Source organism: Homarus americanus, unplaced genomic scaffold (genome assembly GCF_018991925.1).
Source record: "Homarus americanus isolate GMGI-L3 unplaced genomic scaffold, GMGI_Hamer_2.0 scaffold21314, whole genome shotgun sequence".
Classification (NCBI taxonomy): domain Eukaryota; kingdom Metazoa; phylum Arthropoda; class Malacostraca; order Decapoda; family Nephropidae; genus Homarus; species Homarus americanus.
The window spans coordinates 2,611,611-2,683,699 of NW_024720811.1; the positions used below are offsets into that span (position 1 = coordinate 2,611,611).

At 40.0% G+C, this 72,089-nt stretch overlaps 4 protein-coding genes across 4 annotated transcripts in view; 1 reads left to right on the plus strand and 3 right to left on the minus strand.

Moving 5' to 3' along the window:
* Window positions 1–8,672: 8,672 nt before the first annotated feature.
* Window positions 8,673–21,346, minus strand: LOC121861230 (transcription factor HIVEP3-like). Its single transcript, XM_042358879.1, has 5 exons — window positions 21,256–21,346; window positions 14,758–14,858; window positions 13,806–14,096; window positions 11,260–11,361; window positions 8,673–10,044 (listed from the first exon to the last, which is right to left on the minus strand). The coding sequence occupies exons 2-5, from the start codon at window positions 14,845–14,847 to the stop codon at window positions 8,956–8,958; spliced, it is 1,572 nt and encodes a 523-aa protein (XP_042214813.1). The 5' UTR covers window positions 14,848–14,858; window positions 21,256–21,346; the 3' UTR covers window positions 8,673–8,955.
* Window positions 21,347–26,744: 5,398 nt separating this feature from the next.
* LOC121861249 lies at window positions 26,745–31,702 on the plus strand. Its single transcript, XM_042358896.1, has 7 exons — window positions 26,745–27,448; window positions 27,838–27,979; window positions 28,366–28,462; window positions 29,028–29,162; window positions 29,511–29,769; window positions 29,967–30,105; window positions 30,284–31,702. The coding sequence occupies exons 1-7, from the start codon at window positions 27,252–27,254 to the stop codon at window positions 31,253–31,255; spliced, it is 1,941 nt and encodes a 646-aa protein (XP_042214830.1). The 5' UTR covers window positions 26,745–27,251; the 3' UTR covers window positions 31,256–31,702.
* A 51-nt stretch (window positions 31,703–31,753) lies between these two features.
* On the minus strand, window positions 31,754–43,357 carry LOC121861231 (trypsin alpha-3-like). The gene is made up of 6 exons (XM_042358880.1): window positions 43,286–43,357; window positions 40,885–41,009; window positions 39,238–39,338; window positions 33,503–33,644; window positions 33,108–33,254; window positions 31,754–32,894 (listed from the first exon to the last, which is right to left on the minus strand). Exons 1-6 carry the CDS (start codon window positions 43,323–43,325, stop codon window positions 32,637–32,639), a joined length of 813 nt encoding a protein of 270 aa, XP_042214814.1. The 5' UTR covers window positions 43,326–43,357; the 3' UTR covers window positions 31,754–32,636.
* A 21,829-nt stretch (window positions 43,358–65,186) lies between these two features.
* Window positions 65,187–72,089, minus strand: part of LOC121861232 (BTB/POZ domain-containing protein kctd15-like) — a gene marked incomplete in the record, with an annotated part of 88,998 nt that continues 82,095 nt past the window's right edge. Inside the window, 4 exon segments of the mRNA XM_042358882.1 lie at window positions 65,187–65,444; window positions 66,829–66,983; window positions 69,527–69,690; window positions 69,923–70,128. Coding sequence (XP_042214816.1) covers window positions 65,291–65,444; window positions 66,829–66,983; window positions 69,527–69,690; window positions 69,923–70,128 — 679 coding nt within the window.

A 72,089-nucleotide genomic window follows, 5' to 3' on the forward strand; every position in this document is an offset into this window, starting at 1 on the left:
AACAGGTGGATTTAACGTAATTCTGATGATAATTAATGTCAATATGTAGCTGTTCATCACAGACTAAGTGGCATCTTTATTTGGGCAAAAAATCATATAAAAATGTATTAAGTAATAAACTAGTCAAAGCCTAGTACCTTTGTCTTTGATGGCATTAACATGAAGCTTCCATATGTGACTCTGAAACTGATGCCTCCCTCCTCCTCCTGTTGGTGAACTCAAACATCTTTCAATAGCAGTTACATGAATTAGATAGTGGAGGTAATAATAATAACCAGTCAAATTAAAGGTAAACAGCTTTACTCTGAGCAAGCTTTTATAGTTACATTATACACTGTGGCTGTGGTCCTATATCACATGGTGTGGCATGACCTACAGAATATGATCTTCAATGTGAATGCATAGTGTTACATAAAAAAACACAAGAAATTTGGAAAACAAAGTCAAATAACATATAGCAAAAACTCACAGATAACTGGATGGATAGAAAAACTTAATTATCGACCAAGTAAATACTCAGTACAGTACTGTACTAAAAATAATGAAAATATTATGCTGCTATATTTGACAAAAGCATGTTCTAGATGGGGCTTCAATTTTATAATGAGAAATTAATGCATAACATTATCACTGGAAGCCCCTTTTATTGCACAGAACAACTGCAACAATGTGGTTTCTTAAGACTATTTACCTCATTCATATCACAACCTGAACTTTTCCTTAAAAAAGGCTTAACTATTTGAAAACTAAAAACTAAGAAACTCACAAAGGCTTAAAAGGAAGAAAGAAATGTACAGTATTCTGTGGTGCCATATAGTAAGATGTACCAATAAGGATACACAGAAAACATTGTATGAACCGCCCCTACTGCACTTGGGTGACCACACACTGGATTTGAACAGATATAGGGTGCCGATAGTAATGGTAGAAGTGCAGAGAATTTATGGTTAAATTTTATGCATTTGATGTCCAGCTTAAATACATAAAATGGCTAACTAATATGATGAGTACAGGGTATACAGTACTGTACTTTCAAATTCATATACAGTACTGTAACACATAATTGTGCACTAAAATCATTCAGAAGTTTTAAGATGCTACTACCCATACTGCACAATAGCAAATTTTGTATGCAGAAAGTACCTCTCAATTATACTTAAGTTATGCCTTTTAAGCATCACACACCTTTCCCTGCTTATTCTCAACACTTATCTACACAAACTCACACTTCCTTCTCTGTTTCCAATCATATTTTATGTGTGTTGTACCTTTAATCTAAATGAGCAAGGTTATTCTTAAACATTTACGTTTTCTGTTCCATGCCCGTTTATGCTGCATTATTTCACTAACTCTTCTTACCTATTATCTTCATTAATGAGTTAAGCCCAGTGGTGATATGCATTCTTATATCTTTCACCAAAAAAGTTACAAATTAGTTCTCTAGTCCCTGTAATTCCTCAAGTGGAATCATTCAGTACTCCAAACCCAAGACTTAGCTCAATGCCATAAAAAGCTGGTTACTCATAATGACAATCCACTAGAACCTCACTAATTCGGCCTCCACTAATTTAGAGTATCTGTATACCGTACCGGCTAATTCATAAATTTTTTGTGGGCAAAATATCCTAAACTTAGAAAAAATTTCAGGCAATTATACTTGTTTCCATGTTAATATTCAATAAAACTGCAATCTTTGCTAAAAAAATTATAGATAGTGGATAGACCGTAATCATATATCACTGGAAATTAAATAGAGTGAACATTAACAAAAAGAAAAACTAACATTTGCATTGGTAGCAGGTAGGTATATACATATATGAAAAGTACATATGATCAAAATACAATACAGTACTGTATATGAATTGGTACCCTAGTAGGCCAACACAAAGGGAAAATGCCTGTTCCAAACTGTTCACCACTTGGACCACATGGGTAGATTTCATACAAACTTCTAATAATTCATACAATTGGCCAAAAACTATTCAAAATTTTCGGATATTTTACCCAAACGAAAACTGTATGAATTAGCCAGTACTTTAAATTAGTGTGGCTCTAGTGTAAATAAATGATAAGCAAATATTCACATAAGATAATTTCCAAATAAAAAATATTATTTCTGCATTTCTTATAAAACTTGAGGAAAGAAAGCTGAAAGATCTGAAAGGAATTGGCTATAAACATACTGTAACACAAGCCTCAAGCTCTCACTAACAACTGAGTGTGCTGTAATGTACTACCAAATGAACTAGAATCTCATGAGAAATCAAAGAGATCACATCAACATTTTGTAACTTACTAAAGTAGTGTGGAAGATTACTTTCAAAGTCCACTAGAGTACCAGTCAGTAAATAATATACAGTAAAGGATCTGTCTCAATGACTTTTGTGTGGTGGTGTGAAAGCTTATTTGTAGACTTAATATCGATTTTACGGACGCCTCTTGGTCCCAAATTTTTCAGTTGGCAGACACTTTACAGTTGTTGTTTTTTAATCAATGTAAGTAAAAATCAATGGAACTAATTGATAGATATGAACATAAAGTACATGTGGTAGTTCACAATACAAGTGATGTCATGTGTTATTCAAAAAGAACATATATGCAATGTAAAGCAAACAAAATCTGAATTATTCAAAATAATCAGATTTAAAAAACAAAAGAACGATTATAACACAGGTAAACAGGAAAAGTTTAGGAATAATTCTCAGTACAGTAACATCAAAGAACATTACATTTAATCAAATACCTGTAAATAGAATTCTAGATTTCAAATAATATTCACAACTATACATAGAAAATGAACTTAATTCTGAATTTCCTTTTTTGGGAGGATAAATCCAGTCAGACAGCTAGATATTTTGGGGGATCTAAGACAATAGGCCACCCCATTTAGCAGCTAGGGACTGGTCTTGCAATCACCCATCCTTCCCTGTTATAACCACCTGCCTTAAAAAGGGTGAATTAGAAGCAAAAGATACCATCTAATGGCAGGAGGTCTAATTAAGACTATGTCTTCCTAGCTAAGGCACTCTTCATTCCATAACAATGGGTCCCATCTTGACTTCATGGTCAATTCACGAATTTGGTTTAGTTTCCAGCTGACTACTCACAAATCCATGGAAGGAAGAAGGGTATCTGTGCCATATTACTGCAGCTTTAACCTGAAAAAGGATTTCAGAGTCACTACTTCATTTCTAACTAAACATCCTTCACCAGGCAGCTCTCATTAACAACAACCAGCTAGAAAATTGGGAAGAGGTGATAATATCATAAACCCCAAGAACTAGGCTAATGTGCATCCCAACAAAGGAGTTAAGTGAAAGAATACTAACTTGTAAACTCCCCTTTATGGTGCAGTTCTTCAGTATTCTCCTGGAACTTTAAAGAGACATATTGAGCCATCAATATCCAGAGGCCCTGAGAAAATGGATGTTATGTGTCTTTTTGCTAATTAATCAAGAGAAACCACCTGTAAGAATACCTAAGGCCATACCACGCAAGTCAGTTCAGAATGAGAAAAAAAAAAGAATTATCCCTCATTAGACCCAGGTTAACTATCACCCAATCAGATCTAACCTACACCATATAGAAATCTTGGTACAGCCCAAAATATTTAACAATATACCTCAAAAATTTAATCTGGCAGAAACCGGGTAGGAACCCTAGGGACATCCCTATTGAAAGTCTAATCACTGAAAGAACTAAACTTATTATTAGAGCCCTGAATTGTCTATTTATGATTTATCCAGGAAAATTAAAAGTTCTGTAAATGCCTAAAATTACCCAGGAAGCAACAGAACAGGGAATGCTAGTAGTAGTTCTGAATTAAACCCACAAGGATTGTATATTATGTTGAAAACCATTTGCTGGCTCACATCAGAATCAACCTACATGGGATCACATCCAGCCTTAGTAAATCCGAACCACCTAAAAATGTGGAATGAGGTACAGTTGCGGAAATGTGTTCCTATCCCCCCTGTGGTAACCCGGGTCTGAAAATGGCCAACCTGTGTGACCTATAGCAAACCTATCCATCAATCATGTCCGTTCGTTACACTACCAATACCCATTCTTTCATAAATAGTGATACTTGTATTACTACCACTGCGACGTTAGTGTTTGGAGACATGGGTTACCCCAGGGGGTGTAGGAACACATTTCCGCAACTGTACCAGTCCACTGCCATCCTATAGACACTCATGAACAGTGGAGCTGCAGTTTCCCCCCCCTCCAGACACTCACTGCCAGGTGTATGATTCCTTCAGACACATAGCAAAATAATACACAACTAACAAATATATTGTAATAAAAGGTCAAAATTGTGTACCTTACTGTTGTGTGAAGCTTGTAGTCCATCCATTTTATTTTACCACGAGACGCCACTGCTCATGAATACAGGCATTAATGCACATCTCCCCAAACTCATGTTAACAACTCTTACAAAATAATATGGCTACAGATATTGTAAATCTCATTCTTACCCCATGATAACTTGCAGAGCTACAGTTAACCCCCCACTACCTTCTGTACTTCTGACATTGTCACAATATTGGGACAAGATATTTAGTTCTTCATGAGTAAGGTAAAGATGGAGAGAGACATCTGCTCTCTGTGGGTGACTTATGGAGATGAACTAAGAATAAAAATAGCAGAGATCAAGACGGTGCGAAGGTAGTACAGTGCTGAGTAGGAAGATAAAGCCCTAATTTTACCTATTGCCTCTAGAATAACAATCAACCTTGAATACATGACACTCCCTCCCCCCTGGATCCCCAAAGAGCCTAAGAACAAATTTCTAAATCCAAATATACAAACAGGGGTTTAATTGACTAAGCACCATATACATTTGTAGCTACTCTGGAAGTGCGTAAAATAAACTGGAAAACCACACATTATAGTAACGGTGTCCCTCAGTCAAGCAGAAATGCAGCTCTGATAAGAGTTCAAACACTGCCACTGTTTTTGCATCTTATTTTTCATTTTAAGTTATCTTTGTACAGAATCACATCTTCTTTAAATTGAAAAAAATATATATATTATCCTCGTGGGGGACCCCTAAAATAGATTGACATCTCTGGCAAAACCACACAAAATTAATATTGAGATTAAAAAAAAAAATTTCCCTGCCCTACATCACTGTGCCAATTTTTTAATTTCGAGTTTATTTCAGTGTGAATATATATTCTAAGTCAGAAATATATTAAATCCTTAGCAGCCCCCTTGAAAGACAAAAACAACACGCCCTTAGGTTAAGAACCACTTCTCTAGAAGGTAACCTTTGCTTCCAATCCACTCAATTTAATGGGGATAGTTGCAATGGGGATTGATGGGGGGCATTCTATTGCCCTTGAAACTCAAAAATGGCTATGGAATTAACAAGAAGTGCTTGGTTGATGGCACTCAGCAAAAAATTAACACCATTACTTGGTTAAATTATTTTGATGTAACTAGCAGTTACAATTTTCTTTTAAAACATAAATCATTGCTCCTTCACATGTAAATAACATAAAAATGTAAACTTAGCCACATTAAAACACAATGTAAGCAAATAATAAAATCTATTTTCTCAAAAAAATTCATGATTTGAGATGGATAATGACTAACCATTACTCTAGTTCAAATTTCAAGAATTATGCTGCATATATAATAAATTATACAGTAATCAGTATATCTTCACAAAACTTTTTTTAAGTCTTTCTGCATGTTTGTAATATATGCCACTGACGTATTATGTCAAGAGAAGCAATGCCTGTTATCTCACCTCCAAGACTGTTAAGCTTTCTGTAACATAATAATATACCAATTACTTTAAAAATAACAATCCTTAACATTGACTATAGAGCTCTAAACTATCAAGTGTTATGTAAAATATGTAACAAAAGTTCAAAACTATGTGTGGGGACTCCTTGCAGTTAGCTAAATACTGTATGTCTAATGCAGGTATTGTCCCTTCTCTTACTGTTAAGGAACAAAAATTGCAATCAATTGAGTCCAACTTGACACAAGAGCGTAAACAACATATACGAAATGTATCCATAGGCACTGTAAAGCAAATATAAAGTTCATACAGTATATATACAGTATACTTCTTGATCAAGATAAATATATAAACAGTAATTTCCACTTAATTAAATTTAACATAAGAAACAGTTCAATACATCTCTAACCCACTAGCCATAAATAAAAAAGACTTAATTAGGGCTTGAAATGTTGAACTGTAAAATGAAATACAATAATCTTCTCACAGTAGTCTTTAGTGAGAAGAAACATTGTACATACAGAGTACTGTACTGTACTTTGAATCATCACACCTCATAAAACTAATAATAACATAGAATATATCTTCTCCATCAAGAGGCCACTCTGGTTAGTATCAATTAGTCATAGAAATGGATAAAGATCTGGACATAATGCTCCAACAATAACTGAAATATATACCTGTATACCAGTAAATAAAAAAATATTAAATCAAACATTACATTAAACTGATTATCCTTTACAAATCATTGCACTGAGAAATATAATCAAGAGACAATTTAGACTGTGTTGCTTGATTACATATAAATAACAACAAACACTGTTATATTCTACAAGGATCAACATACTGTAAATCCAAAATAATTAAGTAATAATTGACAAGACAGTAAAATTATGGGTAATGTAGCATTTCTTTATAAAGTAAACCCTTTTTCCTTTTCATATGTGTGTATCCAGAACTATTTTTCCCCTCTACATAATACTGTATGTACAGTCTGTACTGTGTTACAATGTCAAAACAAAATTTTAATATTTTAATATTTTTTAGTTTAACATAGCTTAACTACCAGGTAGTTAAGTTAAGTTAAGATATCGACCTAAAAAAATTAATAAATAAAATGTTTGTTCCAACACTAGGCAAGTATAAATGTAGAAGTAATTAATAAGTTTTATTCCTCACAAAAATGCTCAAAGACCCGAAGTTTAGTCGTGAAAACTCTGTACACTGTCACCTATCATTCTTATTCACCATCAATCTCCTCACTACTGTACCTCTCACAATTAGGAAATCTTATGACTAGACTCCACCGAGGTTAACTAGACAAATATGCTTTGCAAAGTTTTATACCTGAAATTAGTTCAAATAATAGACGAGAAGGTTACACACAGGGAGAACAACTTCTCTGAATCAAACACTCGGAAGAATGACCTTTACGTACATATCTATACTATTTTTTTAAGTTTTGAGCACCAATAGTTAGGACCGGAACTACAATCTTCCAAGAGTAGGAAATGACAACAAAAACACTGAAATTAAAATCATAGCACCAGCATCTGTATGCAAACAAAACTGATTACTGTATTGCAATTAGAAATTTATTCGCATGGTACATTGAGTATGTCATTGATATCCTCAAAACACCCCCAAGAATTAATAGGTATTTCCCTGGTGGCTTGTTGCCTAACATAAATTGTTAGCTGAATGAAAAAAATAAAATAAACTAAGAAATTGTGATTATAATAGTTTATCTGATATGAAAACAAAGAGTGCACAAACTTGCAGCCTTTCACAAGCAGTGTGCTAAGACCAGACAAACCACAAAAAGAAATGTAAATAAATGGAATAGACATAAGAACTACAGAGGATACAGTAAATTAATCCATAACAGAAAATAATCAGTTGGTATGGTATTAACACTTGGCCTCCCAGAGCAGGAGAGAAATAATAAATGAAAAAGATATAAGTAGAAAGGCATAAGAAACCTAAAGTATGACTTGACAAAGGATTTGAAGCCAGGTTCCCCACTGTCTGAGTTGAAACAGGAAAGAAGCTATTTAATTAAATATAAGTTAATATTGTGATAATTATTGTGACTAATTTACTTTATCAAGCACTTTCAGATCACCATAATTAATTTCCTTTATACACCAGGTAAATGTGCTCAAATCTAAGTGGACCAGACAGATTTATCTCAAACTCAGACATACACAAAGTAATATTTTCATCAACTTAAGCTTTTGGTGCATTACAAATACAATGACATACCCAAAACAAATGAGAGAGAGAGAGCGAGATTCCCTAGGAAATGTGCAATTTAATTTACTGTTACCAGGTAGTCTTTAAATAGGCTATAATTACCATACATACAATATATGCAAATTCAGACCATCTCCTGGCAAAATTACATACCTGCTATGTTATCTGAAACTTTATCTAAAATATTTTAGTAGAAAAGCACAGTGAAGACGGAAGATGACACAGGTACTGTAACACAAAATGAACCATCAATAAGAAACATCAGCTGGCAGTACCCAAAAGTTTCATGTCCATAAAACTCAAGCTCTTGTCTCCAAAATATAAGATCTCTATCCTACTCCTGCCAGCCCTACAAATATCCTTGAAAATCAAAGTTTCTGTATTTCAAGTTAGAACCAGTTTATGGTGCAAGGCCTGACAACTGGAAGGTGATGCTCCAAAGCTCTACTTAATAATATATACTTCTTACTGTAAATTGTAACAATACCTATAAAAAGTTTAAATCATGTAAACTAAGTACTGGACAGGTACAGTATATACTGTATACTGCACAGTGCCTATTTACACCTTTTATCATCTTTACTTAAAATTACTTCACTTGAGAACTAGAAGCCTGGATGAGAAATATAACCCCAAAAAAAAAAAAAAAAATCAAGATTATTTTTTATACTGTACTGTACAGGTATATGCAAACTGTAAATGTTGATAAAAATTATTATATACAGGACAGTACTGTACTGTATATCCTATTCTCACCAAACTTAATTATGACTAGTTGATATTGAATTTGAGCTCTTGGAAACTGAACATTAAATTCTCTTATGTGATGAACTAGGTATTGTTTGTATGAGATAAAAAAAAGATCATAAAAAAGAACATTAATTAATAAACTTACGAAAATATGCTCTTTCAATCACCACTTTCTCTATAGTGTACAGTACTTATCACTTCTCTCGAGATTTACGTCTCAAGGATCCAGTCAGAGTATTAGTTCTTGAGCTTCTTAAAACCTTGGGTGGTGGTGGTGAGGGTGAAGGACTGTACTCAGGAGTTTTAGATGCATAGGAAGAACATGAGCTAGAACTCCTTGAGAACTCTAATGGTGGGGAAGGTGATATGCTCAACCTTTTCACTCGCCTGATTTTTGATGGTGGTGAGGAAGACGAGCTAGATCGATAATCCTTTGGCAGGTTCAGTTGAGGTGATGGGGATGTGACCACCCTACTGCTTCTTCGAACTTTTCTTGGTGATGGTGATGATGATGAGCCCCTGGAACTAGATTTTTTGGGATTCTTTGGTGGAGGTGGAGGTGTTGGTGACATGTTCCCCCTTCTGACTATACGAACTTTTAATGGAGGTGATGAAGAATTGGATCTTGTATGTCTTGGCCAGTCTGGTGGTGGTGGTGACGGTGACATGATGGTGAATTCAGGAACTTTTGATGGAGGTGATGAGGAAGCACTGGATTTTGGACTGTTAAGAACCTTTGCTGTTGGTGATGGTGAAGGGCTTATATGGCTGCTTCTCTTGGTCTCTGATGCAGGTAATGGTGACATGTCAGTTTCTGAAGGTTTGCTATTGTTCACTGGTGGTGATGGTGGTGGTGATGATGTGATACTTTCATAACTGAGTCGATTTTTCATTTTATGAGCATCCCGTGATCTTCTTATTGGGGGAACATCAATAATAACCTTCTTTTTGGGATGAGCTTTCCTCTGGTGTGTGACATGTTGTTTTTCATACAAATGGCGAGCTGAGCAGTAAGGACAAGCATATGGCCTTGCTTTACAATGTTGTACGATATGAATATTCAATTTGGCTTGACTAAGACTCCTGTATGGGCACTCAGGACAGGATAAGAGTTTTGCTTCAATATGGCTCAACTTATGCATTTCTAGAAGGTCTGGTCTCTTAAACACCTTATTACACTCTGTACATACATAAATGTTAGTAGTTCTTCCACTCCCTATTTCTATCAAATTAGTTTTATCCAAAACTTTACCATTCTCATCAGTCCTCTTCTCTTGATAGCCCTGTGGAGAAAACAAACAAATTAATAACTTAAGACCATATGTTATGAACATAAAAAACGTAAGCAAAATCTGAAGGTTTAGGTCACTAGGTGACAATTGTAGATCAAGCCTCTTGAAATAGATCCTCCAGATTTGGTACACATAATCCATAAGGATGAAAATGCAGGTTATGTACCATTACTTCCTGTAGTGTTCTTTCTTGAAAGTTCCAGACACACCCCAATACATCATGATGCCCTAAGTCAACACTCTTATGCCACCTCCATTCCAGTAGAATGCTGGATGTAGTTGAGACAAATTGTGTGTTCCCTTCTCAGGACGTGGGTCCTTTGTGTGTGTGTGTGTGTGTCACAGTGACTTATTATGAATATAGTTTTATTCATTATTGACATATTTACTCTAGTGCTTTGTGACAGGATGACGGGATGCCTGTGTAGTAGATTATCTCAACAAGCTATATAGCAGTTGTGGATCTTATAAACAAATTGGACTGTCATAATTTTTTTTTAAATATTTGTCACTAGTACAGTTATTTATGGTAATTCTAAGTATGCAACTAATTTTTTGTGGGAATAAATATTTTACATTTTATTGGCATTTCTTTGCGGTAACAGTGTCTGTTTTTTACCCAACCTAACAAACAAGCCGGTACCCATCGCCAAATGTTGGATGGGTACCTGTGTGAGTTTATGTGGCGCCAGCATCACAAAGGGCAAAATTTGTACGAGCTTATGTTAAGCATGATTGGCCAGCACTTCTGATTCATAGACCTGTAAGTCACAAATAAAACATTTCCGCAAAACAGTGAGTTTCACATTTAAAATCAGCACGAAAAACTGTATCTTTAATGCAAGTTTAAAAAAATTTGAACACAGTCCAAATTTTTAATAAGACCCACAGTTGTTACACAGGGACAAGATCAGCTCTCTCATATAGTTCTCAGTAGCATACCCAAATGTGTGGTGTTAACTAGTGGGAATTACCAGCATATTCATCACATCTTCACACAAGGAGTTAGATCACGGTACACAAGGAGCTAGATCATGGTATGCAAGGGTGATATCATGGTACACAAGGAGCTAGATCATGGTACACAAGGGTTAGATCATGGTACGGTACACAAGGGGTTACATCATGGTACACAAGGAGCTAGATCATGGTACACAAGGGGTTACATCATGGTATAAAAATTATGTGACCAATAAATAAACCGACCTGTGAGGGTGGAGGGTTTTCTGGAACATCCAATACTGTTGTCTCATCTATAGTTTCTTCCTTCACTGGATCATCAGTCACCTCCATTTCCTCTTTCTTCACCTGCGGATATAATTTCTATTTAATACTCAATTCTGAAAAGCCCTATTTCTTTTTTTCCAATTGCCAGGAAGAAAATCTGGCACACATCCTAATAGCAAACATGGATGGGGGAAATTTTGTATATACGGTACACAAATATATTACAAGTTAGCAAAGTGTTCACAATTGTCAAGCAATTTGAGCATAACTTAGATACTATGGGGATAAAAACTGAAATGTTCTGGGATTAATGTGTACAACTAAACAAAAAAGAAATTAAAACTTATAAATACTTTACAGGTGTATGACATTCATGGGGTCACCACTCACCTTACAAATATGAAGAGGACTCTTAGAAAATTTTGACACTTCATACATACAAGAAAAAGGTCCAGTGCATGTGTATTAGGGAATTCATTTCAACACAGTTACTGTCTAATTTTATGAATAAAACAAGATGTGAAATGAGAGTGCAGAGAGGTGAGTGTAGGAAATGGAAACTCCCACAACTGATGCACATAGATAAGGCTGTTCTCTAAATTCAGTATGAATCGTCACCATCTTCATTACAAAGAGAATACTGTACAGTATATTAAAATCATTACTGGAGCCAACTACCTGTACAGTATATAAATTTTATAATATATAGTACAGGTTGTACCTCTCTAGTCCGGCAACCTCGGGACCTGACCGGTGCCGGACCATGGAAATTCACCCTTTTCCTGGATAGATAGTGACTTGTGCTTATGCTTGGAAGCACTAGCACCACTTTCTCTGCGTCATGGTCTCTTTGAAGACATATTGAAGGGTTAAATGTCGTATAGTAGCTTCTCAAATTTCGCGAGTTTTTAATTCTTAACGTATTTTATTGGAACACACAAAAAAATAAATAAATAAAAATTTTGACGGCGGAAACTTGAATTTCGACGGGTTTGAACGGCCCGCCAACGTGCAGACGACGTGCATAATCTTGTAAACAGCGTCATTTCTCTTATGTACAAAAGATTCATTATTGTTTATTACTGAATGTCTTTTTTATTGAATTAATGTTTATGCGTGCAAAATGAGCAATACAATTCATTAATAATACGTAGAAAATTAAAACACATGAGGAAATGAGACAGCATTGTTTTCGTTGATTACAAAACCAGTGACTGACTGGTTCTACATATAATACTGAAGAAAATAAGACCTTGGTTGTAGCTGTAGTAAAATTAATATGGTTGTTTTAAGTAATGTTATTTAATGTTAATAAATGGAACAATAGAAGTAGCTAACGATAATGGTAAAGAAAAAGAGAGATCGCATATGTAAGTGCGCATGCGCACACGTGAAAACATATCGTCATTACTTTACATAAGAATATGAAAGCAACACTTATTTACTGTTCATATATATTTTAATTAATGTTTCTGAATTTGTTTTTATTGAATTAATGTACGTGTGTGCAAAATTAACAATACAATTTATTAATAATACGTGGAATATTAGAGGAGACGAGACGGCTGCCGGCATTGTTTATGTTAAAGCTTACGAAACCAGTGACTGATTGGTTCTACATATAAAACTGAAGAAAATAAGACCCTGAGTTTAGCTGTAGTAAAATTAATGTAAAAAATGAATATGGTTGCTTGAAGTACCTGTAATGTTATTTAATGTTAATAAATGGAACAATATAAGTAGCTAACCATTAATGGTAAAAAAAAAAGTGAGACTGCTCGTATGTAAGTGCGCACATGTGAAAATATATCGTCATTACTCTACATAAGAATATGAAAGCAACACTTATTTACTGCTCATATATATTGAAGGGTTAAATGTTGTACTCTGTATAGACAAGCAGAGAGAGAGAGAGAGCAGCCGAACTGCCGGATGTAAACAAACCTTAATTTCCCGCGGCTTTTTGTTGTTTTTTTTTACGGGGATTAGCCCACCCGGGCTTAGGTCACTGACCCACATTGGGGCCTGAGGGGCAAAAATTTAATACTCCTGTAATAATAATAATAATAATAATAATTCAGATAAAAAAAAAAAAAAAAAAGAGCTGCCTATCTACCTATTGGACAAACTAAAATCGTTCCGGACCACGGGAGTTTCCGGACCACAGAATGCCGGACTAGAGAGGTACAACCTGTATAAAGATATTATGAATTTGCACAAAATTCATAAAGTGGGAAGCCACACCCATAACTGAATCCAAGGCTTAACACAATAGTGAACCCACCATACCAACCAAGCCTGGCTACAGTAATACTGCATAACTGCATCTCTTAGTTTAGGAGTCAAGAGCATTATATCACAACACATACTGTACATTACTAAAGACACTTGTGCTACAGTTTAGAAACAGCCAGTTTTTAACTTGATTTTATTACAAAATATGAAAAATTCATATACTGTAGTTAAAACTATTAAGGATATAATAAACTATAAATATTTAAATAAAAAATCATTAAACTACATACTTGTCTTTCTAGATCATCCTTTGGGTTTATCAGTCCTCTAATTTTGAACTCATGGGCAAGATCAAGAAGTCGATCCAGATTATCAGAACTTAGATCTGCCTGGCCAAGGTACATAAAGTCAAGTAACACCTCTACCGTCTCAGGTGGGGTCTCTGTGAGGACCAACACTGGATTGTCACATGGTGTGCACTCAAGCAGCTTTTCAAAGTATGGACTACTAGTGCATAGGACAAACTTGTGAACAGCATAACGTTTCTCACCACAAATCAATGTAACATCAGCAAACAGTTCCTGCAATTAAATTGTGGTCATGTAAGGGTTTTTTAGATATAAAATTAAAATATACAATATATGGTATATACATTAATAAATCTAAATCAAATACAGTACAGCTGTTGTATAACTTTGAGTGCAATATATACTGTGCAGTAGATCATCAATATTTCCAGGGGTTAGATTCTTGAAAACCCCCACAAATGAAGAAACTGTAAATGTAGAAACTCTGGTTCAATGGGAAAAGGGGGATAAGTTCCTGGTATGACTGCATGACTACACATAAGTGGAGAAATTGCTGTATTACAATAAACACTGCAAAAAAATAATCTATAGAAAATAATGTAATATTTTGGTTAACTTTGATTATGATGATAATGATTTAAGATGCACTGTGTGACAATGGCAAGTGCATCAATTTTACTTTAAAGGGAGCAATTTGGAAGAAAAATCACTAAAATATGAACAAATAAATCAATCTGGGGAAGAAAATTTCCCCAAAAGTGGTCTTGCCTCGGGGTATCATGCAGTAATACAGTATTCTTATATGCATATTTATATAATTAAAAAAATATACAGTATATATACTGTATACCTGTACTGTATACAGTTTACAGTATACTGTATAGCAAATCATAAAAGCTCACTACAAAAAAGAGAGATAAAAATAATACTGCACCTTATGACGCAAAGTTGACATGACCCTTCTAAGAACTTGTGTGTGGTCTGTCCACTCTAGAAGTAGTCTTATATCATCATCGTCTTCCATAGTGCTCCTTACTGAAAGAAATTGCGAACTGAACAGAAATTCCAAACTCTATAGTCCATTAGCCTGATTGTCCAGCACGAAAAAGCTGTGATACAATTTTACTGTACAGTAGTAACAGTACCCTAAGAAATCATCATTATAAGATTGTTGACTTTTACTGAACAATAAATTACATAATTACAGTATTATATTTTATTATATTCTTTACCTTTGCTTACTGTATCATTTATTTGTCTTTACAATACTGTATGTACAAAACTATACTGTACTGTACAGTACTGCAGTATGTCACATAAAAAAAGTGAAAATAAAGTATCCTGAGGTTGTGACTAGAAGTAACATCCAATAATCAGGCATATCTGATGGTTCGGCACCCCCCTTTACCCCGGTGTGCTGGATTATTGAACTTGTACAATGTACAGTATGCCCCATGTTTGGTGGATTTGGCATCCTGCGTACTGCCGGCAAGGCCGTGGGCTAGTAACACACATCTTGCCAGAGGTGCCCACCATTTCTCTGTGGATGTCGGTCACACTAGAATAACCCATTATAGTACATCCTTCTTTCCTCACACAGCCAAACTGTGGAATGCTCTGCCTTCTTCTGTGTTTCCACACTCATACAATGTCTCACTTTAAAAACCTGGTTTTCCGGCATCTTCGCGGTGTATATTAATACATTACAACCTTTTCATTTTCTATTTTTCTTTTTTTTTAGTCTTATTTTTTCGCCCCCTAGGCCCCTATGCGGGTCGATGACCTGTGCCCGGGTGAGATATTCCCCGTAAAAAAAATAAAAATAAAAATAAAAATCTTATGATAGTTGTGTGACATAACACATAGCTATAATCTCTTTTTATGACTTAACCAGCAGCTTGCTGATTGGAGTAATGAACAGTCCACGATTATCAGAGGTGGACATGAGGTGAACATTAACAAAGTACAGTAAATTTATTTAATTAATGAGCACAAATGACCTTTTTTAAATACTGTATACTGGACTTAAAGTAACTTTTCTTTGCGGTACTCTTACTTGAGTAACAATTCAGATAATTACGGGTACTCTTTACTTTATTTCCATACTTCTTATTTTGCCTCTCATTACTGTACTGTACCTTGTTACTTTATAGCCTACTGGGTGTATCAGTAATGAATGTGATGTGTTCCCAGGCAAGCAGAACTCGGTGAGTGTGCACTGTGTTACCAGCCAGTGTGAAGAGATAGCTGTACAGTATTCATTTTGTCATCTGTATCGTCAGCAGCATGGCCCAAAACAATTCCCATTGGCCTTATCTGAACAAGATATCCACATACAAAGAAGTTGTGGGACATCAATTAAAAGGAAGTGCCTTTTGTGTCTAACCAAATCACTTGTACAGTACTAGATGTGGTGGGTTACATCAACTCTCCTGCAAAGTGTACAATAAATGGTAATCTGTACATGAATAAAAGATGGGTATATATTCCTCATTAATTACATAGTACAGGCACTCTCAAATTTACAAAGATCGAGTTATTGAAAAATAAAACATTGTTCCAGGTTCTGATTTTTTGTAAAAAAATTTGGTTACAAAAAACTTTTGCTTTTTCCATATTTTTTCACAGCTTCGGAAAATGTTGAGGGATTGACATAAGCATCTCAGGACTTCCCGCACTGGACCTGGCCAACTTATAAGACAAAATTAAACTAAAACCAACATACAGTACTACACTGCAATGTACAGTACTTAAAATTATATATTTTGGGATTATCAAATTTCAGCTACAGTAAATTATTCCAGAAATTAAAAATTTGAATCTTTTAAGAATTGGAAGTGGAGCCCCTCAGCTTTAAGCTTAGCTTTAGGTTACGATGTCTTAATCATATTAAGAAAAAACATGTGACCCAACTTTATAACTGAGAGATCACCAGTATCTAAAAGAAATTAAAATACAGTACAGTACTGTGCTAAACTTTCATGAAGGATTTTGACAACTCTCTAGACAGTCATCACTGTAATTTTTCCCCTGAAGTTTTGTTGAAAAACCCATAAAGAAGATAAGGCAAAAACAGGTCAATATTACCAAATTTAACAAAATACAAAAGTACAGCAAAACCTTGCTAAGCCAAACTAATTAGCGGGAAGGGGTTTCTGGGATAAAAGTTTGTCCACCTGAGTTAATTTTTCTGAAAAGATCACCATTAAAAAAAAAAAACGAGTATAACACCAATGTATCCAATTTTTATTTAAGAAATACATGTTTTTTAATAAAAATTAATTAAAAACGTAATGTACAGTGCACATATTACTGTGCACTTACTCTTACCAAACACTTTCTTAACGGTCATTGTTATTGGTTAATTTTCAATAATAATGCAAAAAAATATGAATGCTACTTCAGCCTACGGTGAATGTACTAAATGTATAAAAACGCTAAATAATGATTAGTTGGGACACCGATTCTCTAGCAACGCCCCCCCCACTACACTTTGCGACCGTCTTCCCATCCTTCACTGAGCCAGCTAACTCGTGTGCAAAGAAATGTCTATTCCCTTTACGTATGTCATTATTAAGTGTTATTATATCAGTAAACACTAATAACAACATTAAATCCAGTGAAATATGGCAGGGAGGGACGAGAGTTACAACTGGACACGGCGCTCTAACTAGCGGTCACTCATTCGCTCCCAGGCTCCCATTGCCAGGCGTACGATCAAAATACGTATGGGATAAATACATACAGTATCTTGTAGTCTAATTTGAAAACGGTGATGGGCACAGTGATAAACAAATTATATAAACCAAGCATTTACCTATGATAACATAATAAGAAACATTGTATCATTACTAGAGTGAATGAAATAATATTCCCACAAACAACAAATGATAACTCTCAGGGACCTGTTGATTCAAGGCGGACATGTCATCTGAGGACAAATTTTATCCTACCTTTTTTTTATTTTTGAATTATTTAAATTTTTTAATTATTTTGGGCAAATAATTTTGTCCGGCTTAAGCAATATCCGCCTTAGCGAGGCCTGCCTTAATGAGGTTTTTCTGTACAGTTTAGCAAATTTTTGTGTTCCAACACTAAGTTGCGTAGCTACATATTATGAAATAACAAATAAGAACTGCAGGATACCGTATAAAAAAAAGCTGGGTAGCTAATCTTTAACAGAATTAATAATATACACCCAATAGATGGCATCATCTACCTAAAAATTACAGAATATACGTGAGTCTATTGACCAACTTCTATCACACAATAGCCTAAATTGGTTACTTTCTTGACTCCATTTTTGGTGAAAATTGTCAGTTAACCCAAACAAGCTCATTAACCCTCTGGTACTTCTGGTGATGGTTAAAAATCTCACCCCCTCGCAGTCTTTCGACCCAAGTTTTTCCATTTTTATAAAAACTGGGTAGAGCGAATCAGACCCAAATTGCACCCTTAATAGACAATTCTGCCAACCCAGGAACTTAGGTGGTTCATAGTGCCGGTCCACTGTTCCTGCATTTCTGCTTGCGGGAGGAGTGCTCTCAGTGTGAGATATGGCTGAGTGGGTGGAGTCACAACCAGCACGGGAGCGCTTAAGATGGTGTCACAGTAGATTTCTTTTGTCAACTTTTCCATTAATCGTCGATTTTTTCACAAATCATCGACGTTGTCATTGACTTTTTGTCAAACGGAGCAGACCATTTGCACTGACGGCTCAAATGACAACTTACCGGACTCAATTCAAGATCTATAATTGATACTACAGAGTTATAAAAAATAAACTACTGTACTTTTGACTTAAAATATAAAGCTGAAATTATTTTGAAGTACAGCTCCTCCCCGACTTACGAAGGGGTTAGGGACCCAAATCCAGGTTGTAAGTCGAAATGGTCGTAAGTCGAAAATGCTTAAATAATACATAGAAAATCTAAAAAGGGTGTCTCTTTTTCTTCTCAGCACCACAAAACTCTCACTTTTAAGCTTGCCAGCCAATTTAAAGTGAATTACAAACGAAAATTTTGTCTGTGTACTGACGTTGGAACTCAAAAATACGTAATTTGACAAAATTTTGGTACGATCGAGGCAGGTCGTAAGTCGAGTAGGTCGTAAGTCGGGGAAGAGCTGTAATTATTACTCTTCTTCCCAACATTACTCATTATTATGTTTAATTTTGTGATTTTAAGAAGGTAAAAAAATGTCATTTGTTGTTTACATTTTGACCACGCGGGAATAACAACAGCATGATGGAGCCAACAAATAAAATAATTTCCCAAGTATGGACAAGCACACCTTTTACACTTTTTAGCTTGTAAATGTTGGAAAACAGCCATGACAAAGTATAGAATTGTTGTGCATTCTTCGTCAGTTGGATCCATCTTATTTGTTGACAGTTGTCGAATGAGGGAAACTGGTAAGTTGGTTCTAAATGCATGTGTGATGGTGCACAACAAAAAAATTAATGATTTTCTGAAAGTTGACAAAAAAATTTACGAAAGAATGCCAGTGTGACGCCACCTTTAGCACCGAAATTTGCTCTAAAGACCACGAGAGGGTTAACTACCATACCATGCTGCTGTTGTTATTACTGTGCTTTAACATAGGAGGTCTTTAAATGCGTAACAAGGTTAGTAATACACTAGTCCAATAACAATTAAAAAATTTTAGAGACAGAACTCTCTGTGCTTGAAGTAAATTTAATATAAAAAGAAGTAAAATGTCCTGTAATGAAGAATGGGCTGCAAAATCATCTGTGTTTCTTGGGTGACTTATGAAGCAGGTAGATGATCCAGCAGATGTAATACAAAATCTCTTATATGTTTTATTTTAACTTGTGATGCACTTGTATGTGGGAAGAAGCCCCCTGGATAGGAACATGGTGTTATATTAGATTAGGTTTTTATGGTGCAGTAGTACCCCACATGCCCTCTTTTACCCCACAATATCCCACTAATTCAAAGACACTTTTGTGAACTTCAAAGTTGTTAGACGGAGGAGGGGTATATCCCCATAACCGCTCATTTGCACAAGAAGTACCATAAAAGAAAATTGATTCAGATATAAATTTTATATAAGTACCTATTTTCATCCTGAAGTCCAGGCCATGTACTAAACCGAATTACTACGGTACCCAGTATAATTGTACCAAATGAGGGCATTATTTGACTTTAAGACATAGCACACCCAAAAGTTATAAACATTTAGATCTCCCTATTCTGAGCATTTTGAACCCCATATATACTGTACAGGGTATATACCAGGCGGAAATGGATAATAGCAACACAATTGAATTGAATTGACTTTAAATAGTTTTCAGTCTTCATCTGTGATGAGATGTTATCAGAGCATCACGCATGCGCAATATTGACTGACGTCATCCAGTCGTGACCAATGATGTATCGATATCATCACGCAAATTTTTTTCGACCAATCACATTTGATTATTTTCAAAGGACGCAGCCTGGGCATGATTTTAATTTCATTGACCAGTCTCACAATGGCCGTGGTGAAGGTTGGTTGTCATTTGTGCTCCTACGATTATCTTAAAGTTATTGCCGAGTTTTACGAAAAAGACGATCATTCTACCCAATTCTTACGTATCACTGGTCCTTCCACTTCTAACCAAGATATTATACTTTTGACATGGCGCGCCCCTAAACTACTGAAATATTAAGGTTAGTTTAAGATATGCCTAGCGGGGGTCCGGGGGCAGAGCCCCCAGCTACGGGTTAGGTTAGGATAGAGGACTCGTTTTCGTTTTCTCCCCCACCCAAAAACTTTGATTTCCCAGGCTCTCCCCCATTTCCGCCAAAAAATGAAGGTCAGATTCGTTTAAAACACCAAAATACACTGGAAAAACATTTTGGTCAACCCCACGGGACTCATGTCCTAAAGTAAAAATTTACCCAAATGATCAACTGACACACATGGATGTGATAGGGATTCAGTTAGCCTGATCATAAACACTAATGATTCAAGGCTGGGAACCACACTTACATTTTCATGAGATTTCATGAATGATAACAAAGAGAGGTTAACACAGATTCGGTAAGATAAGATTACAGTATTAGAGTAATTATGGTTATAATATGTCAGGAGTAAACAGTATCGCCTGAATAATCTACTGTCATTGGCATACAGGTTCGTTTCAACAGCCATTACTTAAGTCTATCCCTTTTCACAGCACAGTTCCAGGGGACCTTTAGTCATAATGTGTGAACAAAATAATGACACTCGGTAAATATGTTTTTGACCTCATAATGTCGTATAAACCAAGTCCTTGAGGCAGCAGGTTCTTGAGCATCACCTCAGTTAATCAGAGAATTCACCAATCATACTGGTCTTGTCAAGCTCATTTAAGCCTGAAATTCTAAAATACATTAACCGATTTCCTAGCTGACAATTATGCTCCAAGTAAATACGATAAACAAACCTCTGTAATGACGACAATATGAAAAAGTCTGTATTATTTCACTTTCAGATCACCTCTCACTCTCGACATGTAAACAAAACAGAGAGGCTGGGGCACCATCAAGACGCCTCACTCCTCACTAAGATGCCCATGGTTATTTTATTCAAATAATATTCTCAATAAAAATTATGCTAAATATTGAATTATTTGGAAGATATTTGTGGATTGGTTGACTGTAATAAGCTTCATTTACTGCCTCAAGCGTGTAGAGAAGAATATCCTGTTGAATGGTCTAGGTTACCATGATGAAACATAGATGGCACTATTAATAGTTGTGTGAGCCAGGTGGCACTCATGTCTCCAATCTCCATAACTTGAAGTGTATCATTTTCCTTCTGCATCACACTGTTGTCATTGTTTTTCAACTTTGTGTTATCAGCAATCGGAACGACGAAAACGTTATTATCCGTTATATAGAGTTTTTGAATTATATTTCAGTTTATTTTTAATTAACAGTACATCAACTGCCGTGATGGGGTCCGGATTTTCAAAGATTCTTCTTACATTACTTTTTTTTCTGTAACTAGGAACATAATAACAGCTAACTGGTTGACTGAGGGTGTAATATAAGCATGTATGACAGTTTAAGAATTGGGGACCTGGAGGGTTAAAGCTGGTTTGAAATTATCAATGTACAGTTTAATGAATACAGTTGAAGCAGCACACAGAGCATGCTCGTTAGTGAAGGCTCATATATTGATCCTTGTTACTCATTTATGTTATACCTTACGTTGCCCCTCGTTGTAGAAAAATTTGCACTCAATGGAAGTTACTCTAGTTTTGCAATACTGTACGGTACATGAATGCTGATGGAACAAAAATTCACATATAATACAACTATTCATCACGACCTGTCCTCAGAGGGAGTTGAATGGCTACTACATACTGTAGTTGTCTACAGAGTCCATTTTTCAAACACATGTTGTACATGTGTCCTACACAAAGGCTTAATCCTTGTATATATGAATTTCCATAGTATGTATCAGCGCATCACAGCAGGCGGGCTAGTGGCTATAGCGTTCAGTGGAGCATACGTGATATTTTGCTCTGCCCAACGCTTTTGTCCCGCACCTCCTAAAGGTTAACATTTGAACACCTGACCACCTGCTCTGGTGAGTTGTTTCGCCTGTTCCCAACACGACGTGAGAAGTAATTTTGCTTCAGAGTTAACTCTTTGATAAGGGAGGGACACCGACGTCCTCAAAGATGGAGGGGAAAAGCGTAACGTTCCTTTAAAACTGCTGTGGGATCCGAAGGACTCCATACTTAGCTGATGGATAAAACGATGATCAATGAATATGATAACGTGGACGTATCTGAGACATAGTGTGTTAATATCCCTCGAAGAGCTGCTTTAACTCACACTTACCTGGAAAAGGACAAGAAAAAAATCAGATTAGATTACCTGCCGTTTATCACACACAAACATCTACAGGTATATGATTAATCACACCTAACTTACAGGACAATTAAGGCAGAACCAATGATCTTAAGCATTAGTTTATACCAAATGGATGACTAAGAGAACTTGTTCAATATATCAAGAACACAACAGTAGTAGTTACCTTGTGCTGGTGGTCGCAGAAGCCCTGGCCAGGGTCACCTGCTGGCACCGTGTTGACACTTTTATGACACCTCACAGCACTTAATGACACCTTGCTGCACTTCGTGACACACTTTATACCTTGTGATTGTTCAAGATACTTTGCAACACTTTTCAACATTAATGACACTGCGAAACTTTAAAACATTAATGGCACTGTATTGACACTTTACGACATTAATAGCACTTTGCGACACTTTGAGAGACTCCACAGTACCTTGTGACACTTTTCGACACCGCATGACACTATCGCATGTTGCTTGTACACTTTATAACTATTAGAGACTTATTGACACATTATGCCACTTTATGATACTTTGAAACTATATGGCTTTTTACGGCACTTTAGAACACTTAAGGTCACTGACATTTTAGGACACCGTCGACACTTAAAGAGACTTCATGACACTTTAGGACACTTCATGACACCTCTGACACTTCATAGCACTTTTTCACTGTGCACAACATCTTATGACATTATATGACACTTATTAGGCTTAATGGTACTTTATCAGACCTATTGGAACTTAAAAGCACTTTATAAGACTTTCGGATATTACATGAATTATTGTGACATAACGTATCACTTTATGGCACTCTAAAACTTTGTCGCTTTACGACACTTCATACTATTTTTATGAACGTACGGGTATTCTTGGCGCCCACAATTACTTTGTGACACTTATAAGTCTTCATGACACAAACACGTCATATTACTTATAAAACTTCATAACACAAACACTTTAAGACACTTATAACTACTTTACGACACTTTTAAACACCTTGTAACACTTGTAAACACTCCATGACACTTACAAACACTTTACTACACTGACGAACACTTTACGATACTTTGCAGACCTCGTTAATTTCAGTCTCTTCACCGGCTATTTGCTTATCTAAAAGCCTCCGTGTGCGTCCTTACCGGAACAAAGCACAGACAGCACTGCTAGGTCGAGTCTTGTTCCAGGCCTCTGTTGGCATTCTCATGAATCCGAAACCACGAAACGAAGCATGGATGAGTCTTAGAAACAGAAGTAAAATATTTTTTATATATTTATTTATCCAAGCTGACGTGTTCTGGGGTAAGCGTTTACTTTACACTTTGGCTATCCACCGATTATTAATTGCATGATTTGTATGTTTCTGGAGGTGGGGAAGGGGGAGGGGGGTGGGGGTGGACCCAGCTAAGTCGTCCAATTGTTGTAAATGTTTGTTAGCACACTCTCTAAGTTACATTCACTATTCTCTCTCCCTCTCTCTCTCAACAATATCGGACCACAAGCTGCTCTCCTCTCTCTCCCCAACTCCCACACTGTGTATACCTGCATTCCCCTCGCATTCCTTCCGGTATCCAGCCAACCCTAATTCGTAAATGATCGTAAACTCCTTTCATGTTTTCACCTGATTTTTTTGCGCAATCGTATGTCAAATTCTCACTTAAGCCATGACACAGAACAGCTAAAAAGTTTCCTCTGCATATAAATAACACCATAGCTAGATGCTAACTTGCTTTATTAGTTAAAGGGAAAAATATTTTAACGTACGAATCTTTGAGAATCTGGGTCTCCTACCTGTGGTGGTGGGCAGGTGTGGCAATGTTTATAAACAAGCGATCAGAGACGTTGTGTTATAAGGGTTAACATTCTAGAGTTTTACTGACTGGACGTCCCACTTTCGTCACCCACGTACACAAATGTCATGTAAAGGATCACAAATATATATAATTTGGATCTGAATTCCGGTGGGATTTTTTTTCCTTAAAGATTAATTATTTCTGGTAAAATGACAAAGATGTAGTTACTGGCGCAACTTCACTCACAAATTTTATAGACAATATATATAGAACAGTAAGCTGAATTGAGTAGATAAATATTAAAAAATCAGTTCTACAGTAGTAAATAAACACAATTTTACTACTATCATTACATTTACATCATAAGACGAAGAACATAAGTAAAGTAAGTGGGTAGTATGATATTGAAATTAAGCCTAAACTGAAACAACTCAGTGACCATAAAACACGTCAGTTAGCAAGGTGAGATAGATTCCTTTTCTCACAAAAAATATCTCCACACCTCCAGTAGTTCAAGAGAAACTTTACAGATTTCCTCATTACTAACACATTTCCTCATTACTTTCCTTAGACAAACGTTCGCTTTCAACATTTCATCGTATGACTTTATTATACAGATCATTAATATATTTTTCGATAATTGAATATTCATCATTTATAAAGTCATCAACACACCTCCACACCTCCCCATAACACACCTCCACACCTCCCCATAACACACCTCCACACCTCCCCATAACACACCTCCACACCTCCCTATAACACACCTCCATAACACACCTCCACCTCCACACACACCTCCCATAACACACCTCCACACCTCCCTATAACACACCCACACCTCCCTAAAACAAACCTCCACACTCTCCCATAACACACCTCCACACCTCCCACACACACCTCCACACCTCCCCATAACACACCTCCACACCCTCCCCACACACACCCCTCCACACCTCCCCACAACACACCCCACACCTCCCCATAACACACCTCCACACCTCCCATACACCTCCACACTCCCACAACACACCTCACACCTCCCCAACACACCTCCACACTCCCCACACACCTCCCACACCTCCCCCCACACCATAACACACCTCCACCTCCCTCCCCATAACACACCTCCACACCTCCCCACACACCTCCCCATAACACCTCCCAACACCTCCACACCTCCCCACACCTCCCACACACACCCACACCTCCATAGCACACCTCCACACCCCCATAACACACCTCCACACCTCCTACACACCTCCACTAACACACCTACACACCTCCCCACACACCTCCACACCTCCCCATAACACACCTCCACACCTCCCCATAACACACCTCCACACCTCCCCATAGCACACCTCCACACCTCCCCATAACACACCTACACACATCACTGTTAAGTTAATCTATTCTATATTTGGTCTTTCCTCTGTAATACGTCCCGTCTACTGTTACCTTATAAATAAAAACTACAGTAGTTATGAGTGTGATAGTAGAGTCAGTAGATTAAGCCACGGCAGACAAACAAGAGTGAAACAAAAGAAATTGGAGTAGGGGGAAACAGAGGCAGGAGTGTGTAAAGGAGAGCAGATGGCCGCGTGTTTGTGTGTGGAGTGCCACTGTTGGTGCCCGCCCTCCTATACCTGCCCGCCCACCTTTCTGCCAGTCGCACACCTTTCCTCCCGGTATCACCTCGCGTTGTGTCGTCGTATTGGCTCGTTTCTCGGGTTGTGTCGCATCGCCTCGTCTGACTGTCTCTTCACACTGTCTTGTTATGCTGAGTAAATAATCCTTACTTGTTAAATACCCCCAGGAACGTCAGTACCGTGGAAAAGAGAATAGTAACAGTACAAGTCTAAGTTCAGATACAACAACACGTTCATTTGTTTCCATGTGTCAAGCGAAGTGTAAACAGTGGAGCCGTGACCTGGATGTTGAATACCCTCCTGAAAAAGTGACATCATGTATTTCTAATGGTTAGATAGACGTGTTCAAGTCATCTGTGTTTGACTTTGTAATATAAACCTGGATATATTTAACAACTTCCTAATTTATTTGCTATAATGCTGATAGAATTAGAAATTACTCATCAAAGTGTCTAGATATTGATGAGACGAATGAAATTGTGACGTGAAAAGTCTCTTATGAACGGATATATATGTTTATTTCATTATATTTACGTTTGAAATATGGTAATTAACCTATTTTTCTGACGTAAAGTATTAATATTTTTCATTATATTTTTTTACTTACATACAGGTCTATTATGAAACTACTCTCTTGTGCTGTAATGAAGTGAAGTGAGAAACTGATGGACGTGCTTGTCCATCTACACAAGAACCCTGGAATCATTATTTACCTATTGGGGTCTTATACGTCGAGTTCCTATCTCCATCCATCCATTTTATCCCTGCATAACATATCCTAAATCTCCTCCCACCCCTAGAATCCTTTATAAGGATTTTTATTTTCCCTGAGAAACCTTTAACGTCTTAGGCGTCTCCTTCCGTCTCGCAGCAATCCTAGACGACTTTAATTCATTATCATCCCGTCCCGAACGCGAAGGACGACACCATAGTAATATCTTTCCTAACTCCTACACCCTCGCCAACATCACCATAGATTATCAAAGTTTTAATGGCTTAGTGTTTCACTCTCCTGCTACCATTTCTGATATCGTTACATCAAAAGGAACCTTTCATTGCTCCTTTGTTATTCCATCCTTCACCCGCCGCCTCCAGTCGTCTGTGCTGTACATCCATTCAGTGTAGAATGAGGACCTTCGTGACCATCGTCAAGGCCATCATCACCCGCGCGCTTTTCGCCACACACGCCTTCATCGCCGTCTGGAAGCTGGTGGACCTTAAGGGCGGGCAGGTGGCCTACTGGTATATGGTGGCGCCCCTCATGCTGCAGGGCTTCGAGGGCATCGTTTCCGTTTGTGCCAGGAACGGCGAGGAGATGAAGTGGTCAGTACCTTAACAGAGGAGGAGGTTCCTGGGCCTGGGGTCAGGGTCTCAGAGTTTCCTCCAAGGGACATTATTCCTTAACTGGAGATTAGGAGAAGGCTTCTTATGCATTCACTTGAGCTATGGCACAAAAATTACTTCAAGAGTGAGGTCTAACTCAAGGCCTCTAATGTGCGTTCATTTGTCTTCATTTAGGGGGTGAAAACTATGTGCACTTATTTGAGGAAAATGCCTGGTCTGAATGTTCTTTTGATCTGTGGTCATTCTCACTCCATAGTTTATCGTTCTCTCTAAGTATACATTTTACTCAGCAAGCTTCACATGTTCGAGTTTCTGTACTTAGCGCCCGTTCGTGGCTAAGGTGACCAGAACCCCTTCCTCTCCCCCAGGTTCTGTCCGTCCGTGTTCCTGTACTTGGTGTCCGTAGTGCCGCCAATATGGCTCATGGAACTGGGACTCAACGACCTACGATTCAATTCTACTCAAGAGATTAAAACAACTGACAATAAATTCTCGGAAATTGGAGGACTTGTAAGTGTGAAATTCTGTACTGAAAAGTGACATAGTATGATTATGTGCTTTTTAGCTAAACTCTTATAAATGTAAAGTTATTCAACATCAAATGCCATACTGGTGTGTAACTGTGCACTTTTTAACTGAACTCTTGTAAGTGGAAATTGTACACTTGCATAAAATTAATATTTCTGGGTGTTGTCATGCGATACTTTTATAAGTGTGAAATTATTTACTCTACTTTTTTGTTCACTCTATTACTTTCAACTACGTGATCTGAGTGTGAGCTGAGTGCTTTATTTGAGTATAACTTGAGAGCGTGGTCTACTTATAACATGAGTGTGTGGTCTGAGTGTAACGTGGGTGTATGGGGTCTTAATATATATGTTTACTGTTTCTTGCAGAAACTGGACTTAGCGTTGCCAATCGAACAGTGGGTGCGTGTCTTGGAGCAGGTGTTGTTGGTAATGCTGCTCGTAGGTCGCTGGCTACTGCCCAAGGGTGAGTCACACTTCTGTACAGTACAAGGGTGAGTCACACTGTACAGTACAAGGGTGAGTCACACTGTACAGTTACAAGGGTGAATCACACTGTACAGTACAAGGGTGAGTCACACTTCTGTACAGTACAAGGGTGAGTCACACTGTACAGTACAAGGGTGAGTCACACTGTACAGTACAAGGGTGAGTCACACTTCTGTACAGTACAAGGGTGAGTCACACTGTACAGTACAAGGGTGAGTCACACTGTACAGTACAAGGGTGAGTCACACTTCTGTACAGTACAAGGGTGAGTCACACTTCTGTACAGTACAAGGGTGAGTCACACTGTACAGTACAAGGGTGAGTCACACTGTACAGTACAAGGGTGAGTCACACTTCTGTACAGTACAAGGGTGAGTCACAGTTCTGCACAGTACAAGGGTGAGTCACACTGTACAGTACAAGGGTGAGTCACACTGTACAGTACAAGGGTGAGTCATGGGATTATTTTGTTGCTGCTGTAGTTGTTATTGTAATTGATGTTGCTGTTATTATCACCTAACCAAGTGACCATGTTGAGGCAGGCAAGCTGACCCGGGAGCAGCTGTCACAGTTGTTGCTCGCCTACATGGCCATGGCCGCCGACATCATTGAGCTGTTTGAGTGCTTCAAGGAGGACGCTGTCACTCGCAACGTGGAGCTCATCTACGCCACACTGGGTGAGCTTCTTAGTCTTATACATCCCAGCGATAATTGTTCTTTTTTCTGGTAATTGATACAGTCGGGGTGAGGGAGAGTACAATAGCTTCCTTAACTGATGGCGGTGTTGTGTACATTTTTCAAAACTGGGAAAACGGACGAGCTAAACCTAACCTAACCTAACCTTTCTAGTTTTATTTATCTGAACTGTTATAATTCCCAGTAATGTGACATTTTATACGTACAAATTACCTATTTTCCTTTCTTGTATATGGTTACTATCTTCCACCTCCACCGTCGTCATCCAATTCTAAATTTTATCTTCAATTATCGCCTTCAACCACCGTGTCTCTGCTTCCCTCCTACAGGCATCTGGTCGTGGTCGCTGTTGCAGTTCACGTTGGTGCTGAGTGCTACCTATGCTCCTAAGCCGCGTCCCTCCATCAACTACCCGCCCCCTCAAGAGATCACCCTGGAGAACACCAACCTCGTCAACTACTGCGACAGGGACGGCAGGAGGGCGAGCCAGGCCACCTGCGCTTACAACATCAACCTCTACCTGGATATGGATATCATCGCCATCCTCACCACAGTGTTCATGCAGGATGGCCCCTTCTTCCTTCTGAGGCAAGTGTGTGTGTGTGTGTGGGGGATGGTCTTCAGAGATAGTCTGTCTGTGTAGAGTGATGGTAACTGAAGTAGTCTTTGTCGTGAGCTGTAACATGGTCGTAACTAAAGTAGTCTTTGTTGTGTCTTGAAACTATAGTCTTTGATAAGATTCCTCAGAGCAGACAGAGGCTGTAACACAACTTATACTCCTACAGGATGACGCTCATCTTCGGCTACAAAGTGGTGAGTTACCTCAACATTTTCTTCACCTGCAAGAACACACTGGTAGTGTCGCTGCAGCTCTACCGCCTCTTCGTCCTCTGCTCCAGGAAACGCCTCTTCAACAGAAAAAGGGTAATGGTGTTACTTGTACCAAGAAAGGTGCATGGCTTGTTATAGAGAAAAGGATGAGTACAGAATATTTTAGGGTATTTCGTAAACACAACACCTAATAGGTCTCCAATGCTTCAGTGAATTATAAACTTCCAAGATTCGTGATTCTTATGTTAAATATATATTTCTTCTTCAACAGAGAGAACTTCTCAATAAGCTTAGGACGCCCTCCGAGACGAGCGAGGAGGCTGAGAACACCAGCGTGGAGGAGTCAGTTAAGATAGACCAGAACAATGTCCCTCTTCCTCCACCTGACGACCTGGTCATCGATCAGGCCCTCGAGGAGTCCCTGCTGGAAATTATCGAACAAGTGGGAGAAGAAAACATAATAAAAGAACTGGAGAACTTGGTAGGTCTTCCCGCAGAACCTGAGACACAAACCGGAAATTCGTTGACAAGTTTGCATGATGTGAACGAACGAGTGTCTACACAGGCAAGTAGGAAAGTGTCTATGATGTGTTCACAGCCAAAGTGTGAAGAGTGTGTGGAGGAGGACTACTCCCCACCAGACTCTGGCTTTCCGAACTGCAACAGTCCGCCCTCTAACTGCCGCAAGACTATAAAAAGACAACAGAGTGTATCAAAACGGAACCAGGAATATATCAAGCGAATGGAAAACCTTCAGAATTATTTTGAGGGCAGCGACTGTGCCAGCTACAGCGACACTGATATGCCTAACGATCAGCGAGGCATCAGCGTGTCGTCCACAAGTCTCGTGGATCCTTACACAGACAATCGGCGACACGGCTGGAACATCATCCGCGAGAGGTACCTGACCAACGATCACCAGCAACAAGGTGAATGGCGGGGCTCATCCGTCCCCACGAGCTTACACCGAGACTCCTACCGGCAAGGCACTCATCCTCCAGCCATGACACCCTTCCTCCCTCACCTTGACTCCTACAGCCCTCAACCTCTCCGTCGAGGTAGACAGGCGACCAGTCTTAAGGTGGGAGGAGGTGGTGGTAGCAGAGTGTTACAGAGGTCGTCGAGTACCACTATGGGCAGCAGCCTCCATCGTCACCACAGCGTCTCGATGAACGAGTACTTCCCCCACAAGTACACCTGTATATCTGAATCTGACGCCGACACCCTCGAGACCAACGTGTGACAGGGAGAACATAACAAGGAGTCCTAACTGTAATATGTTAACTTGAGGACTACCGACACAATATGACGAAGAACTTCCACCAGGTGTATGAATCAAATGAACAGCTGTTAGAGATAATCGTTAAATTTCTTCTTGATTGTTAAATATCTAAGTCACGTTTAAACTCAGAGCTTTTGTTTTTTGTTTTTTATCTTCACAGCGTGTATGTGTCACAGACTGCTTTTGTCAACTGGGGTAAGTTAACATGTAGGTTCTGGCAGCATAAAGAAGCCAGGTTAACACAAAGACACCAGAGTGAAGAATAAAAACACGTATACTGTATTCTAATCTACTTCCCAGACTGTGTACTTAACTATAGAAGCCACGTTTATCTGTGTTAGCGACCATTGACGCTGGTCATACACACCGTGCTAGTTCTTACATTAACAAGTGTTAGTAAAATTATATAACACAGTTCCTTGTTTTATTTCCGCTGTCACTTGTTAGTACACAAAATAAAAATTACCTAAAACTGTACCCAGCTATTACAGGACCATACTCATTATTGTATTATTCCTATTGTTTATTTATCATTATTAAAATTTAATCTCTTAGAAAAGCTAATAAGGAGTGTTAATATTTATCCTCAATTAAAAGTGGCCTCAAAAGCTGCCAGCTTGAGGTGTTGAGGCTGTGGTGAGGGCAGATCACAACATAGAACCGACATAAGGCATGACTGTCATAAGCTGTGGTACCCTAAGGACTAATAAAGCAGTCAACCAGATTCTTATAAACATCTGTAGGAAAACTGAGCATTTTTTATGACTATATATTTATTACCAACAAAAAATATCTATACTATGGTAAAAACTGTATTTTAAAAGTTGTGATGCAATGACGAAATCGTACAGTTGATTCACGGAAACTGATATAATATACAATCTAGATTTATAAACACTTGCTCTGGGTAATGTGTCACTGTCCACCCACAGCAAGAGTCAAATTATACACATTTGTTTATAAGCTTAAATAAAACAAATAACAACATACAGCAAATAGACGGTTAAAGTTTATATATATTAGGGTATTTAACTTAACAAAAGTCAACATAACATCCTTAAAAAGGCTAATAACAGGCGAGTATCTGCGAGTCCTGTACTGTATTGTGGGTGAAGTAAACACAGCCACGCCACCTGCCAGGAAAGCTCTAGAACTATCAATCCTATTCACTTAAAATCATATTCCATTTAATTTTTGGAGCAATGATTAAAGTGGCTGGAAGGAATTCATGGATAATGCAATGGTGTGTATTCATGGTGAATCCTAAGCAAGAAGCATCATCATCATCAGCAGCCCAGAACATCACACAGGTAGCTGGACCTGTTGCTGGCGAGGTAGTGTGTTAGTTGTGTGTGATGTATTTCAGGATCCAGTCCCGGAAGTAAGTCACCTCCATGTACACAGTGGGATAGAAGGCATTTCCACATCCCTCCCCCCACGATGCCACTCCATGCAGGTGTCCACTACACAGCAGCGGTCCGCCCTTGTCACCGTTGCAAGCGTCACCGACACTCGACCCAGCACAGATCATATTGTAATCCACGGCCGCCTCACCGTACGACATTCTGCATGACTCTTTCGATACAACCGGCACCGCCACCTGTAGAAGAGCGTCGTGGACATATGATGAACCCAATCGTGAAGGTTGTCGTGCTTTAGATAACACCAAAATTTTTAGTTTACCTGGATATAATGCCCAACAGTTCTCAATACCATGATGCATTTACATGGCGAGTGTGTCTTACAGTGTGTGTGTGTGTGTGAGAGTAGGAAAAGAAGAGAGAGTAATGAGAAGGATGATTGACTGACTCACCTTCTGCAAGGTTTCATAGACGCCGCCACTCTTGGTGATGGCGCCCCAGCCTATAACGGTACATATGGCGCCTTCCCCCACCACCTCCCCATTAGGAGGCAGCGCCAGCGTCTGCACTAACGTCCCCAGCAGCAGTTCCTCTTTCAACTAAAACCAAATGAGTGAATTTAGAACGTGGAACTGTTAGGTGAGTTTGCTTGACCAACAACAGCGTAGGTGAGAGATTTATGTTGTTGTGATGAGGTAAATGTGAATTAATGTTCCGTGGAATCAACATAACGTAATTAGTGGCATAAATATCAACGGGCTAAACCACACAGAAATGAATGTGTACCAAACAGAACTGAGCGTGAACCAAACAGAACAGAATTGATCTTCAGCCAAGCAGAACTGACCTTGATGAGAAGGATGTCGTTAGAGTTGGTGATAGAGTTGTAAGAGTCGTGATGGATAAAGTGCTTCGCCTGGGCTACTTGGGCCTTGGGGTCGAGAAGGTCCGTGACACCCGCCACCACCTTCACGGTGGTATGAGACATCCTAGTGGCAACAACATATAATAATAACATTTTATTCCATTATTTATACATCAGTTGTCATGAAGGGAAAATAAATCATATTTTACATAGTTTTCTGAGATCCGAGTGGTTCTAAATCAGTTATTGCAGTTTTATCCCCATATTCAAACAGTACTGATTCCTTCCTATACTAATTGACTCAATTGAGGATACATTGAAACATTGAAAACCTAAACAGAGCGTGTGTAGTCATTAAATGTGGCAATTTAAAAGTATTAAAACATATTTTTTATTAAATTCTATCTCCGTATTACCTTTAATATAAAACAAAACATTATAAAAAAATCCATTCAAAATAAAGTAGTTTTGCATACATCTTTTGCATTTTCTATCATTTCTACACTCCTACAGTGATCACTCGGGGAAACACCAGTAATTCTTACATACTCATAATTAAAGACCTAACTAAATATAAAATGCATGGTGTATAATTAAATTTAAACACTTGTAACTTCCACGTTCTAATATTTTGTGGGAATAGATTAATAGCGATATTTTAATGATAACAAAGAAAGAATCTGACAGGCAAGTGAAAACAGGTCACGGCCCTCTTATTGTATACTGCATTTTAATAACATCCAGTGAGTGAAGTTGGTCCAGCATCTTACACATCTTTATTGTGTATAGCGTCAGTGTACTGCGCACATCATTGTCATCCCTAAAAATCCCATCTAATTCATATTACGCTACATAACATTCAAATGCACAGCGCTTGTAGAACCCCAGAAAACGGGAAACATTGAGAAAGGACAACTCACCTACTCAAGGTTCCTAGACCATGTGTGGTATTGTACCCAGGTATAGATATATCATATCAAGTGTATGTATTCATAGCATTAAGGATCACTCAGGGTAGGCATAAGATGAATGTTAAGTCCAGTTGAGCCGGACTAGGGTACTGTAAGACTAAGTGTGGAGCAGGGTTTGAAGGTCCTACTATTTACGTCTGTGAGCGTGTAGCGAACCTAACTCCAACAGATATCATATGAAAATACATGAGAACAATGATCGGGAAAAAGGGATAAATGTATCAGAACTATGTGAGGTGTTGACAGTGATCTAGAAACTATACTGGAAAGGAAATATCGTGTATGCGTCGGTATGAATTTAATACACCTCGTAGCCTCACGTGACATATACCCACGACAGGTACAGTGATCAGAGAATCTGAGGTCTGTGTTCAAATCGTGCGCTGCGTGAGAGGAGGACCCCTCATTACAGTTTTTAAGTGAAGTTGATACACCCCCGCCATGATCATTCGGCTTTTGTTTCAAGGCGCGTCATGTACCCGCCTCAGATGCCCGTTGATATTAAAATCCCAGGCATTTAACCAAGCACTAGCAAACCAAGACCTGACCTTAGTGTATAAGTTAGGATTAATATATGTGTTTATAAGAAATGAGGGACAATATACCGTAAAGTGTTCAGGGGAGAACCATAAGAAACAAAAATGTAAATTGAGGATTGGAAACTGTAGGCCTATGTGACGAGAAGCGGCGGGAAGCCGGCCTTAGTCTTTCCCGTTCTGCCGTCAACACAGGTCAGTGTCCTAGCGGGCTATATCCCGCCCTACAATTAAGGTTGATAAATAACAGTGACTACAGTTTAAAGCTTTGCCGGATATATAAGTGTGATAGGGATGTGTTAAGGGATGGGATAACCGCCCGTCAGGCATTATTGCTTAGTCTTTCCCGTTCTGCCGTCAACACAGGTGCCACGTGGTTGGGGTATCTTGCCGCCCAGCCGCCATTGTCTCCTGGAGCGCCACACCAGGGGGGGAATTACTCCCCACTATACCAGTCCACTATGAACCGGTGGATTCCCAGCGCACCACCCCACATGATTAGTCACAACTAAGGAGACCGTGAGAAACTGCGGTCGTCACTTGGAGCGACCTATAATACCAGGCGTAGAAATAGTGCTGGTATGTCTCTAGGTCAAGCCCTCGTCCTTACCCACCGAGGGCGGTGTGCGAACGAGGGGCCCGTGGTGTAGACCTAAAAGTCACAAGGAGTCACATACTTGTAGGGGTATGGAGTGTAACAGGTGTGTTGCGATGGTGCTACTATGTATGATAACCGACGGTGCTACAAGCCACACCAGTGGACAAGTCTGATGTGTTAAGGGATATTGTAAGAAGGAACGACCGAGATACGGCGTTCACCGATTGTTGTGCAATAAGTGGGTGGATGACCCGCCAGTAATGTAGGAGTCCGGGGCCCAGTTGGGTAACCAAAATTCCGTTGTTCTTCTGAGGAAGGCCAGTTCATGTATGTTTTTGTTACCAGTGTGTTTTATAAGAAATAAATCAATGAAGACATGTTATGGTTTCACCCTTCTTTACCCTTATCGATCTGATCAATGGAAAACCTAACCCAATGCCTAGTTCACTCTGCCCGCTACCTAACGAGCTACATGCTGTCCAGAGGGGGTCTGGTGGCAGCGACCCTTAGAAATTAAGATTAGAGTTAAGTTATCCCCTTAGATTTAGTGACCCCAGATCTGGCAGTATATCAGTACACCAGAGTATTTTAATAGCGAAAACGATAAGTGCCCATGTAAACGTTGTACCCAATACGGCTGCGGAAGGACGCCAACAAAGCAGTTAAGTGGTGAAATGATAAATTAAATGTAACACGCCTTAGCAGAGTCACATTGACTTGATGTTTAACAGCCCCACTAAGATAAACTCCTGTAATATGTATAAATATATGTTATTCTGAGTTAAATCCCCCAACATCTAATTGGAAATCATCTTTAATACCTGGAGGTGAACAAAATATTTCCTATAATACCTGAGAGTTCAATTAATACCCGATATGAACCTTAATATATAAGTTAAGACCCTGTACAGCCAGCCTAGTTACTGTTCACAAAATATCGTGTAAGCCAACAGGATAAACTCAGTAGAATATCTTGTACTTGTTCTATCTCTCATAATATTTTACGTTGTTGGACTAATATTACTTAACCTTGTTACGCACTTAATACCTTCGTTGTTGAATCGTAATAATAACATTATAACAAATTGTACTTTATATAAAAAAAAACTTGTTGGCATACAATACATCACCTTACCTCTCAAGATTCTTTTCTCCATTTGAAAAACCCCACAAATGACGTTTACATATGTTTAAAATACAAGTTGAAATACATAAAATGAGGAAAAAGGGAAATTTAGGTGGTGGTGATAAAAATGGTGGGATCCTTTAATTAATGTTTACATATTAACATTTAAACTACAGGTATATTTAAAGGTTAACAAATGTAATACTTTACAGGACAGCCTTTAATGAATGGTTTTAAATGGAATTGTAAATATAATATAATATTATTTTAAGATATGAAATATCAAGGCGATTAATGTTTAAATTGATACAGTTGCAGATTTGGTTGGGGAAATTCAAATGAGAAGCTGCAAATTTATTTTCTACCGTGTATTTTCGCCCAAGAATTTAAAGATACATTCAAAAAGGCAAAAAAGGCATAGTTAAATTTAGGTTTAATTTTGTATTTTTAAAAGATAATGTTAAATAAAGTCATAGATCACGTGACGTTCTCTTGGTAACTTGTGTGTTTGTGTCAGCAGCTAGTTTACATCCGTCGTCACTAGATACTACTATGTTGCTTCATTTCAATACAGTTTAGTGCACAGAAGTATACGGTGAATTTCAGAAGTGAGGTGCAGAGCGACAGGCATAAGTGAAAACAGAATACGACAGAAACGAGCCCGCCGAACGGAAGATAAGCTTACCATCTTGAATTTTATGAAGTACTTACTGTGTGGAATTTTCTATTATTATTATTATTGTTTTTTTACGGAGATTAGTCCACCCGGGCAGAGGACACTGACCCACATCATTGGCTGGGGGGCGAAAATATAATAATGATAATAATAATAATAATAATAATAATAATAACAGTAATAATAATAATAATAATAGTAATAATAATAATAATAACAGTAATAATAATAATAATAGTAATAATAATAATAATAATAATAATAGTAATAATAATAATAATAATAATAATAATAATAGTAATAATAATAATAATAATAATAATAATAATAATAATAATAATAGTAATAATAATAATAATAATAACAATTATTATCATTACAATAATTAATGAAATTAATATTAAATTAATGAAAATAAAAATAAAATAATAATGATAATAATAATCATAATAATAAAAACCATAAAACAAATACAAAAACGAAAAAAAAAATCGAGTGAGAAACGATATTAAGGCCATAACTTTATGTATGTCTTTATTCAATTAATTACAACAGTTTATGGACTGATGCATAAGAAAATTTCGGTACTATTTCACTTGTTGCCACTAAACAAATTACGTGAATTTTATAGTTGAGTTGCAATCAGTAATTTTGACAATTCTAAGACATTTTTCCTCAATGGCGTTTCTGGCGCAAATTGCGTATAAGCAACGTATTGTAAATTGTAAATATAAGTGCAGATGGCCCACCTATACCTTTCCCCTCAGAAATGAATAATTTAAAATTCATTATAATATTCATGTGATAGTTCCGGTAATAAGCCAGATAGACTTCTCAGTACCTGGGTAGTATAGGTAGTAGGCAGCTACCAAACAGGAAGGTACTACCGCCTGGGAAGATATTGGAAGCATAATGTGTTTGTCTAATGGTAGACCCTGCTGCCATATGGTATCACGAAAATTGTGATCAAGTCCCAGGTTGCTGATCTGACTTTCTGCCTCATTTACACACAATTGCAGGGTCTCAATTGTTCTCTTACTACTGACAACACAACATACTGTACATATATCGTTTCTCGCTTTTGATCTTTTTTCATTTATTATTATTATTATTATTATGTGTTTTATGTGTGTGTAAGCCAATAATATTATTATTACATGTTTTTCCCCCCCCCCGATGTGGGTTAGAGACCCTGGTGGGCTAATCTTCGTAAAAACAAAAACAAAAAAAGTTACACAAATATTTCTCTCATAATTTTTAATGTTGTTTAAAGACTTTTGTTGTTGAAGCGCAGTAATAACAGAAACAGCAAGGTAAGGTTAGGCTGCCGGTACACCTACTGTAGATGCACCTTCTTGATATTGTACAGTGGGTTTTTATTCACGAAGGGTTTAATATGTGGGGTCACTTTATTATCGCTGCCCATTATTCCGGGGATGAAATTCTTACCGGTACTTTTCAGTGCTCTTTAAGCATAATATGTTATTGTTTTTCTTGATTTTCTTACTAGAAGTTCTACCTTTACTGAATAATATACAGTACTTGAGATGTATATATTTTTTTGTTTTCATTGTTAGAGATATTAGTTTGTAGGATGATGATGTTAATATAGTAATGGAAAACAATAAAAAAAAATTATTCCGGTGGTTTTGTATCCTAAAGTCACCCATGGTAGTTGTAAATGGCACTTGGGTCACATACCAAGAGGGCAAGCATAGTATCTACAGAGTTGTAACTCCAGGGAGGCTCAGATAAAACCGATGCCTTTTACTTAAATTATTTGTGATGTAAAAAGACCATCACCACCTACCCGCTGACACAGTGTGCTGCCGTCAGGATAAACCTCACAGAGACGATGGTGCCGCCACACACATGTATTAGTCCCAGGGAGCTCTCCCGCTGCACCGACACCTGCAACACCACACCTGGTCATCACGTGCTGGAGACCACACCTATCTCACCAGTTTAGTAAATGTATTTAATTGAAAATAACAGTTAACATTGATGTCGGGTTTCCTTATGCAATTATATATGCATACATTTTTTAACACTTAGTGAGGTTATCAACATTTTCACCAGCGTCATGTACCCCGTGGTGGAAAGTGAACATGTATTTATGAACCTGGAAAGCAATCTGTAAAACAGATGATAAAGGAATGGTTGACATTATTTACGTGTTGTCTCTGTAAAGTTAGTAGAACAAGACCAGAACATCGTCAACTCATCATCCAATATGAATGCAATGTTGAATGGCTCTTAGACTTAACATAAATTTAAAATTCAGAGTCAGGTTTTTCCATGATACATGATTTTTTCACCCAGACCTGTGGGAGACTATGCCACCTGGCCATGGTATGTTATCGGCGCAATTTCAACGTCAGTTTCACCTCATCTGTATGTCGTAATTATGGTGAGCCAGATATGTGTATACTCATGTCTCCAATTAGAAGGAATTCAATATATGACGTTTTCAAAATTCTTGCTAATAGAAGAAAATGCTGTACAAGTGTTCAGGGTGAAAATAGCTATTTGAAGTTTATATAAATTTGGGTGGCAGGTGCTTTGTGTAGATGCTGTATTGCTAGTTAAGCAGTGGAATGTTTACATTGTTCAGTGAAGTGTGCAGGTGGAGGTCAAACGTGTAATAAAAATGGATGCAAAATTCCTTAGTTTGAGCAAGAGGGCCTCGGGTAGTTTTAGTGTGACTAAGAAAGAATTAGAATTTGTGAAATAAGTTCAAATATTTTCTGACAATGTTTAATTAGGATGTTATATGGAAACAAGTAACAAGAGATCGAACACGAATCAACAAATGATGAGTTTAATTTCATTGTAAATTTCTATTACGTGATGAAGCTGTTTAAGTCTTATTTTATTATACGGCTGTTGATTACATCACTAATCTTGGTAAACCCGTTCTGCCGCATGCGGATGAGTAAACACCCTGATGCTAACCTAAGCTAACTCAACCCGACTCTCCCATTTAGCGTGAGGGTGTTTATTAATCAGGTGAGATAAGCTGAGATTCATAATCTTCATGAGATCCCAGACACCCAGATTTAAAAAGAGATTAGGATGTGCAATCGACTACGTTTTAAATTTTGTCAATAGTAGCCTACCCCTGTGTCTCCCCTGCCATGAACCAACAACAACACCTTGTTCTCCAGTTCTCTCCTCACCTCCATTCATCTCTTACTGACCTAGACATACAGTACCGAGGTTCTTACACAGGATCACCCCTCCTGCTCTCCATCTGCCACCATCCCGCCCTTCACCTCTCGATGATAGTGGTACCAATACTTGGTAGGTCCCCTCTCTTACCCCTATTACCTGACCCTTGATGTTAACTTATCACGTGGGAGTCCCCCCTCCTCCGTGCTCCCCTCCCTTCTTTCCTTGTGCTAGCGTCCCATCCCCCCTCTTCACTATGGGGGTAAGCATATATATATATATACACCTGGTGTGGGAATTCCCCCGGGGTTGCGTCGTCTCCGTCAATGATGAAACTGCCCAACTGTGGCGGCTCCCACGACCCTGCCGCCAGTAGCCGCGGCCGGTGCACCACTGCTCCCCACGCCCAAGCTGTAAATGAGGTTGAAGAGTCACCATACATTGAAGTAGACCGCACTCAAGGACGGTGCCAGGCCGTGCCCATGACCTTATGATCCGGAAAATATAAAAGTTTTAGAGGTTGTAAAGGTGAACTTGGTAGTTATTACTGTTCTCGAATTATGCTCTGGATATACTTATTTACACATTAAAGTAAATATCTACAAAAGACAACACTGTCCACCATACGAGCGCGACCCGGTTGATGCGTCTTGGAGATGATATAGCTTTAGCCCTGTAATATCTCATGCTGGCCAGATAACAGCCACTTATTACCACACACTGATACACCTGGTCTATTCTAAACCACAGACTTTAGCAACTGTTGTTATCTCACGAATTTAATCTGATAAGACTATTTTGCTCCTGTAGATACCGAGGGCGTAATTTTTTTATAGTTGCTGGACTTTTGTAAATAGGTGAGACTCAGAGATGTAATTTGGGTAACTAATGTGTCGACACAACTATTGAGGGGTCACTTCTGCTGTATTCCTGATACAAGACAACCTCTAAATTGGCATTGTTCCGACGTAACTATAGTGAACCTACACCTCTATACTGTACAAACCACGAACTGGATCATGATCTCTCTCAACAAATGGTGCCTGAGGGACTGTTCACTCAACGTGTTTAAAGGCCGAGGGATAATTTACTTTATTAACCTTCCTAGTACACTGACCGAGGACAACCTAGTACTACCTCCGTGTCTTAGTCATTTTAAGATACCATCCGCTATTATATAGTATTAATTGGTCTTGTCTTTGCTTAGAGTTTAAAGTCCCAAAAATATATCTTACAGAAGTTTGAACTAAGTCAGCTTCTGTGATAACTGCTGGTCAAACTAACGTAATATTTGCTAAAGATTTTTTTATTGTTATTGTAATTGTTGTTTTTATGCTTTTATTATGTATTTGTTGTGTAATATTTGTTTTTACTCGACCTGGACTAGGATGAGCATTGCTTCTAATTCTGATGTCCATAGTAATTAGCGACACAGTTACAAAGACAATTAGACAACGCCGTAATACTACTGCTATTATTATTATTATTATTATTATTATTATTATTATTATTATTATTATTATTATTATTATTATTATTATTATTATTATCATTACCGTGCTATTGTTCCCTTAGGTTGCATCCCGCCAGCGGAGGCAGGTCATTTCCTGGCAGCCACAGCAGAGAACTGTGAGTACCCTAACTAAATCTTTCTTGGTTTAGCGAAATAATTTTTAAACCATCAGACTTCCACTTAAGATTTCATCATTTTTAATTTGCTGTTTTGTGAAGGTTTAGGGAAAATGGCTACGTTTAATTTGTTCTGTCATTTAATTATAATATTTTGGATGATCTGTCAACATTATCACCGCCACATTTATTTAATACCTGTGCCCCTCCGCCAGGTCCGGATGCGTTTTGTCATGACCCAGGCTGACAAAAACCTCCCAAGTGACAACGGCTGTTGTCTGGTGCTAGTGTGATAGGAAATCCATAGGCATCTATCACTGCCACTGTTTTATATCATTTCGTGTCGATACTGCTTCAGTGTGGGAGGCCCAGGGAGGAGGCGAACTTATGTTTGGACTGTACCTTGTTAATTAATTTGTTTGTCGGCGTGAATCATAAGTATGAACAGCTTAACTCTGAATCACCATAATCAATTGGTGTCTTTATCCAAATGATTTAAGTAATCCTTTTAAATTTGTATATGAGATTTCTGTTAACTTTTATGATCTCCCAAATAATGTTAGTGACTTAAAAGAAACTATATAGCTACGGTAATTCCTGAACCCTCATGATGTGTACATGTGACGGCTATAGAGGATGACCTTCTTAGTTTACGTACGAGAGTTCCTCAGGTCTGGCTTCTTGATAGCTAGGTTTTCTTCACTTGTTTTTTCCTAAAATGAAGAATAGGTTGTTCTTGGATCTAGACTATATATATTGTGTTTTTTTCTGGGCATACAGTACCTTCTTTCAATTTTCTATCGAGGGATCATCCATGGTTTGTTAACACTATATTTAAAAAAGATTCTTAAAGTTATGGTCATTTTTCTGTGGGCGCCTCGACAGATGGTTAACTTAGACAGTGCATATGTATCTGTATTACCTGACCAGTGCCTTGATGCTCTCCTTGAGAATTAAATTCCTTTTTTCATATACACGAGGAAATACGTCTTGAATCACCCCCATATACGTTTAGTTTAGTAATGATAGCAACTAACTGTGAGTGAGGGAGGACGAACCGTGGAGGAGGAGGAGGAGTGTGAGTGAAAGCCTCTTCATGGTGTGACGTCTGGCAGTGTTATGAGGCCGAGCACGTGCGTCTTGTGTCACCTCTCTTGTAACCACGTTCTTCCCCAACCTCCCAGCCTCCTCCCCTCCCCCAGTCTTCCTCTTCCTCTCTCAGCCTCCTCCTCTCTCTCAGTCTCCTCTCCTCCCCTACCCTCCCTCCTTCTGTCACCCCGAGGTCCCACCTCTCCATTACCCACAGTCTTCTCCTCCCTTTCTTTCTCATTCTCTCCCTCAACGCCCTCAACACCTCCTTGTCTACCACCCTCCCCTCCCTTCCATCTTTCCCTTTTTATATTTATCTATCTATCTATCTATCTACTATCTATCTTTTTTCACCTACACATGGGAATATGTCAGGTGTGCTTGGCCTAGAAACAATTACCTGAGGCGCTTTTTGTCAAGTCATTGTTTACACTGCCAAGGTTACGTCAGCTGTTCGCCAGTGTAGAGGTGTTTCCATCTGGCTTCTACACCCGGGAGCTAAGCTTTCAGTCAGCCTTCGCCTCCTTTATCCTAGAGGTTGTTACCCTATTTGCGCCATTACGCCAATCACAGAGGAGATTCATAATTAGTGGATGACGTGACGGCTAGGCACCTAGATTATTTCACCTGGGGATTAAACTCTCTAATGCCCTTCTTCTGGGGGGTTAGGTTAGGTTTCGTTAGGTTAGGTTAGGCTTGGTTAGGTTTGCTAGGTTAGATTAGGTTAGTTTAGGTTTGGTTAGGTTTGGTTAGGTTAGATTAGGTTTGCTAGCTGACCACTGAAGCCTTATTAGTCTTATGATTTGGTTTGGTGTAAGTTAATATAGTACGGTACTCAGGTCATTACTACCTGTTTCTCGCAGCCAGCAACACTTATCACTTTGTGGCTCTGAAGACCGCAGGATGATGCAGCTGGGTGCCCTAAATGGGAGTGGTGTGTGTGTGTGTGTGTGTGTGTGTGTGTGTGTGTGTGTGTGTGTGTGTGTGTGTGTGTCCCTGTCTACATGCGCCTCTCAAGCGTGCGTAGTCCGGGTCAATCTGATGGTTATTTTGGTATTGGTGGTAAGAATCATGTATTTCTACCGTGTGGTGACGATAACAGTACAGCATAAGTCATCAACAACACCTCGCGTACCTTGTCACCCAGAAGTGATCATCAGACGCACGTTCGCCTTGCTCTTTGCCTGCAGTGGCGCTCTTCTGCAACATAAACAGTAACCTCGGGTCATATAAACGGCACTCTAGACCAGGCTGCACTATTGTCGAAATTTAAACTATACAAACTCATACACACACACAAGCTGCAGACACACAGAGGGATAAACAGACACACAGAGGGATGTAGACACACAGAGGGATAAACAGACACACACAGAGGGATACAAACAGACACACACAGAGGGATAAACAGACACACAGAGGGATAAACAGACACACAGAGGGATAAACAGACACACAGAGAGGGGATAAACAGACACACAGAGGGATAAACAGACACACAGAGGGATAAACAGACACACAGAGGGATAAATAATAGACACACAGAGGGATAAAATAGACACACAGAGGGATAAACAGATACACAGAGGGATAAACAGACACACAGAGGGATAAACAGACACACAGAGGGATAAACAGACACAGAGGGATAAAATAGACACACAGAGATAAACAGACACAGAGAGGGATAAACAGACACACAGAGGGGATAAACAGACACACAGAGGGATAAAACACACACAGGGATAAACAGACACACAGAGATAAACAGACACACACAGGGATAAAACAGACACACAGAGGGGATAAACAGACAATAGAGGGATAAACAGGACACACACAGGGATAAACAGACACACAGAGGGATAAACAGACACACAGAGGGATAAACAGACACACAGAGGGATAAACAGACACACAGAGGGATAAACAGATACACAGAGGGATAAACAGACACACAGAGAGATAAACAGACACACAGAGGGATAAACAGACACAGAGAGGGGATAAACAGACACACAGAGAGATAAATAGACACACAGAGGGATAAACAGATACACAGAGGGATAAACAGACACACAGAGGGATAAACAGACACACAGAGGGGATAAACAGACACACAGAGATAAACAGACACACAGAGGGATAAACAGACAGAGAGGGATAAACAGACACACAGTAGTGGGATAAACAGACACGCAGAGGGGATAAACAGACACACAGAGGGGATAAACAGACACACAGAGGGATAAACAGACACACACAGAGGGATAAAATAGACACAGAGGGGATAAACAGACACAGAGGGGATAAACAGACACACAGAGGGATAACAGACATACAGAGGGATAAACAGACACACAGAGGGATAAAATAGACACACAGAGGGGATAAACAGACACACAGAGGGATAAACAGACACACAGAGGGATAAATAGACACACAGAGGGATAAACAGACACACAGGAGGGATAAACAGACATACAGAGGGATAAACAGACACACAGAGGGATAAAACAGACACACAGAGGGATAAACAGACACACAGAGGGATAAACAGACATACAGAGTGATAAACAGACACACAGTGGGATAAACAGACACACAGAGATAAACAGACACACAGAGATAAACAGACACACAGAGGGATAAACAGACATACAGAGGGATAAACAGACACACAGAGGGATAAAACAGACACACAGAGGGATAAACAGACACACAGAGGGATAAACAGACACACAGAGGGATAAATAGACACACAGAGGGATAAACAGACACGCAGAGGGATAAACAGACACACGGAGGGATAAACACACACAGAGGGATAAACACACACACAGAGGGATAAACAGACACACAGAGGGATAAACAGACACACAGAGGGATAAACTGACACAATAGAGGGAGTAAACAGGACACACAGAGGGATAAACAGACACACAGAGGGATAAACAGACACAGAGGGATAAACAGACACACAGAGGGATAAACCACACACATAGGATAAACATACAATAATAGAGAGGGATAAAATAGACACAGAGGGATAAACAGACACACAGAGGGATAAACAGACACAGAGGGATAAACAGACACACAGAGGGATAAACAGACACACAGAGGGATAAACAGACACACAGAGGGATAAACAGACACACAGAGGGATAAACAGACACACAGAGGGATAAACAGACACACAGAGGGATAAACAGACACACAGAGGGATAAACAGACACACAGACGGATAAACAGACACACAGAGAGGGATAAAACAGACACACACAGAGGGGATAAACAGACACACAGAGGGATAAACAGACACACAGAGGGATAAACAGACACACAGAGGATAAACAGACACACAGAGATAAACAGATACACAGAGGGATAAACAGACACACAGACAGATAAACAGACACACAGAGATACAGACACACAGACGGATAAACAGACACACAGAGGGATAAATAGACACAATAGAGGGATAAACACACACAGAGGGATAAACACACACACAGAGGGATAAAAATACGCACAGAGGGATAAAACAACAGACACACAGAGGGATAAACAGACACACAGAGGGGATAAATAGACACACAGAGATAAACAGACACACAGAGGGATAAACAGACACACAGAGGGATAAACAGACACACAGACGGATAAACAGACACACAGAGGGATAAACAGACACATAGAGGGATAAAACAGACACACAGAGGGATAAACAGACTCCACAGAGGGATAAACAGACACACAGAGGGATAAACAGACACAGAGATAAACAGATACACAGAGGGAAGATAAACAGACACACAGAGGGATAAACAGACACACAGAGGGATAAACAGACACAGAGGGGATAAACAGACACACAGAGGGATAAACAGGACACACAGAGGGCTAAACAGACACACAGAGGGATAAATAGACACAGAGGGATAAAATGACGCACAGAGGGATAAATAGACACACAGAGGGATAAAACAGACACACAGAGGGATAAACAGACACACAGACGGATAAACAGACACACAGAGGGATAAACAGACACAGAGGGATAAACAGACACACAGAGGGATAAACAGACACACAGAGGGATAAACAGACACACAGAGGGATAAACAGACACAGAGATAAACAGATAATAGAGGGATAAACAGACACACAGACGGATAAACAGACACACAGAGGGATAAACAGACACACAGAGGGATAAACAGACACACAGAGGGGATAAACAATAGACACACAGAGGGATAACACACACACAGAGGGATAAACACACACACAGAGGGATAAACATACGCACAGAGGGATAAACAGACACACAGAGGGATAAACAGACACACAGTGAGGGATAAACAGACGCACAGAGGGATAAACAGACACACAGAGGGATAAACAGATACACAGAGGGATAAACAGACACACAGACGGATAAACAGACACACAGAGGGATAAACAGACACACAGAGGGATAAAATAGACACAATAGAGGGAGCAAACAGACACACAGAGGGATAAACAACAGACACACAGAGGGATAAACAGGATACAGAGATAAACAGATACACAGAGGATAAACAGACACACAGAGGGATAAACAGACACACAGAGGGATAAACAGACACACAGAGGGATAAACAGACACAGAGGGATAAACAGACACACAGAGGGATAAACAACAGACACACAGAGGGATAAACAGACACACAGAGGGATAAACAGACACACAGAGGGATAAACAGACACACAGAGGGATAAAGAGACACACAGAGGGAAACAGACACACAGAGGGATAAAACAGACACACAGAGGGATAAAGAGACACACAGAGGGATAAAATAGACACACAGAGGGATAAACAGACACACAGAGGGATAAACAGACACACAGAGGGCAAACAGACACACAGAGGGATAAAGAGACACACAGAGGGATAAAGAGACACAGAGGGATAAACAGACACGTAGAGGGATAAAGAGACACACAGAGGGATAAAAAGACACACAGAGGGATAAAATAGACACACAGAGGGATAAACAGACACACAGAGGGATAAAGAGACACACAGAGGGGATAAAGAGACACACAGAGGGATAAACAGACACGCAGAGGGATAAAGAGACACACAGAGGATAAAGACACACAGAGGGATAAACAGACACACAGAGGGATAAACAGACACACAGAGGGGATAAACAGACACGCAGAGGGATAAAGAGACACACAGAGGGATAAAGAGACACAGAGGGATAAAACAGACACGAGGGATAAAGAGACACACAGAGGGGATAAAAAGACACACAGAGGGATAAACAGACACACAGAGGGCCAAACAGACACACAGAGGGATAAAGAGACACACAGAGGGATAAACAGACACAGAGGGATAAAACAGACACACAGAGGGATAAAGAGAGACACACAGAGGGATAAACAGACACACAGAGGGATAAACAGACACACAGAGGGATAAACAGACACACAGAGGGATGTTCAGACACACAGAGGGATAAAGAGACACACAGAGGGATAAAGAGACACACAGAGGGATAAACAGACACGCAGAGGGATAAAGAGACACACAGAGGGATAAAAGACACACAGAGGGGATAAACAGACACACAGAGGGATAAACAGACACACAGAGGATAAAGAGACACACAGAGGGATAAAGAGACACACAGAGGGATAAACACAGACACACGCAGAGGGATAAAGAGACACACAGGGATAAAAAGACACACAGAGGGATAAACAGACACACAATACCCAAGGACTTAGATGAACATGAGAATAGTCCACCCTGGTGTTTTGTGTGTGTGTGTGTGTGTGTGTGTGTGTGTGTGTGTGTGTGTGTGTATGTGTGTGTGTGTTTTCTCATCTCTATCACAATATTATTCCAATAAATTATTAATTGTTTGTTTTCTCGCCGTTATCAGAACTGTTGTTTGGATAATTTACATGACAATTCTCATCGTTATCAGAAGACTATCAGATAAAATGACTGAGTGAAGTTATGATGTGTAAATTTCAAGATTTTTAATATGAAGACTATGATTTACTTCCTTTTATTTTATTTACTACTTTTTATCATTTTTTACACATCATAATTATATAGTTGCTAGTATATTTTTTTTTTACACTTCATAATTTTATAGTTGTTAATTTGGCACCTGAGAAAATATTATTAGACTTACGGCGAATCACTTCAGGAAGATATGCCAGTAACCCGGAATAATTAGCACTGGTAATGTCATCATCATCATCATCATTATTACAATGTCGTCTAGTCGGCTAATACCTTCCTTGTCTGATAAAATAGTCAGTATCGTGGGCATCACCTTTAGTTGGTCTCAAAGTTCGGGGAATAATGACCACTACTGTACACGCTGATAAACCCCAGTAAAATAATCAGCTGTTGGATAAAATGTGAAGGATTTATGATAATACATGTACCAGTAGCTAAAACAACTATCTGTACATACTTTGTGGGAAACAATATGAGACCATGGGCGATAAATTTTGGTATATGAGGGCTGTCACTAGCCACACGTAAAATTTCGGAGCATATCGACCCCCACCTGCACAGAGAGTTGTTTTACGTTGATTTATATTATGTTGTAAATGTTAAAACATGTCTAAAATGTCATAATGATATCACAGGTGTACAGAAATCAAAATACATGTGGGAGGTGGTGGTGGTGGTAGTGTTGTCAGTGGATGGTGGTGGTGGTGGCAGTGGTGGCAGTGGTTATAACGTCAGTAGGTAACAGTGGTGGTAGCTTCAGTGGGTGGCAGTGGTGGTGGCAGCGTTAGTGGGTGGTGGTGGCGGCGTCAGCACGGGGATGAACAAGGAAATGCCCGCCAGCCACAGCGCCGGCAACCACCCTGACTCTACCGTCGTCCCAGCCCCTGCTCTCATTAACACCTCACATATTGGCTAACAGTCTAACGTCATTCCTCCTCTATTTTTCAATCACTTGTAATAGATATATATTAGTATCTATATCCTTATGGCAGTATGGGAGTAATAGTGCTGCAGATGTGTCTAGGTGGTGAGGCTGAAGGCGATGCCGGAGCCGAGGAGAGGTGTGGGGACGCAGTAGCTGGCGGGCGGGGCTGCCTGGCTCCGGGCGTCGCTCCAATTGGTTCCATCACGGCAGAAATTGAGTTGCAGTCGCCATGACGACGACACCTTAGGGCTCCAGTCCCCTCACACACCTCACACGCCCACTACCTTGCATAGGCCGCCCACAACAACCAGGTGGGCGGCCTGGGGGCTCTTCTCAGCTGAGGAAAATTGGGCCTACTGGACCTCCCGGGATTGGAGTCTAGAGCTGGGGGTCATCTTTGTGCATGACACCTCAGCAGTAGGACCTCTGACTTACTGATAATTTACCGGGATAAATAGTTAGTCTTTATAATACAGTTAGTTTATTAATAACTTCATGCTTTTAACAATATACCAAGTGTCCAGTCATGCAATGTTGCTTGTCCTCTCTTTGTCAATATCGCTCTAATTTTATTTAACTCTTTCTGTCGGTCAACAGTTTATTTTTAAACAACTGTGCATGACGCGATTCCTGGAATGTTTAATGGTGTAGAAGTAATGCCAACCCTCCCCTCCAACCCCTACCCCGCCTGTCTGTTGGTGGGGGCCCCAGAGGTCTTTGAGCTTAAAACGGTGTTAGGCAGAATAAGGAGGGGGAGGGGGGGGACCAGGTGAGGGAACTGACAACACTTCAGGTGTATCGCCCATCAACAAAAATGCGGATCACCTGAACATTAGACACCCCAGCTTATTTCACCTTAAGAGTAACAACCTTAACACTACCTGGTTAGGTTAGGTTAGGTGATTTCAAAATCCCCCTGGATAAGGTAGCACAGGCGGTAACTCCCACAGTAATAAATCTCCGCCACCAGGATTTATCACCCGGACAAAGTTAACTCATTTATACTTTGTTATTTTGGCACTGGGATTTTTCTCCTGAGGGGATTTTATGAAGTGCAATCTTGGTCATCTGCAGCTTATATCACCTTAAGATTAACCACCCTAACCTAACCTAACCATCCTAACCTAACCATCATAACCTAACCATCCTAACCTAACCTAACCTAACCTAACCTAACCTAACCTAACCATCCTAACCCAACCATCATAACCCAACCATCCTAACCTAAACCTAACCTAACCTAACCTAACCATCCTAACCTAACCATAATAACCTAACCATCCCAACCTAACCTAACCTAACCATACCATCCTAACCCAACCACCCTAACCTAACCTAACCATCATAACCTAACCATCCTAACCTAACCTAACCCAACCTAACCTAACCATCCTAACCACCCTCATAACCAACCATCCTAACCTAACCCAACCTAACCTAACCATCCTAACCTAACCAACCTAACCAACCATCCTAACCTAGCCATCCTAACCTAACCTAACCAAACCTAACCTAACCTAACCTAACCTAACCATCCAACCTAACAAACCCTAACCTAACCTAACCATCCTAACCTAACCACCCTAACCTAACCACTAACCTAACCACCCTAACCTAACCTAACCTAACCTAACCTAACCAACCATCCTAACCTAACCATCATAACCATCCTAACCTAACCTAACCATCCTAACCCAACCCAACCATCCTAACCTAACCACCCTAATCTAACCTAACCTAAACTAACCATACCATCCTAACCTAACCACCCTAACCCAAACCACCCTAACCTAACCAACCATCCTAACCTAACCATCCTAACCTAAACCATCCTAACCTAACCTAACCTAACCCAACCTAACCCATCCTAACCTAACCATCCCAACCTAACCTAACCTAACCTAACCTAACCTAACCTAACCACCCTAACCTAACCATATCCTAACCCAACCATCCTAACCTAACCAAACCACCCAACCTAACCACCCTAACCCAAATCCATCCTAACCCAACCATCCTAACCTAATCTAACCTAACCTAACCTAAACCACCCTAACCTAACCATCCTAACCTAACCACCTAACCTAACCTAACCATCCTAACCTAACCACCCTAACCTAACCATCCTAACCTAACCACCTAACCTAACCCAACCATCCTAACCTAACCACCCTAACCCAACCATCCTAACCCAACCATCCCAACTCAACCTAACTTAACCTAACCTAACCTAACCTAACCATTCTAACCCAACCATCCTAACCTAACCTAACCTAACCTAACCACCCTAACCCAACCATCCCAACCTAACCACCCTAACCTAACCAAACCATCCTAACCTAACCACCCTAACCTAACCTAACCATCCTAACCTAACCACCCTAACCTAACCTAACCATCCCAACCTAACCACCCTAACCTAACCATCCTAACCCAACCATCCTAACCTAACCTAACCTAACCTAACCTAACCTAACCTAACCACCCTAACCTAACCATCCTAACCTAACCATCCTAACCTAACCTCTAAACCTAACCATCCTAACCTAACCTAACCTAACCTAACCTAACCTAACCCTCCAGGTAGCGTTAGGGTGTTTTTAATCATCAGGTAAAATATGCTATCTTGCTGTACAGGCGGTTACTACTGAGGAAGAAGCCCAAGAACTTAAGGATGGTTGAAATAACAGACGATAATAGATGGAGGAGGAGGGAGAAAACGAAGATGAAAGAGAAGAGAAGAGAGAGAGAGAGAGAGAAAGAGAGAAGAAAGAGAGAGAGAGAGGACCAATTTGACTACTACTACCATTATCTTGTGTTAGGCGGGGGGAGGGGGTGGGTGGAATGGCGTCACTTACATTATCTTCAGGGTACAATTCCTGAAAAGCAATGGAACTAGTGAAGCTATCTCTTACATACATATGACCCTTAATGCACACACAACACAATACACACACAAAACACACACACACACACACACACACACACACACACACACACACACACACACACACACACACACACAGGTGGTGTAGGTGGGGAAGGTTAAGACGTAGCTAGAGGGAGGTGGTGAGACAGGTGGTGCAGGTGGGGATTCAGGTGGTGTAGGTGAGGATATAGGTATAGTGCAGGAGGGATACGGTATACCAGATGTAAGTTTGTCTTCGGGGAGGGGACGGTGGTGGCTGGAGAGGTACCCTTAGGCCAGAGAGAGAATCCAATCTAGGTATCCCCCTGGCAGGCAGAGTCCTCCTCTTCCTCCTCCTCCTTCTCCCCATCCTCCCCAACCTTCTCCTCCCATGCTCCCTCCCCCTCCCCCTCATTTTATAACCCTCCGTCCCTGGGTCAACACAGATTGCCTTCTCCCTGTTTACCGCTCAACTTATTTCTCCTCTTGGTTGTTTTCATCGACTTGTTGGTGGAATTGTTTGCTTATGAAGGAGCAGTTCTTGTTTGCATTGAATTATATTAATACACCGGATGTTGATTAGACTGATGACGGAAGGGGATTTGTCATTCTCTCTTGTTTGGTTAAGTGAGAAAAGTATTGATTGTGTTATTGTATATTATTATGTATATAGATACGTGGATAGAGTAGATAGATGGATAGATGCAGTAGATAGATACAGTTGATAGATGGATACATACATACATGCATACATACACACATACATACATACACACATAGAGTAGATAGATGGATAGAAAAATAAATATAGACAGATAGACAGATAGATAGATAGATAGATAGATAGATAGATAGATAGATAGATAGATAGATAGATAGATAGATAGATAGATAGATAGATAGATAGATAGATAGAGTAGATAAATAGATATAGACAGATAGACAGATAGATAGATATATGTTAATTAAAATCGTCGCACATTGACCCACCATGCACGTATACAGTAGTTATTTAATTATATAATATTGTATCATGAAATAATTTATACCCTGTTGTAACACTCAATGGGGAATGATTTTAATTAGTTATATATCATGAGGTTTATAAGCCCTTGTTAGGTGCGTTTGTGTGTTTGTTTGTCATTTGTTATTTTCTAAGTGGCATTGGATTTTTATTCGGTTTTCATAGGTTTTGTCATGCAATGTTTACTTTCTTCTTGTATGGTCATGCTGTGCTCTTAATCTTAAATTAAGTCATGCACTGTTTACTTTCTAAAGATGTGTTATGCACTGTTTACTTTCTAAAGATGTGTCATGCACTGTTTACTTTCTTAAGATGTGTCATGCACTGTTTACTTTCTTAAGATGTGTCATGCACTGTTTACTTTCTTAAAATGCGTCATGCACTGTTTACTTTCTTAAGATGTGTCATGCACTGTTTACTTCTTAAGATGTGTCATGCACTGTTTACTTTAAGATGTGTCATGCACTGTTTACTTTCTTAAGATGTGTCATGCACTGTTTACTTTCTTAAGATGTGTCATGCACTGTTTACTTTCTAAGATGTGTCATGCACTGTTTACTTTCTTAAGATGTGTCATGCACTGTTTACTTTCTAAAGATGTCATGCACTGTTTACTTCTAAAGATGTGTCATGCACTGTTTACTTTCTTAAGATATGTCATGCACTGTTTACTTTCTAAGATATGTCATGCACTGTTTACTTTCTTAAGATGTGTCATGCACTGTTTACTTCAAAGATGCGTCATGCACTGTATAACTTTCTGAAGATGTGTCATGCACTTTTCACTTTCTGAAGATGTGTCATGCACTTTTCACTTTCTTAAGCTATAACTGGTACTATCTGTCATCTTATATCATGCATTGAACAATTTAACTATTGTCATGCACTGGAATACGAACTTGTACATAGCTGACTGACGAGATGAAGAGAGAACGATTTTTCTCCACTCCCTGTTCTTCCATTATTTACTCTTTCCTTCCCACTCCCTGTTCTTCCATTATTTACTCTTTCCTTCCCACTCCCTGTTCTTCCATTATTTACTCTTTCCTTCCCACTCCCTGTTCTTCCATCATTTACTCTTTTCCTTCCCACCCCTGTTCTTCCATTATTTACTCTTTCCTTCCCACTCCTCTGTTCTTCCATTATTTACTCTTTCCTTCCCACTCTGTTCTTCCATTATTTACTCTTTCCTTCCCACCCCTGTTCTTCCATTATTTACTCTTTTCCTTCCCACTCCTGTTCTTCCATTATTTACTCTTTCCTTCCCACTCCCTGTTCTTCCATTATTTCCACTTTCCTTCCCACTCCTGTTCTTCCATTATTTCTCTTTCCTTCCCATCCCTGTTCTTCCATTATTTATTCTTTCCTCCCCACTCCCTGTTCTTCCATTATTTACTCTTTCCTTCCCACTCCCTGTTCTTCCATTATTTCCACTTTCTCCCACTCCCTGTTCTTCCATTATTTACTCTTTCCTTCCCACCCCCTGTTCTTCCATTATTTACTCTTTCCTTCCCACTCCCTGTTCTTCCATTATTTACTCTTTCCTCCCCACCCCTGCTCATTATTTACTCTTTCCCTCCCCACTCCCTGTTCTTCCATTATTTACTCTTTCCTTCCCACTCCCTGTTCTTCCATTATTTACTCTTTCCTTCCCACTCCCTGTTCTTCCATTATTTACTCTTTCCTTCCCACTCTGTTCTTCCATTATTTACTCTTTCCTTCCCCTCCCTGTTCTTCCATTATTTACTCTTTTCCTCCCCTTCCTGTTCTTCCATTATTTACTCTTTCCTTCCCCTCCCTGTTCTTCCATTATTTACTCTTTCCTCCCCACTCCCTGTTCTTCCATTATTTACTCTTTCCTCCCCACTCCTGTTCTTCCATTATTTACTTTTTCCTTCCCACTCTGTTCTTCCATTATTTACTCTTTCCTTCCCTCCCTGTTCTTCCATTATTTACTCTTTCCTTCCCACTCCCTGTTCTTCCATTATTTACTTTTTTCCTTCCCACTCTGTTCTTCCATTATTTACTCTTTCCTTCCCACTCCCTGTTCTTCCATTATTTACTCTTTCCTCCCCACTCCCTGTTCTTCCATTATTTACTCTTTCCTCCCCACCCCTGTTCTTCCATTATTTCCACTTTCCTTCCCACTCCCTGTTCTTCCATTATTTACTCTTTCCTTCCCACTCTGTTCTTCCATTATTTACTCTTTCCTTCCCACTCCCTGTTCTTCCATTATTTACTCTTTCCTCCCCTTCCTGTTCTTCCATTATTTACTCTTTCCTCCCCACTCCCTGTTCTTCCATTATTTACTCTTTCCTCCCACCCCTGTTCTTCCATTATTTACTCTTTCCTTCCCACTCCCTGTTCTTCCATTATTTACTCTTCCTTCCCACTCCCTGTTCTTCCATTATTTACTCTTCCTTCCCACTCCCTGTTCTTCCATTATTTACTCTTTCCTCCCCACTCCCTGTTCTTCCATTATTTACTCTTTCCTCCCCACTCCCTGTTCTTCCATTATTTACTCTTTCCTTCCCACTCCTGTTCTTCCATTATTTACTCTTTCCTCCCCACCCCTGTTCTTCCATTATTTACTCTTCTTCCCACTCCCTGTTCTTCCATTATTTCCACTTTCCTTCCCACTTCCTGTTCTTCCATTATTTACTTTTCCTTCCCTTCCTGTTCTTCCATTATTTACTCTTTCCTTCCCACCCCTGTTCTTCCATTATTTACTCTTTCCTCCCCACTCCCTGTTCTTCCATTATTTACTCTTTCCTCCCACTCCCTGTTCTTCCATTATTACTCTTTCCTTCCTCCCTGTTCTTCCATTATTTACTTTTCCTTCCCTCCCGTTCTTCCATTATTTACTCTTTCCTTCCCACTCTGTTCTTCCCATTATTTACTCTTTCCTCCCCACTCCCTGTTCTTCCATTATTTACTCTCTTTCCTCCCCACTCCTGTTCTTCCATTATTTACTCTTTCCTTCCCACTCCCTGTTCTTCCATTATTTACTCTTTCCTTCCCACTCCCCTGTTCTTCCATTATTTACTTTTCCTTCCCTCCCTGTTCTTCCATTATTTACTCTTTCCTCCCCACTCTGTTCTTCCATTATTTACTCTTTCCTTCCCACTCCCTGTTCTTCCATTATTTACTCTTTCCTTCCCACTCCCTGTTCTTCCATTATTTACTCTTTTCCTTCCCTCCCTGTTCTTCCATTATTTACTCTTTCCTTCCCATCCCTGTTCTTCCATTATTTACTTTTCCTTCCCTCCCTGTTCTTCCATTATTTACTTTTTCTTCCCCACTCCCGTGCTTCTATTATTTACACTTTCCTTCGCATTTAAAATATTCCTTCTGTTTACGTCTCGTGCTTGCTTGTTGCTTATTCTCTCTCTCTCTCTCTCTCTCTCTCTCTCTCTCTCTCTCTCTCTCTCTCTCTCTCTCTCAGTCTGTCTGTCTGTCAGTCTGTCTGTCTGTCTGCCTGTCTGCCTCTTTCCCTCTCTCCATCTCCCTCGTTCTTCACTTTTGCCACCTCTGCTTTTTATTCTCGTTCCTGCTCCCCTGCCCTTCTATGTCTCTCCTCCCTCCTACTCACATCTCACTCGCCCTTTCTTCATTCCTCTGTTATTCTCTTTCTTCTTCTTTCGTTTATTCTTGATCAACCGTTTATCTTTCATTTTCTTGTTATTCTCCATTCGCCTGTGTTATTTGAGTCCACATTTTATTCCAGTATTCTTTCATATTTCCTTCATGTGTTTAGATTTTAATTTTTCTTTTTCTTTTAATTTCATTGTTTTTTTTTCCCTTCATTTATTCATCCATTCAGTAATTTAATTTTGTTTATTTCAGCTGTTTGCTTTTTCCTTCTATCCCTTCCTCCTCCCCATCTTTTTTCCTTTCATTTCCTGTTTTCTATTTCTTTCATTATATGCTATTCTTTCATTCTTTATCATTCTTTCCTCTCTAGTTCCTATTTTCTTCCTCTATTTCCTCCGTACTTTTTTCCTTGACTGCATTCTTCTTTTTATTTCTTTGTTCAATCTTCGCGCCTATTGTTTGGGTTATCTTTTCCTTCCCATTATTATTTCATTCTATCACTCAGTCTTCTTTTCCCTTCCGTCTTTTGTGCTGTTTCCCTCCCCTCTCTCTCTCTCTCTCACATTCTCCGTCTGCCACTCCTCCTTAATTCTACTTGGGAGTTTTGTGTGGTGGTCTGGCTGGCGGTGTCTCATCTCCGGGCGGATGCTGGAGCCTGAGAAGCCTACGGGCACACCACGCCACGTTTCACTATCTCCCTTCAAGAGGTTGGCGTCTGCAGATGTTACTATGGTGATGGTGTGATGGTGTGATGGTGTGATGGTGTTGGTAGTGTGGTGGTGTTGGTTGTGGTGATATGATGTGGTGTTATGCAGGTGGTGTTGGTGGTATGGTGATGTTGGTGGTATAGTGATGTTGTGATGGTGGTGGTGGTTCCGTTATGGTAGTGTTGCTATGATTGTCGTGGTTTGGTTACGGTGATTGTGGTATTGCTGTTGTTTTTATGGTGATGTTATTGTGGTGTTGATACTATGGTGTTTGCGGTGTTACTGCTATGGTAGTCGTGGTGATGCTACTATGGTGTTGATGGTTTTGTTATGGTGGTGCAACTACTGTATGGACCTGCTGCTGCTGTTACAATGGTGTAATTGCTATGGTGGTGTTGTTGCTATGGTGGTGTTACCATGGCGGTGTTGCTATGGTGGAGTTGTTTCTATGGTGGTGTTGTTGCTATGGTGATGTTGTTGCTATGGTGGTGTTGTTGCTATGGTGGTGTTACCATGGCGGTGTTGCGGTGGAGTTGTTTCTATGGTGGTGGTGTTGCTATGGTGGTGTTGTTGCTATGGTGGTGTTGTTGCTATGGTGATGTTGTTGTTATGGTGATGTTGTTGCTATGGTGGTGTTACCATGGCGGTGTTGCTATGGTGGTGTTGTTGCTATGGTGGTGTTGCTATGGTGTTGCTATGGTGGTGTTGTTGCTATGGTGATGTTGTTGCTATGGTGGTGTTACCATGGCGGTGTTGCTATGGTGGTGTTGTTGCTATGGTGGTGTTGTTGCTATGGTGGTGGTGTTGCTATGGTGCTATGGTGGTGTTGTTGCTATGGTGGTGTTGTTGCTATGGTGATGTTGTTGCTATGGTGGTGCTACCATGGCGGTGTTTTGGAGTTGTTTTATGGTGGTTGCTATGGTGGTGGTGTTGCTATGGTGGTGGTGTTATTTTGCCATGGTGGTGTTGTTGCTATGGTGGTGGTGTTACCACGGTGGTGTTGTTGCCATGGGGTGTTGTTGCTATGGTGGTGTTGTTGTATGGTGGTGGTAGCTATGTGCTACCATGGTGGTGTATTTAGTGGTGTGTTACCACGGTGGTGTTGCTATTGTTGTGTGGTGGTGCTACCATGGCGGTGTTGCAATGGTGGAGTTGAGTGGTGGTGTTGCTATAGTGGTGTTGTTGCTATGGTGGTGGTGTTGCTATGGTGGTGTTGCTACCATGGTGGTGTTGTTGCTGGTGGTGCCACGGTGGTGTTGTTGCCATTGTTGCTATGGTGGTGTTGTTGCTATGGTGGTATGTTGCTATGGTGGTGTTGTTGCTATGGTGATGTTGTTGCTATGGTGGTGTTACCATGGCGGTGTTGCTATGGTGGTGTTGTTGCTATGGTGGTGCTACCATGGCGGTGTTGCAATGGTGGAGTTGTTTCTATGGTGGTGTTGTTGCTATGGTGGTGGTGTTGCTATGGTGGTGTTGCTACCATGGTGGTGTTGTTGCTATGGTGGTGGTGTTACCACGGTGGTGTTGTTGCCATGGGGGTGTTGTTGCTATGGTGGTGTTGTTGCTATGGTGGTGTTGTTGCTATGGTGATGCTGCTATGATGGTGGTGTTACCATGGTGGTGTTGTTGCTATGGTGATATTGTTGCTATGGTGGTATTGTTGCCATGGTGTTGTTGTTGTTGTTATGGTGGTGGTGTTGCTATAGTATAACACTGAACTCTGCAACACCACCCTGCGCCACTCAACTGTGCTATAGGTATCAAGGTTCGAACCCGGTGTTGCCTCTGTGACTATAACACAGTAACTATACATCAGTGCCTCTGTGCCTTAATATATAGTTAAATAATAATACAACGTTGGAGGATTTGAGTAAAATAAGAAAAACATCAATTTGACATAAATTTATTCTATTCCTGAAGATGAGTGGAACACTTCACCTGCGAGATAAAATGACGTTATTCTCTTTATAGCTAATGAGAATTTTGACTGGTTAGTATAAAATATACACACGTATCACAGAAAGCAAGGAAAACTCTCCCTTGCACTTTGATTGACCAAGGACAGGGACATGAAACTGGGGTAATGGTGGTATTGGGCCGAAACGTGTCAGGTCCTTCTCTTCTGTGACGGGAAAAATTCATGTTTTCCTTATCGTCACCTCAGAGGAAAATTCTTCTCGAAGGACAACTGTGTATCGGACGCCGCACCAGATAGCAAAGTTTTTTATTTATATTTATAAAGGAGTGATAAGTTATAAACAACAAACGTCACACATGTGTTAGCGCTTCACACACGTGGTTATGTTCACACGTGTTGTAGCCACATGTGTTTTAATGTCACGTGTTCTGGGTCAATCAGGACTGTTAGCTTGCCTACCTTATGGCACCATGTTGATTCATTCGACAAACTAGCCAAGTCCTCAGGTATATATATACGCCAGTAACGCTCAACTCCTCTCTGGCTGTCAACACCACACGAGCTCCACGAAGCCAAGGTGGTGCTCCGTGCTGTAGTGTTATCAGTGGCGTCATAAAGGTGTGACACAGTAACAGGTGTGTTGCTCATAGCCAGATGTTCGTCCTGGGATGTCCTGGGGGGAACCTCGCCCGTGCTCTGCTGCTGGCTAGTTATTAACCACATGTTAGTTGAATTCATATTCCTGATATCTGTGTTAAATTTGGGCCAAATAACTTGATAAATAAGGAAACAAGTGATATCAGTCGTGAAAGTAAACAAAGTAACACGAAAATATATTGAACCACAAACTAAATTTAAACGTTTTGAATAATGACGGTGGTAAATAGAGCCAGTATTTATTGAACTAGTCTGTGGTATTATGATGTTTCTCTTGGGTGAATAGGCGAGAGGTGTTTGATCTCTGCCGCAGCACAGAGAGCAGGACGCCCTCCCCAGGCACCCCGGGCGTGTACTAGCGTCCTCCACAAGGATGCTCGCTTGGCGCTGGTTCGTACTTACATAGGAAACAATTATATCTCTCCCTCGAGACCACAGAGTGAGCCACAAGTCCCCTTCCTCCACCTCTGATGCTTTATGTACTTAAAGTTTACTTGTACCGCAAAAATAGGACAGTCTTGACAGTGTTGTTCCCTACACCAGAACACTGAAGTTTGTTTTATACTGTGACTAGGAATTACGAGAAATTTTACACTGTGATACATTGCCACTGTGGCCAAACACAATAGATAAGAGACAGAACATAACAAACTATATATATATATATATATATATATATATATATATATATATATATATATATATATATATATATATATATATATATATATATATATATATATATATATATATATATATATATGTATATATAATTATACTTTACTAATCTATTCAATCACGAACTGCAACATTACATTAAGTCATGAGATGGTGTTAGTGGGTCACCACTGAAACTAAGCAAGGAGATGATATTTTCATTAAGGACAAGGATGGGTGATAATTCAACTGAAAGAAGGTATAACCCACAGTATTCTGGAGACGCTGAGTAGAACTGCTGAAGAATTTACTGCACTTGTTATTGTTCCTTCACCTAATATTGTGACTGTTCTGTGATCCATTTAATGGTAGTGTTATCCTTGAAGATATATCGGTTGAGTTATTGAAAGTTAACGTTTAGGCCCAGTGATTCACTAAGAGATACTAGTCAACGGGGCTGTGGAGACGTTGGACTCATCTCTATCTCTATGGTCGCGGGAGACACTCTGTGGTGGTACCTAGACGTGCGAGAAACATATTGGAAACTGCGGCATCACTCTCAGCGTGCATAAAACTTGACCAATCAAAACTGGTCAATATTGTTACCATATTACGAGAGGCTGTGACCCCTCTGGTGAGTGGCCCTGTCTCGCGTTACCAACATGTTTCTTGCAAAAATTGACATCACCATTCTTATGTACATTAGTTCACGGGGCGACACTGACCTGCCTCGACCTCTGTTTTGTACTGCGCCCTGACCTGACCTCGGAGGGTCACGGGTCATGGGGTCACCGGCGGCAGGTGAGAGGGCAGGCTTAAGGGCTGGGTCAAGCCAGTTGGCGGGACGAGAAAGATAGTAAAAAATTATAAAGAGGCGACATATTATGAGGTGTCACCTGGATGATGAAGATGGACATACCCGTGGGTAGTGTGTTCCTCGACACAGCTGAGGGAGGACTAATCTCGGGGTTGTGCATCTTCTACATGTATCAGTTTGACGATATAAAACGATTATTTGATGCCTAAAGAACCCGTGGGTCATCAGCTGGGTGACTGACCCCGCCCCCAAGTGGTCAGCCTCCTTTTAAGTATGGCACAATAAAACTCTGAAGGGTCGCATAGAGAAGACAAGAGTCAGCTGAGTTGGAAGTAAACAAAGTCTCTGGTAAACACGAGGCCACACCGACGCCTCGCTGCTAGTGTCTTCCTCTCTTGTTGACAGTCGAGGATTACAGATGAAATGTCATATTGGATTAAACATTATTCATGTTTTACGTTAATAAAACAACAGTTATTAGATTAATAGAAAAAGAATCCATTTTAGAGGGTTTACCAGAAGATTGTTCTCTCCCAACTCAGCATGCTTCGCCCTCTTACACGTCCCCAAAACTCTAAGCTAAAATCATTTCTTTACAAATATTCCCTAAAAGTATGCTGTTATCCTGATTCACTTGGCAGAACACTGTCGGGGCTCACGAGACCGTCTCTGAGGACGGCGTCTGCAACCTCACTCAGTACAGGTTGTGTGCACGTGTTGTGAAGGGTTTAAGCCACCCCTGGGCTAAGTGTAGCGAAGGCCATGACTGTTTTGAGTCTGCTGTCATTCAGGTTTAGTCAGTCAGTCAGTCTGGTGAATTTAATTAAGTTACGTCTTCAGTTTGTTACGTCATTGAGTGAGAGTGGTTAGGATCCATCACTCACATGTTGACATTCTCCACACATGACTGATTCCTCCTCCTTGTTGGGTCTCCTCCATACTCCATCCCTCGATGTCAGTCATCAAATAACTCTCGTCGAAAATGCGTCACGGTGCTAATTAAGGTCTGAATAATTAAACATTACCCAATGATGGAATTTTAGGCCCTCAAGGGATAAGTTTAGTAATTGTTAATGGGTTTATGACACGAGGAAAATTGTTTCACGGGATATTGGTCATGTTCTCTGTTAGAAGGCGTCTCTACTGTTATTGACTTTGGTTGTGTTTTACGACAAGTCCATCCATATGGCGTCTAGAACTCCAAGTGGTGTTGGTGTAAAATTTTGGTTGACTTTAATTAGGAAGCTGATGTAACATTTAGCAGTCAGTAAGAAGTGTGTAGGAGAAGCGTGGGGTGTAGTGAGTGTAGGTGCAACATGGGAGTGTGTGCAACATCGAGTGTAGTGAGTGTAGGTGTGCAATGTAAGATGTAATGTGAGGGTGCAATGTGAGGCATGGTGTCACTGCAATATGGGGGGTAGTAGTGGTGCAACATGTGATGCAGTGTTTCTGCAAGGAGTGTAACGACATGGGGATGTTGTGAGATCTGATGCAACATGAGGTGTAGTGAGTGTGAGTACAACATGGTGTGTAGTGAGTGTGAGCACAACATGGGGTGTAGCAACATGGGGCGTAGCAGCATGGGGTGCAGTGGGTGAGAACACAGGAGCAGTGAGTGAGGCAGCAGGTACCGACGACAGTGCTGTAAACAAAGCATGGCACAGAAGAATCCACGTTGAACCCGGGGCCCGGGAACACGAGTCTCACGAAACATCATTTTACAATCACCAGCATAAACAGTTACAGTCAATCAGTATTAACGTTACAGTCGTCAGTATCAACTTCACGTATCATTAGTATCAACATCAGCCATCTTGGATGATCTCCCCACAACTACTGTTACGTATCATCACAATCAACAGGGTAGTGAACATCAATATTTCCATATATATTAACTACCATAATTATCGTTAAAACCGTCGTAAAAAACATCTTATATAATTTTATTTTAGTATAACCAGTATATCAAAACCTTATACTCAGTTCACCAGTTCATCCACCAAGGATTTGGGATTTTTTTTTTTACATTTATTTTTTTATAATTTTTTTAACTTTTGTTTGGGGATTTGTCTTTGAATCAATACTCTGTCCAAAAAATAGTGGACCAATACAAGTTTTCAGTTTTCCTTGTATTTTTTTTAATTAATGTTTCTTTTTCTCTCATGAAATGGGAACTTGGAATGAACGAGGGGCGAGTATTGAACAGAATAACTTGTGGACTGGACGTGGTATAACTCTCTCTTTTTCTCTCACTCTCTCTCTCTCTCTCAAGGCGACGTTAAGATGCCACCTCTATTCGTAATCACTTCACTTCACCACGAAACACATACATGAGCCTTTATTCTCCTTCCATGTCTTCTCTTATTTCCTTCATCAATTCCTGTTCTTGCCATCATTTATTACTTCTGTACCTTATTTTATTTCTTATATCTATGTCACACTTCCACTACTTGGAATTTCTCTCTCTCTTTTTTCACATTCTCACTTTTATTTCTATTTCGTTTTCTTTATTTCTCTTTCGTTTTCTTTGTTTCTATTTCGTTTTCTTTATTTATCTTTCGTTTTCTTTATTTATCTTTCTTTTTCTTTATTTATCTTTCGTTTTCTTTATTTATCTTTCGTTTTCTTTATTTCTCTTTCGTTTTCTTTATTTCTCTTTCGTTTTCGTCTCTTCTACATTTCTCTTGTTTTGTAGTTCTATCTAGGGTGTGGGGGAGGGCGTGATCACAGGGGCACGGCGCGCCTACAGAAGAGGTATTCTGAGAACTGCTGGCCCTCCACCCCGCCGCCATTGCTGGTGACGAGAGTGAAAGAGGCGTTGAGAAGGCGTTGGATAGCCTGCATGGACGTTAGCTTGCAGTAGCCGTTCAAGGGGAACCTGGTGGAGGGGGAGAAGATCTGGTCAGGCACAGAGACACAGTTCAACATAAACATGAGAGCTTTGAGAGATAACTTTTAACTCACATAAGAAAAGAATAACATTTTGTCATACAGAAATCTATCTGTTGTTTTGGTTCATGAGACACTCGCCCCCCCCCCTGACTGTTTTATGGTTCTGGCCTTCAAGATGTGGTGGTGAAGGATGACCTACAGCCGAGTCGTGTCACATATTGTCTTTGCTCTGTATGGGATATAAATGTTGATGGACTCGGAAGCAAAAAAAAAAAATAAATAAATAAATAAAAAATAAACAAAAAAATCCTTTGAATGGTTTTACTGCCTCGTGTACATTGGCATTATACTGGCTTTCAAGGGGTTAACTCTCTCTCTCTCTCTCTCTCTCTCTCTCTCTCTCTCTCTCTCTCTCTCTCTCTCTTTCTGTGTGTTTGTGTTACATAATCATATACATAACTGTATTTATATTAATAAGTCGTACGTATCCCGCTATTCTTACCCTTAACATCACTTGCTAATGTTTACAAGATTAACATAACCGATGAAAAGCCCCGCCATGTATTGCTGCCGGAGAGTATGAAATAAAAATGTCCTTCGGGTATTGTCAGTGAACTTTCTTTGCTTAAAAATGAAACAAGTTCAAGAGAGCCTTTGTGCACGTTGAGAAATTCTGTCGAGACATGAGATCGAGAATACACAAGGGTGGGGAGAGGGGAGGAGAGGTGGGGAGAGGGGAGGAGGGAGAGGATTGGGAGAGGGAGGAGAGGTTAGGAGAGGGGCACTTGTTTATATATGATGGGTGTGTCCAAGACTTTCTTTCATGTGTTAATTCTTCAGAGACTCTTCAGAGGGATGAATCGAGTAGTATATTCAGTATCTAAGAACTATATCGAACTACTGTATAACCACCATCTGAGAAATATATCCACTATATAAGAACTAACTATATCCAAGGGCATACTTCAACAATCACACAGGGACAGAACCTCAACCTAAATATTGATCCTGTTGCAATCACCTGTAACTAACTACCACAGAAGTGAAGTGGCCTTATGGGTGTTGTGATTTCAGCTGTATTATAACACAACTTCGTACGCTCTTTTAGGAGAAGTCTTTTGGAGTTATACTGAGAACTGGTTATACTTATGAACTAGTTTATAGTTTCAGGTTCATTCTAGAGACAGAGATACAATAAATCTTTCTTGGGAGATTAAACGCTGACGAGAGATAAAGAGACAAGAACCTGAAAACAAACCCTTCTAGAGATAATAAACCTCACTTATGAAACATTCCTGGTGGTTCTAAAGCCAATATGAACCTCAATCACGAACCCTTGCTTAAATGGTTCGCGTGAGACAGTAAGATACCTGATGATGAAGCGATGGTCGTGGTTCCAGGCGAGAGAGGAGCGGGCATCCATCATGGCCTGAGCTACCTCGGGAAAGAGTTCCTCTATGACACACCTTTCCCCCGACAGCATCACCCGTTCCCCCAGATCCGGGCAGATGTTGAGGGCGATTACCTGCAGGAGGAAGATGTGGGTAGAGAAGGAGGAGGAGAGAGAGGGAAGTCTTAGGCATATATAGATGATGTGGTGGTGGACGTTTGAAAAAGATTGATAAATAAGAGAAGAGTATTTGGATATTTGTAGTCAAGATGGGGGATATGGGCGTTTACAGACACACACACACACACACACACACACACACACACACACACACACACACACACACACACATTAATATTTGGCGTTCCTTCATTGTTTTTTTTTTACGATATTTTGATAGGCGAAAAATTATATATATTTTTCTAAGTCTCAGAAAATTATTGGATACAAATTTTTAACAGGTATTTTTAGGTTGTGTTGAGTCAGTCTCCTGCCGTTCTACATGACTTAACTTATGATATTTTTTTTGTTCGTGGGAATGTTTTTTTTTTCCGAGTGTAAGTTAGTGCAGTCAATGACCAATGGTAAGTAATTCTTGTTGAGTTTAATTATGAAATACTTCCTTACTATCGCCGGTACGACCTTACTATCGCCGGTACGACCTTACTATCGCCGGTACGACCTTACTATCGCCAACACAGCTCCATTACTGTAATTCTTTCTCACCGACATGGTTACACTTTCACCGTCTTGGCCACACCTTAGGGAAACATCTCCACACTATTATATATATGGCCACACGGTTACTAATATGGCCATATGTTACTAACATTACCACACTGTCACCAAGATAAGTATATATTCATTTGCATGGCCTCAAGTTTACTAACATGGCCACAAGCTCACTAACATGGCCACATTTACACAAACATGGCCACAAATTCACTGGGACTTTCAGGAATTCGTAACGTTGTAAAAAAATATTGTACCGTTAAAGAAAACGGAATCCGTCGCTACCGGTTACTAGTAAATGCCCTCGACCGGATGATGAACTAATCCTACCGGTTACCGCCAACGTCATAATATTATTCCACTGACGGGTGCCGGTTTGACGCAATCACTCAGAATGGTTGCCGGACACATGACGTTTTATCTGGGGGTTGACGGCCTGGGTTAACCAATGAGAACAGTTTCCGGCCTGGACTAACCAATGAGAACACTTCCGGCCTAGACCAACCAATTGGACCAGTTTCCGGCCTGGACTAATCAATTAAAACACTTTCCGGCCTGGACTAACCAATAAGAACACTTTCCGGCCTAGCCTAGCCAATAGGAACAGTTTCCGGTCTGGACTAACCAATTAAAATAGTTTCCGGCCTGCAGTAACCAATGAGAGCAGTTTCCCGCCTGCACTAACCAATAAGAAGTTTCCGGCCTGAACTAACCAATGAGAGCAGTTTCTGGACTGGAGTAACCAATAGGAGCAGCTACAGTGTTTCAGGAAGAAGTATCGTACAGGACGTTGTGAGTATCGTAGCTGTTGGTCAATATTACTACAGGTATATTTACCTCACTTAAAAAAAAGGAGATATAAACTTTTCTAATTACGACTGTCGACTTTCTTTTTTCTTAATGGTTAGTTAGGTTTACTTTCTATTTATAATTTTCTTCTCTCTTAAGCTGCCTGTTTTTAAGCTTAGATTGGGGGTAAGCTGTGAGTTATTCATCGGTCTTGTATTGAGCTAAAATTCAAGCTTGACCGCCCCCTCCTCTCTCCGCCCCCCCCCCCCTCGCCCCCAGCCAATCTCAGAGTTCATCCAACATATTTATAACACGACTGATGAAGCAGATTTTACCAACACTGTAATTTTTTTCTTTTACTTACAATTTTATGCAATTTATGAAAAAAATACATTAATGGGAACTCTCTTTGATACAGGTTTTGTATAATGTAATCGCTGCCTAAGGTGTAAATACTTAAGAATTCTTTATATTCATTTTATTTTTGAATTTGTTAATTGTTATTGTTTCTTTGTCATTGTTTTTGTTTGCCAGATATAAACAGAACCAAATATTCTTATTCATTGGAGAGGGCGAGGTGGGGTCAAGGAGGGGGGGGGGTGTAGATTCGATAATAAAGTCTCCCAAATTTTTACAATGAAAAACTTTACTTTTGTTATAAATTCTCACGACAATAGGTTTTTTTTAACGGGTGGTAGGTAGGGGGGAGAGGGGTCAGTAAGGGAAATATTTAAGATTGCAATGGAGTGTTTTCAAGGGTTATATTAATTTACATGTGGTGAGTGTTGAGGCGGCCGGGTGAGTCGTGTGAGAGGTAGGTTGTTTCCCTGCAGCCGTAAACAGTGCAGATAGTTAACACTCTTTTGGCTGTCTCATAATGTAACTGTTACCTTGAGTAGTGTTATTATTGTTTTTTTGCTATTATTATTATTATTATTATTATTGTTATTATTATTATTATTATTATTGTTATTATTATTATCGTTATTATTGTTTTTTGTTGTTATTATGATCATTAGTGTTATTTTTATTAGTTTTTTATTATAATGTTATTGAAGTTATTTTTACGGTGAATTATAATTATCTTTGTTGTCGTTATCAATGGTAATGGGTTAAGGTATAAGGCATAAGGTAGAAGGTATAAGGCCAAGACTTACATCATAGCCCTGGTTCTCGTCCTCCTTCTTGATGCCGTTGACGAGGGACTTGTGTCTGAGGGACGAGGAGTGTGACGACGATTGTGACGTTGATGACGATGATGACGACGACCTGCGGGACTCCTGACGAGCCTTCTTCATCTCCTCCACCTGCTTCACCAGACCTGCGGGGGGAGGGAGGCGTCGTAATGGTAGTGGTGGTGGTGGTGGTGGTGGTGGGGTCATGGTAATGGTGGGAGGAAGTTGTAGTGGTAGTGAAGTGCAGAAAATGTAAACAAACAAGACTTTAAAACATTCGGTGTTACTTTGCTTTCACTGTTTTTGTTTAATGTTTGCAATATAGTTTTTTTGGGGACACTATCATCACTGGCCCGGCGTGAATGGTCGGGGACTTACCGTCAATCTCGAAGTATCTGGCCTCCTCCAAGAGCAGGTCGTGGTCGGTGAAGTCATCAGGAAGGAGCATCCTGCCGTGACGCATGTAGTTGAGGATGTGACGGAACATCTTGCCGTCTCGGTCTATGAAGTAGTGCTGTTTGAGGGAGTCCAGCACGATGGGGATGGACCCGTTGAACAGCCGCGCCAGTCTACTCTCCGGGAACCTGTAGGGAGACAACATAAGCCTTTAATATACTAGTTTATATAAAATTTGGATAATATAAGTCAATGAATGAATACGTGACTATATATGTGGAGTGGAGGTGTAGGTTCCCTTGTGTCCACTAGCTCAGGTACAGTCAGCAGTTAAAGAGTACGTTATTTATAATGTTTTTAAGGTCGTAACTCTTAGTTTCGTACCATAAAATTACTGCCAGCACGAGTAGTCAATCACGCTTGGCGTTCCCCGCCACTTTGTAGTGACACACATACGGAAGCTACACCAAACGAACGTTCGTCCGCTTTCTGCCTGCGGTATCGTTTCCTCACTCCTATAAGAATTCATCACAGGAGACGGCAAAATGAAATTCATGTTTCCACGTGATTTTGTGTTTGCTGTGTCTTGATATGGACAGACTAAACAACGTCTCCGGTCGCCTTCCCTCTATTGACATCAAACACATTTGGCAGTTTATTAAAATATTAAAGTAACAGTAGGACGGAGCAGCTGATCCTCTTCTTGCAGGGCTTTGGCGCACTGGCGGGGGGCAGTGAGTGAGGGAGACCACGAGGACCTTAACACTGTCCTCCAGTACTTGATCCTGGCCGGTCTAACGCCCCTCCTCCTCCTACACTTCTCTTTCTCCTTTCCTCCCAACTCCTTCCTCCCCTGCCCCGCCTACCAACTCCTCCCCCTCTTTCTCTCCTGCTTCTCATACTCCCTCTCCTCCTCCCCCCCTCCGTTCCTTCTTTTACCCCTCCCCTCTCCTCATTTCCCCCCTCCTCCTACCCCTTCCCCTCACCTCCTCCTCCTCGGAGCCCTGTAGCTGTCCTTTCGTTTTCGTAATCCACGAGAAAGTCAGTCAAATTGCAAGAATGTCAATTTGGTCGGGGCAAACAACCCGGGGCCAGGATGCTTTCATCCACCTACTTCTTCCTGCCCCCCGGGGCCCCCGACCCGCCCCCGGAGGCCCCCCGACCCACCCACGGGCGATCCCCGCCTCCTCTTCTCTTCCGCCTGTTTTCTGGGGGCTGGGGCTGAGGGCGAGGACTGGGGATGGCGGGGCTGAGGGTGGGGGATTTAGGTCGGAGCTGGGACCAGAAATGGGACTGGTGGTTGGGGCTGAAGATGGGGCTAAGGAATTAGACCACAAGTGAAGGCTGAAGGTGGGTACCGGGGCTAGAGGAGTGGATTAGGGCTGGGACTGAAGATAGGGACTGGGGCTAGTGGTGGAGGTTGCGGGCTGGGTCTGAAAGTGGGGGCTAAGACTTGGTCCTGGAGATCATAGTTGGTTTATCCAATGTCTCTTCAACATTTCTTCCCCTTGCCTCCTCCTCCTCCTCCTCCTCCTCCTCCTCCTCCTCCTCCTCCTTCCTTCCTTCCTTCCTTCCTTCCTCCTTCCCGTCCTCTTCCCCCTCCTCCTCCTCTTCCTTCTCCTCTCCCCCCTCCTCCTTCTCCTCCTCATACCTAAGGGTTTCTTAAGCCTTTAGGTCCTCAAAAGACCAAAGACCACTCTTCTTTGGGGACCATTTTTTTTTCTCCTCTCTTCTCGTGGTTTTCTCTCCTGGTCTTGAGACATTTTTGGAGAACTGAGAAGTTTTTTTGGAGGGCTGAGTATACTTTCATGATCTGTATACAGTATTTTTTGGAGGGCTGAATATCCACTTTTTTTAACACTTTCCAATTTTTTGTCTTGAGTATCTTACATTTTTATTATTTTTTTTTTGTATTAGTGTGGATAGTTTTTCGACGTTTTAAAAGGACTTTCTTCTTTCATTCTGCGACTTTGTGTTTATTGCTGATGGGCCCAGTGTTTAATTTACTTTTCCCACAAGCTTACAGGTGGACGTCAGGTGAACGATGAACCAATTTTAAGTTTCCCCATGACCCAGTTTGACATTCGTGTATACTATCTTGCCCATCATAATCCATTTTTTTTTTATCAGAATTTTTGAATATTTTTTT

Coding starts and splice junctions, on each gene's coding strand:
- LOC121861231 (XM_042358880.1), bottom strand. CDS start 43,325: ATGAAGAGGCTTTCACTCACACTCCTCCTCCTCCTCCACG. Junction 33,645..39,237: donor GCAGCACACTGTGTCAGCGG/GTAGGTGGTGAT, acceptor TGTTGCCACTAG/GATGTCTCATACCACCGTGA. Junction 32,895..33,107: donor TCTATGAAACCTTGCAGAAG/GTGAGTCAGTCA, acceptor GCTCTTCTACAG/GTGGCGGTGCCGGTTGTATC.
- LOC121861230 (XM_042358879.1), bottom strand. CDS start 14,847: ATGGAAGACGATGATGATATAAGACTACTTCTAGAGTGGACAGACCAC. Junction 14,097..14,757: donor TGTCAACTTTGCGTCATAAG/GTGCAGTATTAT, acceptor ATTTAATTGCAG/GAACTGTTTGCTGATGTTAC. Junction 10,045..11,259: donor AAAACCCTCCACCCTCACAG/GTCGGTTTATTT, acceptor TTTTCTCCACAG/GGCTATCAAGAGAAGAGGAC.
- LOC121861249 (XM_042358896.1), top strand. CDS start 27,252: ATGAGGACCTTCGTGACCATCGTCAAGGCCATCATCACCCGCGCGCTT. Junction 27,449..27,837: donor AACGGCGAGGAGATGAAGTG/GTCAGTACCTTA, acceptor CCTCTCCCCCAG/GTTCTGTCCGTCCGTGTTCC. Junction 27,980..28,365: donor TCTCGGAAATTGGAGGACTT/GTAAGTGTGAAA, acceptor TGTTTCTTGCAG/AAACTGGACTTAGCGTTGCC.